This window comes from Falco biarmicus, chromosome 4 (assembly GCF_023638135.1).
Source record: "Falco biarmicus isolate bFalBia1 chromosome 4, bFalBia1.pri, whole genome shotgun sequence".
NCBI lineage: Eukaryota > Metazoa > Chordata > Aves > Falconiformes > Falconidae > Falco > Falco biarmicus.
The window spans coordinates 46,414,189-46,486,277 of record NC_079291.1 but is presented as its reverse complement, the minus strand read 5'-3'; the positions used below and the strand labels follow the sequence as shown (position 1 = coordinate 46,486,277).

At 39.2% G+C, this 72,089-nt stretch overlaps 1 protein-coding gene and 1 long non-coding RNA gene across 3 annotated transcripts; one reads left to right on the top strand and one right to left on the bottom strand.

Annotated features, from left to right (window-relative positions):
• Positions 1 to 24,688: 24,688 nt before the first annotated feature.
• On the bottom strand, positions 24,689 to 28,160 carry LOC130148367 (uncharacterized). The gene is made up of 2 exons (XR_008821545.1): positions 26,364 to 28,160; positions 24,689 to 24,871 (listed from the first exon to the last, which is right to left on the bottom strand). It is a non-coding gene; the product is annotated as an uncharacterized LOC130148367 (long non-coding RNA).
• A 272-nt stretch (positions 28,161 to 28,432) lies between these two features.
• Positions 28,433 to 65,587, top strand: KIF5B (kinesin family member 5B). 2 transcript variants are annotated; one of them, XM_056335793.1, is made up of 26 exons: positions 28,433 to 28,814; positions 37,939 to 38,026; positions 39,701 to 39,774; positions 40,244 to 40,348; positions 40,758 to 40,806; positions 41,123 to 41,178; positions 41,296 to 41,383; positions 42,844 to 42,968; positions 44,424 to 44,528; positions 44,956 to 45,101; positions 46,979 to 47,127; positions 48,440 to 48,633; positions 49,441 to 49,509; positions 50,625 to 50,831; positions 52,706 to 52,849; positions 53,424 to 53,609; positions 54,459 to 54,576; positions 54,910 to 54,971; positions 55,079 to 55,188; positions 55,372 to 55,473; positions 57,513 to 57,573; positions 57,682 to 57,753; positions 57,928 to 58,032; positions 58,547 to 58,763; positions 60,567 to 60,699; positions 63,024 to 65,587. In XM_056335793.1, the coding sequence occupies exons 1-26, from the start codon at positions 28,689 to 28,691 to the stop codon at positions 63,028 to 63,030; spliced, it is 2,898 nt and encodes a 965-aa protein (XP_056191768.1). In that variant the 5' UTR covers positions 28,433 to 28,688; the 3' UTR covers positions 63,031 to 65,587. The 2 variants fall into 2 exon arrangements, with proteins under 2 accessions (XP_056191768.1, XP_056191767.1); XM_056335792.1 differs by having other exon boundaries at positions 28,434 to 28,814; positions 53,421 to 53,609.
• The last annotated feature ends 6,502 nt before the right edge of the window (positions 65,588 to 72,089 follow it).

Genomic DNA, 72,089 nt, shown 5'->3' with positions numbered 1-72,089 from the left:
GCACAAGGCAGCTGAGGGATGAGACGGGATGTTTTTGTGGTCAAGGCAATCAAACACCTCTCTGGAGAACTGGATCCTGTCATCACATGTGCCACATTCTTCCTTTTGCTGCAATTGAAGTAATTTAAAACAAACACTTTGGATGTGCGGACGAAGACTAACTTGAACTTGGGGAGTCCTTTCCAGCAGCCTCTATGGTCCGTAGAGAAGGACAGACTCCTCCAGAATTAGACTCTGCTCTGACCAGTGTTTCTCAGTGTGGACTGTGGAACATCTAAATGTGGTACACAAAATAAATTAAATTCATTTTTTAATTCACAGCTATTCCCAAATGCATGAGCACTTAAACAAATAACAGGGAGGGACACTCAGAGTTTGGCCCCAATTTTATTAGCTGGAAGAGACAGCCAGTGTCAATACTATATCACACGGATATTCCCGAAAAGCTAATGGGGTGGCCTCCAGTGTTTTTAAAAAGGTGAGAAATATTACCTATAGGAGCTCATCTCTTAGGATAAAATTAACTTGTTGGTCCTTGTAATGGTATATTCCTTACGGTTTGAGTGTCTGACTTAGGACTTCAGCATCTCATCTACAGAATTTAAAACAGTCACAACTAAATTAAGAGCAGCAGCCCTTCAAATGAAATCTAAAGATCATAAAAATAAATGCAAACAATATATTACACATAGGAATCAATATCTGATGTCAAGAACTCTGAGCAAATAGATTTTCAGATTGTGCCTTCCAAATAAGCAGATATTTCATTATCTCTTCACCATCTGTCCCCAGGTAATACTCATAGAATAGTACAGAATCATAGTGTGGGTTGGAAGGGACCTTTAAAGCTCATCTAGTCCAGCCCTTCTGCAATGAGCAGGGACAGCTTCAAGTAGATGAGGATGCTCAAAGCCCCGTCCAACCTGACCCTGAATGTTTCCAGGAATGGAGCATCTACCACCTCTCTGGGCAACTGGTTCCAGTGTTTCACCACCCTCACTGTAAAAAATTTCTTCCTTATATCTAGTCTGAATCTGTCCCCTTTTAATTTAAAATCTTTAACCCTTGCCCTATCACTACAGGCCCTGCTAAACCCTTCATCTCCTAGGGTTTGTAGTAGTGCAAATAAAATATTCCCTGTGGCTTCTCAAGCAACAAAGTGCAGCATACAACACTTGAATGTGACTTTTGCTGACTCCGTCTTGCAGAAGAACTGGATGAAGCATTGTGCTCTCTGCTTATTTAGAGCTGCAGATCAGCCCATTCTGGGCACAGACCCAGCTGTAACTGAAAACAGTGTTTCCCAAAAAGAAATGCAAAGAAAAGCAGAATGAGAAGCAACAAACAACAAAAAGTAAAACGGGAGCAGGAGCAAAGTCTGAAAGCAAAATGAACTTCAAGCCTGAGGGAGAGTCAGACAGGCATTCACCTCCACCAGCCTAGCTCCGGCAGCAGGGAAAGGGGGGGCAAAAAAAGGGTTAGCATCCGTATCCCAATCTTGCTGAGCACGGGGGATAAGCATTGATTGCTGGCACCACCATGGGAATATTGGCTCACGCAGGTGTGCAGGGTGGTGCTGAGGAGCTTCTCCCTGCTCTGGAGCAGCTCACAACCAACATGGCCCAAGGGATGGTGCTTCCTGCCACAGCTTTCCTGGCTTCTGCTGCACCTCCACAGCCAAATATGCAATGGCCTTTGCCTCTTCTGGTGCAGACAGGATTGCATTTCTGTACCTGAAAAACAACTGATGCGACAGGGCTCACTATGACTCTCTAGCAAAGGAACCGCATTATACAATAAATTGGGGTAGTTCAAAAAAATAGGCATGACTTAAACATTTCAGACCTACATACATATAAATAATATAAATATAATAATAGTAATATAAACATGTTTAAATTTGGACTATTCTTTGCTCCTGCATTCACAAGTTAATATCTTCCTATAATCCTTAGTAATACGTGCTGCCCACTATGGGAAAAAAAGCTCTCCTAACCTACCTTACCCATTTAGCTGTCATAGTCTTCCAGTCCCCTGAAACTGCAAATGTTCTTAATCCTGAAATTGCTCCATCACTGGTTTTAATTGGGTCTCGTCTCTTACTGTCTTGTGCTTGAATCACAGTTGGATAATTGGTCTCAGTACCAAGCACGAAAAACAGAATCTGAGGGAAAGCAAATTAATGCATCCACTACTGCAGGTACAGTCTGCTAATGAAATTATGGACTGGAAGCTCATGTCCTTGTAGCTAACTTTAGTCAGCAAGATAAAGGTTCATTAAAGAACAGGGCATAAATTCAGCCTTTTGTTCAGCTGGGTATGTATCTGAACAAATTGCTTCCAAAACTAATTCCTTTGACTGCAAGTGAAAGGTAACTGAAAAAGCATTCAGAAAACAAGATACATTTTAATTGTCAAATTAGGAAGACAATATTTAGCATTTTAAGCTTAGTGGGGCAGATATTGCTCTTACAGAAATCTATAAAATTATGAAATTAATATGTGAAGTTGAATCCACTCAGAAACTAGACGTTTTCATACAAGTTCAAATATCCAATTAAAAAAAAAAAAAGAAAAACGTTTACAATACTGATGATAATAAAATTTCTCAGCTATTTTAACAAGTATGCTTTGCTTGGATAAAGACTGTCTTTGTTATATGCACCTGACAGTGCAACATGCAAAAGAAATACTGACCTGACTGCAGGGGTCACTTTCATTTAAGGGAAAACTGAGCAGGTCTCTTCAGTGGGTGACTATGAAGCACACAAAAAAACTCAGGTTCCCTTCTTTCCTTCTTTCAAGCCCTTACAACATGCACATGCTGCCTTAGGAAACAACACATTCACTGGGTCTCAGCAGATAACTGCCAACTGAGAAGGGAACAACTGTAGTACCACCAGAAAGGGAAGGATTAACTTAGGGGCATGGAAGGACCCACAGTGGGGTGGTTCAGCTGCAGCAGGTGTGGAGAAGTCAAAAACCTCTTGGAGGCAATCAGTCACAGGATCAAAAACCACTCCGGCTGCTGTCACCGAAGCTATCTTCCCGTACTGCTTGCAGCAATGTTATTTTTACTGGAACTTCAAGTGTGAGTGCTAGTGCCTATCTATCTGAGAAGGAGCCTTTTGAAAACACTGGCTGTAAATTTTTTTTTTAATATTTTAAAGCAAACTGAATATATTATCTAAAATCTTAACGGTCTGGCCCTGACTGATGTAATAGAAGTGAACAAGCATTCTTAGGTAAAATTAATGCTGTGTAGGACATGAGCACATAGTCCAGGGGTCAGACAAAAACTTGGTGCCCAAGAAAGTGTTCGGTCTCCACAGAAGTCTGAGATTACACTGTATACACAAATTGACCAGGATCATGGTTTTTCACAGCAATAGAGCGAATTGGTGCACCAGGTTATCACTTTCTGCAGACACCAACAACCGCACTGACAAATCCTCAGGATAATCATGGTGCAGTTTCTGGAGAGTGTGTTAGAAATCACACTTCCTAAACTGTCCTTCTGTTTTATTAAGTTTCTGCGGTAAACTAATTTTTATCATCAAAGAAGTCAAATTGAAAAAAGAAACAATTTGTTTAATGTGTTTGTGTAATTAAGGCTACAGATAAAACGGGATCAAATTACCTAAACAAATGCACTACCATGTTCACCAGTATTTTCTAAGCATAAAGATGGCATCATCTTAGGAGTAATACAAGTTTTATAAATATGTATTTCATAGGGCTTGAAAGTTTGTGTTCTGTTTATAATTGCATGTCTCCGTGTAATAAAGCTATCTCTTAAAGTATGCCTATATACAGATAACGTAAACCGGCCACATCAAAAATTAGGACAGAGATAATATAGCGTAACTAAATCTGGAGTTTGGTATCTCTTGTGAGTTCAAGGCTTGTTTTATTCTTTAGAGTATTTACTTTGTGGTCCATTGATGTCGTCAGTAGAGCAGGCATAACTTTCAGTTTCAAAAACTGCCCAGTTTAAAGCTTAAAACATTTGGATCATGGGAATAGCTATTGTTTTTAGCATAGGAGATTGCCACAGAGTTGGAACAAGTGGCATGGTTTAGTATTTTTTTGGCAATATGGTCAAAATGGAGAATTTCAGAAGAAAAAATTCCCAAGTTTTGTTTGATTTAACATTTTGTTTGTGCCTAGAGATAACCAGTACCATTTGTATCTTGGAAAGCAGAGCATAAACTAAGGCTCAGGAAGGGTATTAAAGTGCATCCATCAAGGAATCATATATTCCATTTTTCATTTCCATAAACAGCCTCCTTATTTGTAGAAGCTGGCAGCAGGGGACTAATGCACCAGCAAATGTTTCTGCAAGTTTGTGCGAGTAAACAGTAGCGTAGCCTTGATGGCCACAATAACCACTGCCCCACTGGGTCAAGCTGGCAAGCAAAAGAGTGCAGAGTCCTTTATGCAGAAGGCTTGTGTCACCATTTGTGGGGTCAGGAAGGAGGGGTAGGAGGAGAAGATTGCCCCAGGATGAGAAGATGGATGTGGGTAAACACTGAACAAAGCTTGAGAAAGAGAACTAACAGCCTCTATTGCAGTTTCCTTGGCACTGATGGTCTTCTTGCTGGAGCACAGCCTTTGGCAAGCTGCTGGGATAAGCACTTTGTCAGACTGCTCGTCTTGGTGCTTTGGAGCAATGCCTGGCTGTGGCTGGAGACAGCAATTAGGTGCCATCAGGCAAAACCACTTTCGGACATTTTTATATCTAGTATAGCAAACTGTTTGTCCTTGTTTCTCTCCTGGTGTATGGTTCATAGATCTGTCCTCCCAAGCTGCTCACCAGTCATTGGCTCTTTTTTCCTGCTGTTCCTCTAGATTTGCCCACTGGTTCAGGTTGCCTACTGTACTTCTGCTTTACTTTGTTGTTTCTCTTGACATAGGCAAAATTGGTATAGTTAGGGTGTCTGATTTAAAGATTTCTGAAGGCTCAAAATCATTGCAACAGGATACAGAGGCTTGCCTTGAGGACATTTGTCTACTTGCAGCACAGGCCAGAGCTTAACAAAGACATCTTTTAGCTGTTTGGTAGCATAAAAGTGCACAGTTGGTCTCAAGCCAGGTTTTGACAGACATGGAGCATCATTATCATTAAAGCAATCACCACAACTGCAATTAATTTGGACTTCTGTAAGCAGACACATGAAGTTTGGTAAGTGATACAATCTCAGCCCTGAAAAATAACAAAACTGTGCTTCAATGTTCAGCATTGAAGATTAGGTTGTCAACAGAGCCAACACAGGATGTAGCAGCTCCCTTTCAATGGGAATCTGCATTTTCATTTCCCACCTCAGATTTAGTGGTACTAATGTGATCCTGCACCTTTGCATCAAGCAGATATAGGGAAATAAATTGTTTTACGCAAGTAAAGGCAGCAAAAAGATGGGTTAGATGGTACACTGAATCCAGCTATGTAATTATTTCCTTGTGGATAGCCTCAAAAAAACCCTCCCACAGAGTATGTCAAATGATGACAAACATGATTTCTCAGGAACATAACGCCTTCTTTCATTCCTTGTAAATCAGAATGACAAATGAATTACATGGCATTTGCCACGGAGAAGAAGTTGTGGTCACAGCAGAGATTCACAGAAAGAGGCAAGCAACATTGCTACGCAGTAAGGAAAATAACATGCCCCAAAACTCTAATACTGAAGTACCAGAAAACAAAATAATCTAATTGGGATTAGGACCCACTTTGCATATGACACTCTGTGCTGAATTTGTAACAAGAACAGGAGAAATCTTGCTAACACTTGGACACCTTACACTGCTACCAACGGTGATCCAAGTATAGACCATCCTGAAAGAACTTGTATGCCTGCGCCAAATGTTGCACAGTCATGTCTCAGCAGTGAGAATAATTTGGTTGGAGGTGCTGAATGTCTTCAGATCCTGCCTTTCTCAACAAGACTTCCACACTTAACCTGGAAGTTTCAGGGAGACATGCCATAATCCATCTTTCTATAATACATCCAGCTCTGCCAGATCAGCTGAACAACCAACCTTCAATTATGAGATTATTGCTATAAAAATGCCTTTTAAATCGTGTTTGCTACTGTACGGAAACCTGTCAAGGCTTTCTGCCTTATTAAGTACAAACTGTTTCAATATAAAATATGACACAATATACGGCGTCTTTCTCTACTGCTGCAGAGTTTTGTGGATACTGGGAAAACTTACCTTTCAGTTATGTTTGGTCTAATAGACATTATGAAGAAAGTATTTGACTTGGATTAGATGCAGAATATAACCCAGCTGGTAACTTTCCATCTTGTCAGGAACATTAAGCCCACTCCCTGAGATAAATTGCTTGTTCCATTCTATATGTCTGCTGGGGCTAAACACCCTGTTACAGTAAGATGGAAAAAGACAGTCATCAGCAACCAGAAACTGGGCCCAAAATAATTCGGCAGAGATTAGGCTTTGACTTGGCACAGTCAGTGCCTGGGAGTGAATTATATCCGTGCTACTAGACTTGGTAGCCTTTCTCATCTGGCCGTTATATGTATTCCTGCAGTGACTTGGTATCTAGCTCCATTTATTTATTTTTTTCCTCAAATATCTTCAAAATACCAATACCATAACTATTAGAAGATTTCTAGTGATGACGTGTTTGGCACCCAGAAGCCTCATCTCTTTAATTTAGCTTGGCTTTTATGCCTCTCCTTGCTAGTCATTTTGGATTAATTTTGCTGTTCTTTGTTCTTCCCACTCCATTCCCTGGTACAAATTTCTATCAATCCGCTGTGAACGTGGCTGTTTTCAGGCTTGAGAAGACTTCAGTTAAAGTACAGGAAAGGGAATTCTACTAAGAAAACTACAAAGATTATGAGAAAAATTATTCAGAAAGGAACTCTTGACTTTCTGCCAAAAGACCAACTTTACACTGGTCAGCAACGGAGCTCCACCATTTGATAGCGGCTCTCGCTGCATGGGAAGAAAAGGACTTGTCATTATTAGGATGTGTAGCAGGCCTTCATGGGTTATCATTCCCTGTGTAGGCACATGGGATATCAGGACACTTCAAACAGAGGAACTATTGCAGCACTGAGCTCTGTAACTTAGTATTTGTTCAGAAAGCATAGCTGTCTTACTAGTAATAGCCCGCCCTAAACTAGTCTGTTTTCAGCACTGATGAAGTATCTTGGGTACCTTTTTTTATTTTCTGCTTGAAGGCTTTTATTCAGGATATGGCAAATGAGATCACTGTGACCTCAGCTCAGCTCCATCCGCCGATAGAGACATTATTTTTGGCCATAATGTCACTATTGCTTTAAATAATTTAGACTGAAAACTTTCAGGATTAATTTCACAAAGAGATGCCTGCAATGGAAATCATAATGCTTCCTGTAGCACCCTGCTCTGGGACAGTGTCTAGAAGGAAGATGAAAACCCGAGCTCAGCATTCCCTCTCTGCTGCATGTAAGGGAAGGCCGTGTGTGGCTTCTTGAGAAACTCAGCTGCTGCCTGCAATGCAGTATGGGCTTCTGAGCTAACGCCAGCTTAGCTGGCTAGCACCCCACCAGAAATCAGGCTCCGGCGCGTGGCTCTCAGTGGGTAGGCTTGTCCGGCCACAGCGGCCGTTCTGCTGCTGTGATGTGAGATACAAAGCAGCTTCAAGTTACTGAGGGTATGTGTTCAGGGGAGCAAAAAGCAGAGAAAGGAGGCAGGACAGCATAGAGATGCAAAGCTTCTGGGAACCAGTCCATGGATCTTTACATCTGGATCTTCACATCTGCCTCTTGATTCAGTTAACTTGCAATTAATAACACCTTGCATTTAAAGAACCATATACTTCTACTGGTTCAGTCCTTAGGCTGAACTCAAACAGTCAAAGACATCATGACAGGCTGGAAACAAACAAAAAATCCCACAGATTGTGCCCTTTGGCTCTGAGTCAGTGAAGTGTACACTTGGCAGTTTTTCAAAGATCTGAGGCATGCTTCTTAGCAAGAAAATACCTGAAAGTGAAAATTCCCAGATAACTGCCTGACTCCAAGAATCATGGGCTGGAGAAAAAAAATCCCGGTGTTGCAAATCTTGCTGTAAACTGGGGACAGCCAGTAAAATTCAAACTGCAGGAGTCCAGGATCCTTGAGCCTGGATTGTTTTGCTTATTCATGCTATGGACAATGAGCGCTACAGCCAATGTCTAGCCCATCTCCATCCATTCAAAATACAACATGACTGCTGTTACAAGTCAGTAATGGTGGGCTTCTCTGTCAGTTCATAGATAGGTCTCTTGCAAGACGGCTGGTTTTGGCTTGTGGACAACAGCCAGAACTCACTGAAAGCACTGTACAAACAGTTTCTCATTGAAGTGTCTTGGGAGGTTGCCCATCCCGTTCTCAGTACACGTTGCCCTTACCACCAAATGCACGACCACATTGACAGCGTAACTAAGTTTCAACAGAAAAAGAGTGGAAGGCTATGGACACCAAACTCACATCCCACCCTTGGAAATTATTTCTGCCTAGTGAAGCTGGAAATAAGTTGTGCATTGATGAAGAGGGCTGCGCAGCTGCTCCCCATATTATAGATTTCAGTGGAAGAAACCTCAGTCTATAAAAGTCACTCATGCTCTAAGCAGCTTTTTCAATGAAGAATGTCACTGAAATTGATGGAGAGGAAAAACCAGCCTTGGTTAAGGCAAGGGATAGATGTTTATTGGAAGTAGTCTCAGATCCACTGAAATTACTTGCAAGTTTTCTTTGATTTCAGTAGGATGGGATCTTGGCCACTTTTGATGGAGAGGAGATGAACTCCATAGGATGGCAAGTCATTTAACTTTTTGTATAGTTTAGTGCAGGCACTTGAAGAAGGGCATCCTTCCTAACACGCATGTAGTGAATTGTAGTCACTGTTCTACTGTTCCCAGCCTCTTTATAGTCTACAGATTAGGCAGAAATCTCAGCTGCTATCTGATCTCATGTGTTGTCTTTGATGCCCAAGTTGTATTACATGACTGAAGAATTCAAACTCGTTAACAAATATAAATGAATACAGATACAACTAAACATAAAACAATTGGGGTAAATGTCAGTCTACAAACTTCTTAATGTTAAATTTCAAAAACCCCAAGTGGCTGTCCACAGTAACATGTCTGGAAAGCTCAGCTTTTGCTCTCACCAGTGACAGCTTACAGAGCTGGATCCTCACTTACAGAGTGACCAGGCCTGGTCACTATTCCTAAGCAGATTTCCTCACCTACCCCGTGCCTTTCTGAAGTCTGCAGGCCTCCATATGTATATCAGCAACTATCGTCTTAGCCTCCACCGCAAAACCAAGCCCAAAGAAAGAAGAAAGAAGGAAGGAAAGAAAACACTTCATTTCTGATAGATCAAATAATCTAATCAAATACAGTGAGGAAAGTCCCTGCAGAAATATATTTATAACACACAGGATGTTAAAACAAACAAGTCAGTGATAAAGGGAGAATGACTCAAGCAAGTTAAGTGTCCAAACAATGCATCAGGCTTGGCGCTGGCAAGAACACTACAGAACCAGATGTAGACTGTGAATCAGCAGCTCTGGAATGCCAGCACAGAAAGAATGGCAATAATGATCCAAGGGGACACAGAGGCATGCAGAAACTGTTCCAAGCCCATTTTAGCAAAGCACATGTTTCTAGTATATATATATTCCTGTGATGGTAAAGTAATGTCTCAAACAGTTACTAGCTTAGTTTCTCAAAGCATTAATTGAGGTCAAAAAGAGTTCCTGAGATCTTGAACAAATTAAATCTTCTGCTAGCGAGTCACTAAGGCAAAATTTAAATTAAAAAAACATGCTTTAGAAAAACCTGTTTGCTGGAGGGTGAAGGCAAAATGCTGAATTACTGCTGCTTAATTTCCAAAATCCAAATTCCATAGGCTGAATTCTGCTCTGGCTGGCACTAAAATGGGCTGAGGAACAAGCAGAGGGGAGCGATTCCATGCTCCTGGCAATCTGGTGCCAAGCGCAGGATTCCTTTCAGCGGGTGGGGATAAGAGACATGCTGTGGGGAAGAGCAGCATTTGTCCCCAGCTAACTTTGGCCATTTGCTAAACAGTCTTAGGATAGATGCAGGTCCAGTGGGAGGGTTTGGCATGTATCCCTACCCTCACCCTGCTGACTGCACTCTCTCTTTGGCGATGGGGTAACAGGATTATTGCAGTACCCAGACTTCATTACTGAAGATATTTTGGACTCTGTGAAAAGACAGTTATACAGGTCAGTGAGAGTCCTTACATCCTCTTCTTTTTGGCAGTGTCACTCATTTCTTCACTCCTACGAGAGGTGAGGGATACAAAACCACGGTTTGGCTTCCTCAGTCCATCTCAACACATAGACCCTGTGCACTCCTAGAGAAAAATTAGACTGGGTTCACTAGGGAAAGCAAATTAATTTTGTGTTTCTGGGAAGAGAAAAAGCACATGATACTTCTAGAAGAATCATCTCTCTTTTCATGAATTAAGCCACACTTCAGGAAATTTTGTGTGGGTTAGAATATACCTACTTCAAATGTGACTTACTGATTCTATGATTAATTTTCCTTGCCATTTTTTATATTGAACAGGAAAAAAGTCATTTATCTATAAAATTCTAACAATAAACCTTCCTCCAACTTTCAGCCCATAAAAAACTTTAAAGTAATATCTCTTGGTTACGCCTATCAGCTGACTGACTGAAAGTATACCCTGCTCTGCTCAGCATACAAAGAGACCATTGTCAATATTCAGAAAACACCTCAACACTTTGAACAGAAATCACATGAGAGGACCTTCACAGTGGCCAGATTGGTCAGTTGGCAAGAGGAGGACTGATAGCAATGAGAAGCCTACTCTGTATGTGTTTATAATTACCGCACAGGCTGCTCAGGATGTTTTCACTTCTTTTTTCTTGTGTCTCTGCTGTCAGCAAAGTCAAACGTTTACGGCTTCAATAACCTACCCAAAGATGCATTTTTCTTGAAATCCATTTTAGCATTATGAGGGAGGAATAATTCTTTCACCAAGAGAGCAGTAATTGTTGATTTAGATTAGATTTTAGGAAGAAATTCTTCACTGTGAGGCTGGTGAGGCACTGGCACAGGTTGCCCAGGGAAGCTGTGGATGCCCCGTCCCTGGCAGTGTCCAAGGCCAGGCTGGATGGGGCTTTGAGCAACCTGGGCTGGTGGGAGGTGTCCCTGCCCATGGCCGGGGGGTTGGAACTCAATGATTTTTAAGGTCCCTTCCAACCCAAACTGTACTATGATTCTATTATTCTTTCAATAAAAAATCAGTTCCAGCTTTGACTAGTTCCCCAGATTACGCTGGTCTAGTTTAGAATAGCAGTGCTGAGAGCAGTATAGTAACTCTTTTTTGCCTATGATAATGAAATCTCTGGATGTAATTTGAATGAAGACAGGACAAGAAAAAAAATGAAATATGATAATTTCTAGTGTCCCATTCTGCTTCTCAGCCAAAAAATCCCATCCAAGATGGTAATGTACTTTGCCATGGGTTGTGGTCAGGAGGAGAACATTGTTTTCAGAGGACAGTTGCAAAGCACTGTTTCTCAGACTGGTGCTGTACTGTGCTCTGAGGCATATAGTTAAATTACATCCTTTTCAGTCCCACTATGACCAGACTGTGACTTAAGGGAAATTTAATAATAGTCTCTGTGGGCCTTCTGCACTCATTGCAATTATAGCTGCAATTGTGCAACTGCAGGGAGCAGCCGCAGCAGTTTTCTGTCACTGCTAATGTATCTGTGGTGGGTTGACCTTGCCTGGATGCCATGTGCCCGCCAAACTGCTCTATCACTCCCCTCCTCAACATGACAGGGGAGGAGAAAATAAGATGGAAAAAAAACCCCTTGTGGGTCAAGTTAAAGGCAGTTTAATGAAGCAATAGCAGAAGTCATGTGTGTGAAAGTGAAGGAAAACAAAAGCTGTTGTTCTCTACTTCCCATCAGCAGGTGATGTTTGGCCAGTTCCTGGGAAGCAGGGCTTTGGTACATGTAGCGGTTGCTCCGGAAGACAAATGCCATAAATAACAAATGCCCCCCCTTCCTCCTCCTTTCCTTTAGCTTTTCTATCTGAGCTGACATCATATGGTACAGAATATCCCTCTGGTCACTTTGGGTCAGCTGTCCTGGCTATGTCCCCTCCCAAGACCTTGCCCATGCCCAGCCTACTGGGGGGAAGGCTGAAGAGACAGCCTTGATGCTGCATGAGCACTGCTCATCAGTAGTCAAAACCGTGGGGTGTTATCACCACCTTTCTAGCTGCCAATACAATTACAGCGCTGAGGGCTGCTACGGGGCTCAGCCAGACTCAACACAGTATCTCAGTCCTAACTTGGAAAGACCATTGGTATGATAAGAAAGTTATGTCACTCTTCTTCCATCAGTTGCTGCTGTCCAGACTGCTTACATGATCACTTACATCAGAATAAAGAACTGCCATGTGTATTTCACATGCAGCTGACCTGCTATGCCCTCTAAATACAGACAGACAGTGTGTGATCTTTTGATTCATCACTTGTTTAGGTAACAGATATTTTGCTCTCCAAAGTAAAAGGCAGAAAAGGCAAAGTAAAACAAAATGTAAAAAAACCCCAACCAACCCAACCAACTCTATGCCTAACAGCTTGTATTAGCAGATCAAATGAAGCGGAACGGTTTGCAACTGTTTCTGAAAAACTTACGGGTTTGGATATCATCTCACTGAGCAAAAAATCACTGAGAAAGGGAAAAATTAAGAAAGACTTCATTTGTAAAAGTATGAGACTTCAATAAATGGATTAAAATAAGATGATCTGTGTCTGAATTGGGGTATGGCTCTGTGTTTGCTTCTTTGCCAGTTGTGCCATTGGGACTTTGTCTTTGCACTTGTAACCCAGGCAGAGAAATGGCATGCAAGGGAAAAAAGTGCTGGAAAGGCTCATTAATGTCTATGTAAATAGCAATTCTTGCCTTGTAAGAGCACTCGGAATGTTTTTTTTTATAAAGATTCAGTGAATACCCAAGCAGCCTGAACACTGAAGGACTCTATATTGCTTTACAGACTTTTTACAGACATACAAGGTAAGATTAAAATGCATCTGCAAAACAGATCACACTGATCTGCAGCTAGAATTAACTTATGAATTAACATTTCGATATTGAAAGGTTTTTGAGATGCATCCCAAGCCAACTGCTAGCTATAAAATGCCAATACTTGGAGTCTGTTGGTAGAAAATACAGTGGATGCAGAGCAAACATAACAATTAGGAGTCTGGTTGAGTCTACATATTCTTTCTGCAATTTTACCTGGTTACTTTACCAACCTGAATTGCAAGATCATAGGTGACCATGATAATTTCACATTGAGAAGCAAAAATGCATGCCCTAAGAAAAAAAAAAGTTCGTACTTTTCAAAATGAATGAAAAAGTTTTCTGCACAGACTCACAGTAGTTTATGCAGAATTGCTCATGGCAGATTGTCAGACAGGCAATCAGCATATTGTGAAAACAATATGATACAGTCAGTTGTACAGACCTAGTATTTGTGATTTATAATTATATAGCTTGCTAGGGCAAATGTTGCAGATTTTGTTAATTATATATTTGTTCCTCTGACAAAATAATTAAGCATTCTCTTGAAAAGGATATTTTATTTTGGCAACCTCAGAAATATCAAAATATTTATGATAGACATCCATTGCATTCATTTGTACAGTTGAAAGGCAAATCATCCGTCATCTGATTGATATCTCTGTGACAGCCCTGAAGCTCCATTAACAGTATTTGAAAATATAAGCAAGTGTAATGCAGTCAAAGAATTTGAATTTTGGCAGTGTGTCATCATATACAAGTAATGTCAAGAGATGATACTTATTCTTCAGTCATCAATTTGACTCACCAAAAAACACAATAAAATGGAAAGGAAACTCATTCAATCAAAGTAATCCTTTCGTATTTTGATTTCAGTACATAAAACTTCCATAGTCTTATTCACTAACTTTCTCCAGTTCTTTAGGAAATCATAAGCATTGCTGCTGGGTTAAAACTGGACAAAAAGATTCATAAAGATTGTTTGCATAAGGACTATTGCATATAGATGAATCAGTCCTTAAGCACTTGCTTCAGGAATCTGGTATTAGAATACTAAGCCATTTCCTATCTTCACATCCTACGTCTTGAATGATGTGGAATTCATTATTTTCACTTACAACTCAATTGCAAGAGTGAAAACATTCTCTTACATGGAAAACCGAACTTGAAAAGATAGCAGAAAATTTCAAAATATTGATACTGCTATTTAAATTTAATTTTGATTGCACTTGCTGGGAGTTTTATGATTTGATTCTAAATTACTGAAATACATTAAATGATAATAAGGGCCATTTAATAAGCTTTCATAAGCTGGAGTTTATGAAAACAAACTGTGTATTTAGAGACAAAAAGAAAATAGAAAAAAAGAAAAAAGTCCCCTAACATAACATACGGTAGCTTATTTTTCATGTGATTGTCTTTATTGTCACTTCCAAAAAAGATGATCACTCTGATACCCACATAAAACTACATAAGTGAAAAGGAAAATTGTATGCTGTGCTTTGCCAGTGGAATATCTGATTTCGATCACTGCAAAGTGTCAATTAGATACATATAATACACGAGTAGATCAAATGTTTTAACCCTGTGTGCGTAGATAACTTCACTACACAATTCTGTCCTTAGGGTTTGTTTTCATTCAATTTGACATTCACTCATTGATAATGATGTTTTGTTCCCACCCAGTGGGAAAAGCGCATAATAGTCCATTACTGGCAGGCTGTTTAGTCAATCTGTAAAGGACTCTATTTTGAAGCAGATTGTTTCTTACTTATCTTTCAAATATATCACAGGCCTTTGCCAATTTTGTCTTTTTGACATAAAACATTTAGAAAGCCAGTTTGTTTGTTTCTTTTTCTATAAAGAAAGTGCAATAATAGGGTGGAAAGAACAATTGAGAAGTCCTGGCACAGGGGGAGGCGGGAAGGGGACATACGTAAGTACGTGTGTGCCAGAAGTACAGTTATCGCAGAATTACAAAATAGCTGAGCCTGGAAGCAAGGTCTGGAGATCATCTAGTCCTATCCCCCTGCTAATGTCCTACAGCTTTCACTATGTACACAAACACCATTTGGTAGCTTCTACTTGCTCATAACTCATGTCAGAGTCTAATCAGCCCTTTCAGAAGGCTAATGACAGAGCTCTTATGGAGCACAAAGCTCTTTCAGCACAAAGTTTGAATCAATAACTTTTAATGGATTCTATTTGACCCTTGCAAAATACAGAGAACCAATCTGATTCTGCGTCATTTGAACATTTTCCTTCAAATGAGTCCCAAATACATCCTCTGCTTTGGAAAAACTGTTCTAAATATTGTACTAAATAGTGCAGCACATCTGAGACTATCATGTAATTAAAAAGGATGTTCTGAAACTGATGCATTCATGCTACAGGCAGTTTTCTGGAAATCTCCTTAAGGTGGATTCAAATTTACATTTAAGAGCTCCATGAGTAAATTTGAGCATCTGAATAAAATTCTCCTACTTAGGGGTCCACCTCTGTATTTATCCTACCTAAGCTTGAAGCATCTAGGATTTGGCTATCCAAAGCTAAGTTAGTTTACTTGGGCTTTTTCAGAGTCGACAGAAGATACCTATCTTACCATGACGTAAATCACCTTCTAGGGTATTTAAATCTCTCTACAGACTGCAAGAAGAGACCAGGAAATCCACTAAACCGGATGCTAGACTAGGTTCTAGATGTTTATGATAGGTTAGGTGAAATCTGCTCTAGGTTTTCACTGTTCTGGTTGTTTAACATTCTAAGAAACCTCCTGCCTCAGGCAAGATCAAAAAAAGATTGTAACATCTCTCTGGCAGACCAAACTTCAGCTTTCCCCAGTCAAAATGCCAAAGAGACTCTCCTGGACATCTGCCAGACTACAGACCATGAATACCAAGGTTCCTATATATCATGGTATATGAAGTTTCCTTAGACAATCTGTTTTGTCTTGATATTTCTCAAAAAAAAAGTTATTAGCAGAAAAGCAGTGTTCCCACACACAAAAGATGACTATTATGGCTGCTTTTTATTTGTGGGAGGAAAGTAATCCGGAAAAATTAATGATCATTTAACCAGCTGACAGCCACTTTAAAGTCTTGTTATATGACATTGTTTATTTTAATGTTGAACCTTGAGGAGAGATCAAAGCCATAAATACCAGTAATCTCATGGGAAGCCTGTCTGAAGCAAACCAAACCTTTGCCCCTTTTTCAGTGTTCTCATTAAGTTACATAAATACCCTTGCTAGCAATGCAGTAAATTCTGCTGACGACCATATATGGAAAGCAACGGAATTAAGCTTATTACCTAATACCTAATTACCATGTCTAACAGGAATAAAAACCAAACCAAAATTAATTTTGCCACTTGTGTGTGCAGATAAAATCCTACAGACAAATACATGGATTTTCTTAGTAAAAATCTGTCATGTTCATATAATTTTTTCTCAGAACAGAAACGCTATTTAAAGTAAAAAATTTCTATGCATCAGAACACACTGGCCTGAAGACTCTGCTATACTTTCATTAACATGTATGAGATTTTCTGAAAGGGTTTCCTCTACAATCTTGTATATCTCATAAAGCCTTCAGTGACATTAATAAGAATTTATACAAAATTGGATTTTCTAGTTAGCTCTAAACTGATGCAACCAGCATACTAGCACTTGCCTTTTTTTAATCTGTCCATAGTCATGCTGTTGAGCTGTGCAGTACAAGAAAGACAGGGAATGCCTGCCTCCCAGGGAGAGAGCTGTGCCACTTCCCACACCTACATGCAAATAGCAGAAAACAAAAATGTACTTCGTACTCATAGCAAAAGCCAGCTCTTGTTACACATTCAACATCCACAAAATGCTCAGTTGGGATTTCTCAATAAATCTTTTATTTGGCCAAGGAAGAAGGGCCCTAAGCAGTTTCAAGCTTACAAGCACTGCTTCTCATTATCTGGATTCAGATCTTAGCAGTCTAAAACATAGCCACAGAGGATTGAAAAAGACTACTTGGGTTACTGAATGATGTCCCAGGCAATCCAAAAACCACTGCAACAGATATTCAGTCTTAAAAGAGCTATACAGCTACTCCATGAATAACCCCATACCTCAAAGTCACACCATTCCTGATTGCCTGTAGACCTGAGACACAGAGAAAAAGGACAGAAAGCTGTACCTCTGGCATACCCTAAGAAGAAAGCAGGAGCAATCATTTCCTGATAGCCTCACAGTAGTAGGAATTGGAAGTAAATTGACCAAAAGATCCTAAGATGTTTCAAGAACTTCTAACACCAGATGCAACAGCAGCGTATCTTGCCAAGCACTAAAGCCCACCACCCCCCTACCCAACTCGGATAGTTAAGCAACACAAGTCCTGTAATAGGAGGCTAAAACCTTGCAAACATGCAGAATGTCCTCTCTAACACGCATCTGGGTACCAGCCCTACTAATAAATTGGATAAAAAAGAACAGTTATCTCAAGCTTTAATTCTAACTTCAGAGTCACTCTTATCTTGTTTTGTGATCCCCCATCTATAAACTTAGGAACCCACATCTTAAAACACTTTGAGTTTCTTATAACAATGTACCATTGTTGTCTATCTTTTCCTAGGGAAATCTAGCCATGGGGATCACAACAGGAATCTAATGCATTTTTTCTATTAAAACAACATGAACTTGTGTGTTAACCCTTAAGTTTTTCTTCTGAATGTTACACATCTGGTCCTGTAGACCAGGCTGTACCTTCCAGAAATGAAAGTAGGACTGATGTATATGTAATCAGTGTAATCTATACTCCTTAGACAGAAAGGACAGCTGCTCCAGATAGTCAATTCATGCATAAAAGACTGATACAATTAACCTTGCAAATCTTCAATTAAATGCAACACACATATGCACAATTTTTTTCAAAGCATACTAGGTCTGGTACTCAACTATGCCACTGTGAACCATGAGATGCTAATGATGTTAGAGCAGGAATATTTCCAGAAATTGCGAAGGGATCAAAGGCGTATTCTTTCCACTCCATTTTTAAATTAATTTGGGGAATTATATCTGTTCTGGATACTCGATCACCAGTACTTAATTCTATTAACAGTGAGAAATACATGTATGATTTGAATATCACACATAAAATACTGATAGTATATTTACAAAGTAAATAAATGCAAATTATTTACTTTTGAATAATGACAAATGCACATAACTATAGAAATGGAAATTTTCTGCACTAAAATTACTTCAGCATATTGCTAATGCTATTAGCCATATGTCTGAAAACAGGGGGAATTAAGCTGTTGAAAACAAAACCCAGCAATATTATTGACTTGGAAGTAAAAAAAGATTATGTTGATAAGGCTTACAATTAAAAGATGAACAAAGATGGAATTTTATAACAGAAACATAGAAGGGTCTGTTCCAGGGAAAACACTTGGAAAAGGACCCTGATATCCATACAGGGATTTGTTACAAGGCTGTTAACTCTGACCAGCGTTAAGAACAATGTGAACTGGGCCTAAAGCATACAAGGACTGACATTAACTCAATTACTTTCAAATACATCTTCACTTTAGAAAATATTCTGAAGAGCTTTAAAGTCTATCTGTAAGCTATTTTACAAGTTATTTTAAAAGTATTTCACTAATTATGATAAGTGAAAGTATTTCCCATCAAAGTGGTATCTAAGTTTTTTCCAAACATTTTGAATTTGCCTGTATCAAGATACTTCTTCATCCCCTTGGGGGCTAATACCAACACAAGATATCAATACTGGAAGAAACAAACCATGATACACCTTATGCAAATGAAACTCTCACTGTAAGAATTTAATTTCTGAACAGGCTACAAAACCAGCGCTCATCTGTGCTACACTGCATATTTTGAGTATGCATATTATATATATAATATCTCAAGTAAGCAAACAGTAGCTAGCTTGGATACCTCTAGTGATCTCAGTGTGACAGCACGAGGTCCAAGCAGGCTATCCTGCCGAGCCATGACTGGGTAGAGGTCCACTGGATGAGATAAGAGGAACTTATCTCATCCACATCCACGCAAGGCTCCAAATCTACAGTGGCTTTAATAACCTTTTACAGGCTGATCTGCCAAGTTGCAACAGTCAATGAACCATGTGTTTCAGCTCCCAACCCTCTTCTATCCTAACCCTCACCTAGTCTTCAAGGTAAACCCTTAATCCCACATTACTGAACCATATTCAGAGGAATGGAGAGATCTATCACCCGAGAGTGCTGCCTGTTAAATGCTCTGACAGCACAAAGGGCATATAGAAAATTCTAATTTTGCTCATGTTATGGTATTTAAGTTCCAGCTCCCGCAAGGAGCACTGTTTCCCATTTTAAAGGACATAAACCTCATTGAAAACTTTATCAAGTTTCCTTCCCTTTTAGTTGGTGGCAAGTCCAATGCTTTTGGGGGATTCAAAAAATGGAAACTATACTAACTGAGGAATCCATTTCCTTACTTTTCCATCTAAGTACAAACCCTGTCTTCACAGCTGTAACCAAGGAAGGAAGCATTCCTTGTGCCAGGAATGATGATACTATTGTTTCTGGAAGAGGTACATATGGACAAATCAGAACACAATTATTTAAGAGGCGTAGGAATCACACAAAGGCAATTTCAGTTCCACTATTCCATTTTTTCTCTTTTTCTGGCAATGCTTTATAATGTTCTCCAAACAATTAGGAAAACAACAAGGCTGTCAATGTCTAGTGAAGAAGAAGAACTTAGAAGTGCCACAGTCAAAAAGTTTAATAGCTTTGAAGATGAATCCATGTCTTCTTAATATCAGAAATAAAAAGGGTTTCATAAATTGTTCTCACTGTTCTTTTTCCTTTGCCCGTATTATTCATCATTTTGGTAGGCATCATGACAGAAGTGATTCTTCCAGATTATTTGATAGCCGGAGTGATGCAGTAGAAAGCATTGTGGCAATGCTGGGAGAAAGAGAAAAGCTGTATCCTGTCATCACTACCAGACAAAAGAGGACAGGAGAGACATGAGCAGAGGCAAAGACAGACAAACAAACAGTGGCAAAGTCATACAAATCATGGAACACAAAAAGAATGATCTTTTATGCTGTGAAGGTACTTAAGGAAAAGAGAATTAAATATAATTAAAGCAAGGGGCAAGAAAGGTTATATTAGTAGCTACACTTTTTTTTGAAGCACTTGAGATGACTGTTGGACATTGGGAAAACAACAAATACATCAGGAAAATCCATTACAGGGCTGGATAGACGGGTAGGGCTATACAAAAGCTGAAAACTGACCACCTACGTGAATGAAATACGGATGTGATGGAAGTCTACTTGGGATGACAAATACTCTAGATGTTGCCAGAAAGTGATTAGTACCTGTTTCATCCCTTACTTGATTTTCTTTTCTTTACTCAGCCACTCCTTAGGTGCTAAATCAGCACTTTAGCACCAAAGCTTCTGAATAACCATCAAGAACTGCTGCTTTCCCACATAGTAACTCCATGTCGTAAGATCTGGCAAACATCCAGATTAAAAAAAAATTAGAAAACCTTTTATCAAACATCATGAAAAGCTGAAGAAACCTCTCTTACTATATCCTGTGGACAATCAAGCAATCCTGTAAAGGAGCTTGTTGAAAATAGGGCTCTGAGGAGACAGAAAAAACGGCACGAATTGCACTATGACAAATACATGTGCATGCATGCACACACACCCCCCACACACCCCCACACACCACTCCCTTCACTCAGGGCAGCTCTCCAGTAAATGAAGACTTTTAACTTTTCTGCATGCAAGGCACACCTCCGTTTATGGGAAGATTAGAAGTCAGGGTGGTGAGTCTATGTGAAGTCAGCAGGAACTTAATATAAAAGGTTGATTTTGAAGCACAGTTGTCCCGGCCTCTCACCTCCCATGCATGATTTGCTTACCATTGCCAGAGACGTTTCTTCATCATACAACCTGAAAAAATGCAAACTGAACTCTGAAAGCCATCTCTGTTCTGCATATCTCATGTGTTGTCACTGACAATAAATATCAGAATTGAGATAAAATAATTTATAAAAGAACTAGGAAAAGGTTTGGATTCCTCTCCTCTGGCATTACTTCTGCAGAGCTTGTAGAGATTCCTAAAACATACTTTTGCCAATAGATTTCAGACGTAATCTTGAGTATAAGCATGTTTCAAATCTGCTGAGTAAAAAGTTGTGTATGGTCATCTTTCTAAACAGAATGACACTTAAAAAATAAAGAGGGATTTTTTACAATCACTTTGTGTGTGAGTGCGTGTAGCAAGTGTGAAAAACACCATTTCCTTCAACCGTCACAGACCCCAATGTTTTTTGATGCATGAACTGGGCAAAAAGATCTAGCCTGGTATAATTTTTTTGAACAATATCAGTGGGAGGCAAACCCTATACATCTTAAACTGATTATGTCTTTGATTTCCATTGGCTGACAGAAGTGTGACAAGCTTAGCCAGTTAGCCACAAGAATTAATAAACAAGAAGTAAGGCAAGATGCTAGCTCTGCTCAAGCAAGATTTTTAGGTCCTTCCTTAAGAAATCAATGAGACCTTCTCAAATTCTAATATCATTTGAGCTTTAGATTTTGAAGAAACATATGAAAAGGTGGGGTTTGAACTGCTGCTTTCAGGGGTTTTATTATTCCTTTGATACCTGTAAATTCAAATTCAGAAAAACACATGAATTTAGACTTTTGGGTTTTTTGCAAGTGCCTGATGAACTACTCCTAATCACAGTGGAGGCAATAGTGTCAGAGAAGACTCCATAAGATCCATCAAAAGTTTTTTGAATCACTGAAAATAAGACCTTGAGACCTTGCTGAATCACCTGCACAATCTCAAGACAGAAGCTCTTGCTCTCGCTCTCTCAAAAAAAAAAAAAAAAAAAGACCAAGGAATTTGTTCTTCCATACTCAAGATGCGACAGTGCATACAATTTCTGACACCCTTATAATCAGCTGTACGAGACCACCACTGAAGACACTGTGATGTACACAAGCTATATGACAATGATGTATTTTAAAAGATAATACATATCATACAGATATATGATCATAATACATAACTTGATGTTTCCTTATCATTCAACGTACTTTCCACTCTCCCCTTTCTCTGAGTCTGGGGTCTCAAGGAAGACAAATTAGCTATGACCTAACCTCAACTATATTAGAGTGTGGGTTTTGGCACATAAAAGCACTTAGATTAATAAAGTATGGTGATCTATACATCATACCAATGAGGAGCTCTGAGTGACACTTTAAAAGATGCAAAATCTTTGGATCTAATGGTGATTGTAAAGTTCACAGTGTAACTTGTTGTCCCCTAAATTGTTTTTCCATTTACAAGTGAAGAAATAACTAGGGCTATATTTTCAAATGTAAATCTTTTATCCACACTTTTGCTACTTCCAGGCAAGGTTACTGGTATATGCTCTCTCAGAAAAGCAATCCTGCAGTGAAGAAGAGATAATATTGAAACCAAACACACACCCCCACACCCCCACACACAGACACCTAAAATGGGGACAAAGGAAAATGTTGCATTCTGAATACACTGGAGTTATGTAGTTAAGGCTGACTTCCATTTTGCACTTCAGGTAAGGATGTAGTCTCTGCTTCCTACAAAACACTAGTTTTACCACCAGCTATGTGGCAGAATGATTGTCTCAGTGGGATTTCTTGTCATTTCTGGATGCAACCTGAGATGCAAAGTAATTATGTTCATAGCCATCAGTGGTTGGAAGCCAGGCTATTGTGAGACCACCACTCCTATCAATACCCTATCTTTATGTTTGGATCAGCCAAGAACCATTTTGTGTCCTTTTTAAACATCTGGACACTAATTTTTGTGAAGTTGTCGAGTGCATAATTTGTCTTTTAAAAAGCCTGGAAATGTCTCTGTATTACACCATACTGGCACCAATTTTCTTCTGCAGCACCTAAGCCAACCCACTCTTTTCTGGAGTAACTCAGTTACCACACAGACGCTCTTATGACTGCACTGTAGGTCCATTTCCCCTGCCCCGTTCACTAACAAAGCATGTGGTAGGTAAAGGGTGGTGACCCTCTGTGTGTGCGAAGCTTCCCCTGCACTGCTGAAGGGTTCCACACCTGTTTGCTGACAGTAGAAAGTGAGGGATCTTAGATCCCATTCTTGATGCTAAAGGAGCTCCTGCAGCAATCAGGCTTTTCTGCCTGGTTCTTTTATGTCCCCAGACTTGGCTCTTTTGAGTTGTGTTTTATATCGCAACTACTTTTCTTCACTCCGTGAATAAAACATCTTTCTTCTTCTTGAATTCAAGAATGTCAGGCTCCTTGTCTTCAGCTCCAGCTCCGAGATCAGACAGAGTGCAAAAGGAAAGCTTGCTAAACCCCTGTTGCCTAGACATGGAGCAAGGTCATTTGTTCAGTGATCCATATATATACATTAGTCACAGGCAGTAGCTGTAATGGGATGGAGTTTTTACTGCTAGTAAAAGCTTCAGCAGCACTCTAAAGAATATGTTCATATGATGGTTTTTTTCCCCTCAAGGTCAGTCTCGAGTGGTTTTAGATAATCCAAAGTAGAGCCCTGACATGGGTTTCCCCACCAAATTTTGATCCTTAGGTTCTCAACTGTAACTCCTACATGAAACGTTTATCGGAGTTTTCCTTTAGCAACAATAGCAAACAATGCATGCCTAATCTCTCTCTTCAAAATAACTAAACTATTTTTGCCCTAACTATAAAAAAAATGTTTCAGGCAAGCACCCAGCAAGCTAAGATACAATCCAGTGGTGAGTTTAGTCAGAGTTATAGACAATGAAAAGTCACTGAGAATAGGGATTTATGATGGGATGTCTCAGACAACAGATGCCACATGTTTTTAATGGTTAAAAACATAAACAAGGTCCAAACGTGTGTTCCTTTTTCAAAGAGAATTCAGAGTCAATGTTTTAGGTAGTAAGCTGACAAAATGTTTGCAAGAATTTGCACAAATTAGCTGAAAAAACATCTAAAAGGCGGTATTATTCCCAAAGCTTGCTTTTGCTTTTAATTAGTCTCACAGAAATAATTAAATATGACCTTAGTGATTGGGAACAAATTAGAGGTTTTTCTGGGGTTTCTGCATTTCCAGTTAAAAAAGTAAAAATGAAACTGATTTTTAGAATTACTCATGTTTTTGTCAAGAAGTTAATGTATATCAGCAGATGCATCCTCAAGGTGTGTTTCATCCTTTCTTCTGCTTCACATAAAATCCTAAACTTGATTAGGCCAGGAGACACATTCCACATCATATTGTTTGCTGGAGTGAAAAGAAGCTTTAGAATTTTTTAACTGAATGACAGCTTCAGATAACCTAGTTGGACTCCAATAGTATCTTAGACCACTAAACTCCATCCACCAACCTGCTAATCTCAATGTTATTGAGCTTCTCAAGCTGAGTTGACCAGTTGTTGATTGGTCTTGATTGACAAGATTGACAGTCTTGTTGGTAAAGAAACTTTAAAATGTATTTGAATAAGCTGTCTGAACCATAACATTTTGTTGCTTTTAATTGTGCTTTTCCAGTGTCAGGTAACGATGCTAGACTTCATAAATCATTTTAATAGCCTTTATTTACAGAGTGTGTTACAAGCAACAAAGAATTTTGTTTGAGGTACACCATTTCTGGTAGATTAATCACTCTTTTGTCCCACAAATGGACTTGCAAATTAGGAATAAATTTGACGTGGAATACACCTGAAATCCTCAGAAGTTGTGTGCTGTATTTTCCCAGCGCACTGCAAATTAAAATGAGAAGAGCACTTGTGTTTGCATTAGGAATGCTGAATGTCAACAAGTATTATCAATGGGTGAATCTCAGAATTTAATTCTTTAAAGGGCAGAAGGAAGCGGCTTTAATTTGCTTCTCCACAAGCACCTGGTTTAAAGATTTATTCAAATACGTAATGTTCTTTTAAGAACAAATCAAGATCACTTTTACTCTGCTGGACAATTCTGATGGTTAATTACATCATTATCCAGATATAGCTTCACTGTAAGGCTCAGGTTTGCTAATTCCCTTTGCTTAACATGCTTTTATTGCTGGGAAAAACTGGAGATCTAAAGGAGCTGTAAATCATAAAAGATTTTCTAGAGGTTTATTGCACAGACCATAAATTGGAAGAAACATGGTTAGTGAACTAACAAAGACAAATTTGTTAGATAAATTACTTTTAATAAAACACATTGGCCTTTACTGAGAAACTTTACCAAACTGTCAGATAAAGAAAACATATTTGATTTATATGGTCATCCTAGTCTTAAACACCGAACAGGAAGATTAACTTTTTATGACAACTGATATATCATTTTTTCTCATTACAACAGTAATTTTTAAACAGTCTTTTATCCTAAAAATATGCTATGTACATTAAATAATAATATAGATGACAGTAAATATATTTCCAGTTGGAAAAGAAGGAGTATTCCATAACTGTGACAAAATGGGAAACTTACCAGCATGTTTGGTTTCTGCCCTGTTTCCAAGAAAGTGATACCACACCTTTAAACACAAGTCCTCAGGACTGCCATTTTGACATATGCTAGTGCCAACAGAGGTAACATACTGCCCTCTTTGAGCACGCTGCATCGTTGTGCCAGACTTTAAGTAGGTTATGTGAAAGAACAGTTGCTATTTTGAATAGCACATCAGAGAAACTTCGCGACAGAATCCCTGAGACAGATACGAGAGCACGCATGTTCAGTTCAGCAGAACTCATTTAGTAAGGGATCCCACAGCCAGTATGAGATACCATCAGTCAGTTCTCCTACGAGTTTGCACAGAACCAACAGCTTTGAAGCAGGCAGTTTCTTCTACATAGTTCACACATGCTGACATTTTTTTGTTTCAACACAGTTAAAATGAGTAATTACCTGTGCATGTGTCTATATTGCCTTTGTGAAGTGTCTGCTGCTTGAAACACTGAAAAGGTACACAAGCCCCAGCACCTATTTTCTTGAGAATCATGTCATTATGAGGTTTCTTCCTTTACTGAGATGTTCTTACATTAGGTACTACATGTCAGCAAACATAGCTAATAATACATCCCCTTTGCTTATGGCTAATGAGAACTAGAAGTTTCTTAAATAGATTTGAGTAAAGGATGTCTCAGCAGCTGAAACATACTTCTGGGAGTAATAACCATGAAGTTGTTCATTTTGCAGCTAACATTTCTTTTTCCTCATGTATGAAAACAAATTAATTTGAAAAGTAGTAAATATTTTACATACCTTTCATAAAAGTAGTAACTTCCTGTCACAGTGAATCTGTGAGGATCCAAACCCAGCAGCTATGTAAGAATACTCCTAGTCATTAGCTTGTGAATAATCCCAGAAATAGACTTGGATGTGTTAATATATCTTGCTGACTCCAATGCAAATTAATATTTTCTAAAACAGAAATCAAGAAAAATAAGTTTTCTGACACTTAAAGGCTAATAACAATTATGTTTAAAACACTTTATTGAAAACACAGACAAAAAGAACTGGAGACACATGTCTATGTATCTCATACGCTAGATCTTGTAGAGCAGCACTGCACCTTCTGAAGACCGAGTATGTATCTTGGCTTTACCAGACAACTATTTCCACACGTACCGGTAAGTGGGGAGGTGTAATTGTTGCTGCTCTGGATAAGACAGCACAATCCTGCAGAATTTTTAATCACAGCGGAAAAATAAGCTTGTTACAACATGAACACGACTTAGAAGACTTAGCTTACCTCATAAGGTAAACTAGGTGGAAAAATATTTTTTGTATTACTGTACGAAAAGAAGCTGTAAATGAAGCTAGATTATTAGGTAATTCTTCTGCCATGTGGAGTAGTTTTGAAGCAGTGTTCACCTTGCTTCACCTAAGTAAAGACCTAAGTGAAACCACAACACTGAAATCCCTAAACAGAAGGGTCTTGAAAACGGAGGATGCCTGATTTCAGATGGTCCCTGTTAAAATTCAGTCTTTTTCCCTTTGTAAATGATGGGAATTTAAGGGAAGGACATTGCTATTCTGAGCCATTCTGGCCTACTAAAATTTACTAATTTAAGAGAAAGGCTCCCCCTTTTTTTTTTTTTTTTTTAGGAACTTCAAGGCTATTTGAAAAATTTCCAGTACAAATTGTGATTTCTGTCAGGAAGCAGAATTAATTTAGCCAAGTTGCAAGTCCATACCTCCTTGTTCCAATTTGAAAGTTCGTACCTGAACATTAAGAGGTACAGTTGTAAACTTGTGAGACTCTTGAGGATCTCTGATCAGAACGGTTTACCTCATTTTTTTTGTCTAGATACCGTCGCTAAATTTTGATTTACTAGAATTAGAGCCCCCTGTAATAAATAAACTTGCAATAAACTAAGCTACAAAAAAAAAAAAAAATAAAAAAAAAATAGTGGGCACTTTTTAAATTGGGATGAAAAGGTGGTGAAAGACTCCGTCACTGGAGGTGACAGCAAACGCTGCAGCGCACCCTGATCCCCGCTCGCCCCAAGAATACCATCTGCTTCTCAGCTCAGTAAGAGACGGAGGCAACACGGTTCACGGGCACTTCAGAAAATACTGATAGTTCCCTGACATCTGCAAACACCTCACAGAAGTGGGGATTTTCCTCTTTTAGCTCTCTGAGCCAGGAAAAGCAAACCCAAACCCGAAACTAAAATCGGAGGTTTCTATCGCAACGGCCTGCTTTAAGCCAGTACTTCGTGCCCGGCCTCTCAGTTTTGAGACGCGCTCACAACACTCGGCTGTGGACCAGAACTGCCTAGCCCGGGCGCGGCCCCCTCAGCGCCGCCGCGGGGACCGGCGGCGGGACCGCTGCGCCGGCCTCAGGCGGTGGGCCCCCGCCCAGCAGGGGCAAAGCGCTGCTCGCCCGCTCCCCGCCGGGGCGGCTGGGCGAGGTCTCGTCCCTCCTCGCAGCACCGCGGCCGGGGCTCGCTCCGGCCGTGCGGCCGTAAAGCCGCTCCGCCCCATGCCAAGGGGGTGCGGGGGCCCGCACCAGGTGCGGCGGGCAGAAGGCGGGAGGCGGCGCCCCGCAGCTCCCCGCCGCACCTCCCTCCCGCCCCTGAGGGGAGCCCCGCCCCCCCGCGAGCCCCGCCCCGCCCCCTCGGCCCCACGGCTGCCCCAGGGGCCCGAGCCCGCCGGCGGCAGCGGCCCGTCCGCCCCAGCAACTGCCTCGCGCCTGCGCAGTGAGGCCCCGTGGAGCCGGGCACGGCCGCCCGCGCACCGGCGCGCCGGCGCAGCGCGCCCCAGCCGAGGGGGCGGGGCGGGGCTGGGCGCTGCAGATGGTGACGTCACTCTCCCTGCCCTCCCGTCGGCACCGCCTCTGCCCGGCGAGGGAGGCCCGGGACTCGCCGGCTGCAGGCGCCGCCATGGCTGCCATATTGGGGAGGAAGTGAGAGCGAGAGGCGGCGGCGGCGGCCAGGAAGGAGCCCTTCCCTTTTCCCTTCTGCTGGGGCGGACGCGGGCTTCCCGGCAACGGCGCCTTGCGAGACCCCCGGAGCGGGCCGGTGTAGAGGCAGCAGCGGGTGGCGGCGGAGCTGAGCGCCCCGGAGGCGGCGTTGGCCTAAGATGGCGGACCCGGCGGAGTGTAACATCAAAGTGATGTGTCGCTTCAGGCCCCTCAACGAGTCCGAAGTGACCCGTGGCGACAAGTACATCGCCAAGTTTCAGGGCGAAGACACCGTCGTCATCGCGGTGAGGGGCCGCCCCGGACGGGAGAGGCGGGGGATGCGCCGGGGGGGAGGGGGTGTCAGGGGTCGGCGGGGTCGGACGCCGCGGGGATGGGCGCGGTGTGAGACGAGAGGGCAGGGCTGAGGCGCTTGGGAGCGCCTACCGGCGGGGACGCCTCGGGAAAGGGGGTGGCCTTTTCGGGCGGGGGGGAAGGGGAGGGGGGCAGGCCTGGTCTGGATGCGGGCAGGGTGGAGCGAAGGGAGCTGGCGGGGGCAGAGGTCCCCGAGCGGCGGGCGGAGGGGTTGTGGGGACGCGCCGGGGGGGGCAGGTCGGGAAGCCCTTGACAAAGGCTCTAGCGAAAGGCTGCGACTTGGGGCGTAGCGTGAGGTTTCATTGCCGAGCCCGAGCCACAGGGCACGCTTCGGTATGCCCACAGAAACGCGTGAATTACGAGGTGGAGAGTAGCACCGAGTCCTGCAGTGTGTCCCCCGGCTAGGCTGTCCCTGGCTGTGCGGACCGTGATGAGTTTGACCGCTAAATAAGTGCTCAAAATGCAGCCATTGGAGCTGCCATCGAAGTAATTGTCTACAGAGAGTTTTGGGGGAAGAGAACGCAGAACAGTGCAGGCTCCAGTTCATTGGTGCTTGTGATCTGTAAATCAGTCTTTGGCTAATAACTTTTTTTTTTTTTTAGTCAGAATAAACATCATTTGGCTTGTTAAATGTTTGTAAATGTATATTAACTGAAGCCACCTTGCAAAGTATGAGACCTGTTAAAAACATTCTGGATGTTACAGGGAAAAAAGATAATCCTTTCCTTTTTGTTCATTATGTCATATTTAGCTACTAAGCGGAACTGGGCTGTAAAATTAAAGTACGGTAGTTTATTGCCTGGTTTGGTTGGTATTGTACAAACACAGTTCATTCCCAATGTTTGTCTTTTTTTTGCTAACTTTTAATTTGTGTTTTCATGTAAATACTTCTCTCTAGGGACAGCGCTGGTTCTGTGTTGCTAAAAGTAACTTAGATGTCAGTTATTATCTGTCTTCAAATTTTGATTTTTATGTTCTATTTCTTGAGGCTACCAGTAATAGCTTATTTGCACAGCATCTGAAGTTGAAGGAGGAGAATAATAAAACCTTTTTTAGTATGACTTACTAAATGCTAGTGCTCTAGTCTGTTAATATTCAACTGAATCTGTCAATAAAATATGGAATTCCATGAGTGTGGAAGCTACAAGAATGATAGCATGCTTGTGAAATGAGGTAATTTGGGTTTGTTTCAGCTGGCAAGTTATTATCTTGGAGTACATCTCTTCTTCCTGATGTTGTACAGGTAAACTCCTCAGAGTAAGGAACCAAACCTGGAAAATTGAAAATTTGACTAGAACAAATGATCTCACTTACATCAGTGAATACCCATTCATTGTGACACTACATATTCTGTTTAAAATCCATAATTAAGTTTAGAAACTTTGATGTTTTCTGACTTCTTAGAAATAAATTTTCCATGTGTTCTTTCAGTAGTTCTAGTCTAAAAAAACCCCACTTATGCTGTTTAAATACTCCCTAAGTATGCTTTAAAAATATCTAATATATAAATTGGGCTAAGGTGGTACTGTGTCTGTGTAGAAGCCTGATGGCATGCTCCTGAGGGGGATCATGTGGGGCTTTCTGCTTGGGGTTGTGCCGTAATGTAGTGTTACAGCTGTACTTTAGTGTTTTCTGCATTGGTAAAAATGACAACAAAAAATCCTTTGGTGATTCTAGGTCCAGGACTTGCTGTGTCTGACTTTTGGGGAAAAATGCCCCCCAAAACTATTAGGTTGGGTAGCAGCGACAGTATTTGTGTTCTGTTTTACAAAAACTTAATGAAGGGTTGATACTCTGTGATTTTGTTTTTATAATGGTGTATATACGACAAGATCAGTGTCCTCAAAGGTACAACTTAAAGTAATTGTCTCAACCGCTTAGAGATTTAACTTGGGTTTTTAAAATTTTTTTTAACAAGCTGAGTGAGTTTTTGAAAAGTTATGGTCCTTCCAACCTGAGGCTCTAGCCGGCCACCTCTTGTGTGTTGGTGTTGCAGAATTGTCGGAAGGAGGATAGTAACAGAAACAGTCCTTCTTGTGAAACAGTTTCTAAAAACATTCCTCAGTAAGGGTATGTTTGGTTACTTTCAGGCTGTTTGATTTCTGTCCTTATTGCTACATGTCATACTGGCTGCCTGTTGAACAGTAGCTGAGCCACTTTGGTTTTGGGGTTTTTTTTATAGCAGCTTTCTCAGCTGTCTAAATGGCTTGCACCTTTTGTGTGTGTCTAGCTACACGCTGAAACAGTGAAGGCTTCTTTAATAATACATGGGAGTTTGCTGGTGATGCAGATAAGAGGTGAAAACTAGGAGGTGGTGGAAGCAGAGCTTACACTGGACTGCAGACTTCTCTGTGGAGAAGGGCGGGGAGGGAAACCCTCCTCCTTCCTTGAGGAGAGATGACTTCCCTGTCATCTCTGAGCTATCTATCCTCCCTTCTTTTCCTAGCTCCTATGTAATTACTGACATGGTTGTCTTTCTGGACAAGTGAGTCATTCTAATTTGGTTTAGATAAAATATTTGTAATTGCAGCTAGTGTCTAACAGCGATTTGAGAGGATATATGGTCTTGGACTATTTTAAAGAGCAGATTTTGAAAAACTACTGTCTTTCCACAGGACAAAGCTTTTTTAACTAGCAAAAAGCTTTTAAATTATTAATTAAAGGTGGCTTCTTTCCATTTTAATATGTTATTAAATACTTTTTTCTACTGGCTCTTCCTGTTAATTGAATATGAGGGGTTCCTTGAAACAGATAAGAGAGCGACTTGTTGTGAGTATATGGCTTTTATGTTAAACATCATAAATGTACCTGTGTATAAAAATTGACAGCAGTTTGCTCATGGATTTCAGGCTTCTGAGTAAGATGAAATGGAGGAATAGAAAGCTTATAAGAAAGGAGATTATTTCCTTTGTTTTTAAAAATGTAACTCTACTTGCAACTGAGTAGATAGTTCTGCATTTCTATACTGTCTATGCGTGCACCTCTTAAAACTGTCCAAAAGGTAAGATAAATTACTATATACAGTGACACTCAAGGATTTCGGACTGAAGCCTAAACTGAAAATAGTACTGTCAAATGACTCGAGTAGTGAGGTGTTATGGGCAGTCACACAAATGCGCAGTATCACACTGTTGTCCAAATGTTTCTAGTAACGATCATAGTATATTCCTTATCTCTATGGCTTTTAAGAAAGAATTGTGGCTACCTACTTTTGTATTTGTTTGGACTATTTTTTTTTGTATGTAATATGTAACCCATGTGATCCTGGAAAGAGCTTGAGACATTTAGCTTTTTTTTTTTTTTTTTTTTTTTTTTAACTTTTCAAACTAGTATTGGATAGTAGATGAGAACAAAGTTAGGTTAAAGTTAGAATCAAGATCAATTGCTATTACTGCAGCTTTTGGCAGCTGATCATTCAAAAAGAAATGCGCATTGCTAAAAGAAAGTCTGTGCTAGACTGTAAATGCAGGAAGCAAGGTGCATTCTTTAAATATTTTTTTTAATTATTTGCTAATGTGAAGGAAAGCACTGTTTAATTAGAAACACATGAATAAAAATGTTTCATGTCTACAGTGCAACTTTAAACACAAATTAGAAATGGTGATCTGTAGCTGAAACAATAGTATTCTTTCAGTGTTAGTCCCTACTTTTTTTTTTTCTTCATTCCATGAATTGGTGGATAATTGATGTCTTTTTCAGGTGATACTAGTATGATGATTTAACAGAAAGCAAATATTATAACTTACAACGATGTGTAAAGGGACATCTATACTCCCTGGCTGCTGTACCGCTTGCTTAGAAACACCTCACTTATCTCATAGTTTGTTCTGAAATTCAATGACCATTTTTATGCCAGCAGTGCTTGCTTTTCTCTTTAGAAAAAACTTTTTATTAAAGTAAAGCTTGGCTGAAACTCTTGTTCCAAAATTCCTCTCTGTTTTGGTACTGGAAATCAAGTTTCTAGTCACAGTTTTTTAAAAATACCTTAGTCCTCCTGTAACAGTAAATAACTGCTGTAGATGTTGATGCTTGAGTTGCAGTATTTGCACAGAAATAAGAAAGATAGGGCAGAAAGAGATGAGATCTACTAACAGTTCTGATTCAGTTGTAGTTTTGTATGTGTAAAGCTGGGACAAGAAGAAAATCCTTTCCCCTTATCCTAAAAATAAAATGCTGGTTTGGAACAGTGCCTCTTCACGCAATCACGGTGTTGGACTCCGTTAGGTGTGTCAAAGCAAGAATACCTTAGCTTAGTAATAGGATGAACTGAGTCAGGTATTTGACATCATACTTTCCAGAAATTATTCAGTGTGGGATTTTTCTTTTAACAATTTTGTGCTGATGGGAAGAATGTTCTTTAATGAAGATGCAGAACTTAAAGGCAAGGTAAGACCATTACTTCAGCCTCTCACTGAGAATAAGCTAACCATGGGTGGGTATAACTGTTCATTCTAGCAAAAAACAAGAGCATCTGGGTAAGTTGTGATAGAAAAAAACACTACTGATTTTTCAAGTAAATTTTCTCTACTGACTTTGCTTCAGATAGTAATGCATAAAAATTAGGTTGAACTCTAGTAATCTTGAATTTCCTGTATCAGAAATAGTGTGGCCAGCAGGACAGGGGAAGTGATTGTGCCCCTGTACTGGGCACTGGTGAGGCTGCAGCTCAAATCCTGTGTTCAGTTTGGAGCTCCTCACTGCACAAAAGACATTGAGGTGCTGGATCGTGTCCAGAGAAGGGCAGCAAAGCTGGTGAAGAGTCTGGAGCACAGGTCTTCTGAGCAGCTACAGGAACTGGGGTGGTTTATTCTGGAGAAAAGGAGACTCAAGGGAGACCTTATTGCTCTCTACAGCTACTTGAAAGGAGTTTATAGGCAGGTGGGGATTGGTCTTTTCTTCCAGGTAACAAGTGATAGGGCAAGAGGAACCAGCTTCAAGTTGCACCAGGGGAGGTTTAGATTGGATAATATGACAAATGTCTTCACTGAAAGGGTGGCCAAGCATTGGAACAGGCTGCCCAGGGAGGTGGTGGAGTTGCCATCCCTGGAAATGTTTGAAAAACATGTTGATGTGGTGCTTAGGGATATGGTTTAGTGGTGGACTTGGCAGTCCTGGGTTAATGGTCTGTCTTGATGATCTTAAAGGTCTTTTCCTATGTAAATGGTTCTCGGATTCTGTGAACCCTATGAATAACTAATTGTGTAGTTTACAGAAAGTTACAATGATAAAAAGTTTAAAAAATTATTTCTGTGGAGATACCTGAAAAGTCCAAGAAATACTTAAGGTTAAGATTTTGGTCTGGTTACGACTGCAGGTTTTTGTGTAGTCCTCGTTGAAGGTACTGACAAAAACTAACTTTTCCAAAGAAACTCATGCATGCTCCAAATCTTGTATAATTTGGACTAGTTGAGCATCCTTTTATAAAAGGGTATAATGGGTAACTAGTCTTGAGGTTAACTGCAGAACTATGTACTTTAACATAAACCCTTTATTAAGCTTCAGTTTTAACTACTGCTAAATCATGTTGGCAGGTGTACTTTTCTGAGGGCTGTGAGGGTGCTTGCAAGGTTTTTGCTGTGGGACCACGTCCCTTCAGTACAAGCAACTATGGGAGCTGGAGTTGTCTTGTGGTTAATGACTGGCAGAACAAATGTTGAATTCTCCTTGTTCGGAGAGAGGAAGTCAGAAGCTCTGCTTGTTTGCTTGATATTTTGTGTTGCTTATAGGTTGTATGTGTTAAATTTTTATTAGGATTTGAGCAATGCTTCCTGAAACTTCTGGAGTATGTCAAAGCAGCATCATATCACAGTAGTGATGCTGCTGCTACTGCTATTGTGGACACCATGTGGTAATGTTGCTTGGACTTTTTGTGTTTTCATAATATATCTGAATGTTTACTACTTGGGGAAGAAAAGCATCTGGTATAGAAAAAATATCTGACACTTTAATCTTTCTTGATTAATCTCTTGAAGGTAATGAGGAGGCTTTCTGGGGCAGGGTAATCTGTAATACTGTTTTAGCTTTGTTTACAGCAGAAAGTAGACTTTAAAAAAGAAGTGGTAAGACAGCATTGCAGATGTCAAAGATGTGAAACCATGCTGAGTGGGAGTAACTTGTATTCTTAAAACATAATTATCCTGGAACCTGCTTGGGTAAACCTACTTGGTTAGATGCCGATTCAGCGATGATGGAACAAGGACCTGCCTCTAATGTAGATTTCCATAGGTGTGCTAAATGTACTGTGACCTGGGAGGAGAGGGAAATTACGTAATTGGATTTTTGAGCACTTTGAAGTTGAATTGTGGCTTCACCTAGGAAGATATAATGCTGAGGGCATGTAAACAAATGCTCCACTTTGCACCTGCAGGGGATGGAGAAGTGACAAGTTGTATAAGCAGGACACCTTGAGAGAATTCTTTTGGCCAGACTTGGGAAATTTTGTGCGTATGTTGGTAGCAGTTGTTAACTTGAGGGAAATTGGAATTTGTCATGTGCCTAGCAGATTTCACTGTATTAATAAACAAGATCAGTTACAGGTATTACTGTCCAAGTGAAGTTCCTGCCGCTTGGTTTTCTATTCTTATTAGTCCATGGCACTTTTAATATGTACTATTCTTTATATTAACATTTTGTAGAGCAAAAGAGACTAATTATGAGATATTGTAATTTGGCTCTGTTCTCTTATGAAGACATTTAAATGGTAATTGGAGAGTAGATAGTCCTAAAGTATTCCATGTCTGTGGATTACTCAAATTAGTAAACATAATTTTCCTTTAACACAGATAAAGAATAGTTCAATTCAGTCAACCTTTGCTTAGCAGAATTAAAGAAACAACCCAAACAAACAAAAAAACCCTCAAACCACTCTAAACTCTGTTTAAAAACTTAGAGAAGGAAAGCTCTCTCAGAAACTGCTGCAGATACCTGTAGATTGTGGAGTGATTGCAGACTAGTGCAGGTTGGGCCTGTGGTTCTTTCTCAGCAAGGTATCTTCCTGTACTGGAAACTAGGCCTAATTTTTTTTTTTTTTTTGTTAAAGTTGGATTTCTTTGAAGTAAAATAAAAAAATTACTGTTTGGCATCAGAAGTATTCTATAGTAATATGTAAATACACACTAATATATGTATATACATTCAAACACATACACTATGCAAAATAATGTTTGCATTTTAATGTACTTTTCTGTTTTCATAGCTGTCATGCTCTGTTAGGAACAGCAAAGATCAGATATGTTGGGATCTGTGAGAAATAGTGAGTGTTGTTTAACAGTTGCTGCTTAGACTGTCAGAAGATCATATCCAGGAATTTTCCCTAATTCTTCTAAAATCAATGTAATTAGAATACTTGTAATCTTTTTTTTTTTTTTTTCTAAGCAATAATTTGGAGGAGAGTTTAAACCTTAAAAATACAAACACACAGATTGCTGATGCTGTACAGGTTGTTTGCAGTGATGTTGAACACTCACTTTTCTCGCTATGTTTTTCCATTGTGTAATGTTAAATATGATCCTCCAAAATAGTGTTATTTCAGTGTATATAAATTTGCACTTGAGCATGAAACTTACCTGAAAAATGTTTTGTTATGTACATGGCTTGCAGTGTGTAGTGTAGCCGATTGATATTTTTGAAGTTGGAGGCTTTTTGAAACCACAGCTTCTAGCGAGAAAGAAAACTTATAGCTAGTGTTATCTTTTCTACAGTGACTTTTTAATGTAACATGTTCTCAGTCTCCTTTTTCTTACCTCAGGGTTACCTGAACTTGTTAGTTGTCTTCTGGTGTATGTAATGGCCTCAGTTCTAACCTGCAGAACATAGGAATTTGAGGTATATTTGAAGCTAAAATGAGTAATAGAGAAGGCTTGTGATTTCCCTGCTGTGAAACAAGCATTCTGACAAACTTCAGCACCTTAGGGATAGTTTCTGCCTTGTGGTTTCTTGAGTGTATTTACACAGTGAATGCTGTAATTATTTTTTCCAAGAGGGAGCTTATCCACCTGCATTCAAGCCTTCTCAGCAGATAGATATGTGTTGAATCTGAAAAGCTTTGTTTGGTGTTATGCTAGATGTTATTAAAAGACAAATGGAAGTCTGGGAAGGGGAATGGGGTGGGTGGATGAAAGGTGGAAGCTATACTGGTTTCTTTGCCAGGGAGGCATTTCCAGAATATCCTTGGGGGAGGCTGATAATTAAATTTAGGCAAAATGGAGCACTTAACAGTTGCAGTGAGTTTAGCAATGGTAACTGACCTGGGTCCCTTGTAAATTTTGCGTAGCTGTTTGGCTACATACAAAATCAAGCTCTGAAAATGCTACAAAAGTTTGAACTTCATAAGATGAGCAGAATAGTTAATGTCATAATAGATTGTCAGCTGCTAGAACTGCATTATGAAAGTGTCTTCTTTAAAACAAAGCAAAAGCCAGCATTCCTTTCAAAAAGCTATGTCAGAACTTCCTCTTACAGTGTCTTCCAAAATGAGTCTTTTGTGAAAGGTTCTCTTCCTCCAAACAGACCTTTTTCTTCTGCTTATGGTGCTTGATTTTAAGGCTGTCATGTATGGGGAAATGGTTCTTGTGCTGACTATAGGTGATCTGAATGTTTCTTTTTGGTTTGAGGTTTTCAACAAATACTACCAAGACAGGTATTCTGTGTGGTATGGTATAAGCTGTTTTTAACAATTTGGGTTTACCAGAGTAAACCTGCTACCAGAGTAGACGAGAATAAAGGGTTCTTGGTAAGCCAATGCCTAGTCTGTACATCCTTGTAAATCAAGTAAATTGAGGTCATGTGGCAGAGTAGTTTTGGAGAACTATTTAGATTGTACTTTGAAACCAAATATACTTAATTCAAGGCCTTACTTGTAGGCAAGCATGTGAAGATTTATGCAACACTATATAAGCCGATTTCCTTGCTACAATCTTCAAGTGCTTAAAATAAAACAAAAGATCGGGCTGAGACAGTATAGGCTACTTCTAAACCATAAGAACAAACACCTTCCAGTTCTGCTTCCAACATCTGGTTTATTTAATAGCTCTTCTGTGTCTTTTTTTTTCCCCCCAGTCCAAGCCATATATATTTGACCGTGTATTCCAGTCAAACACATCACAGGAACAAGTATACAATGATTGTGCTAAAAAGATTGTCAAAGGTAAGGTGGAACAGCAATTTTAACCACAAGGAAATGTCTTGTATTTGTGTGGATTTCAATGTTGAAAACTGATACTTCTGTTGCTCCTATTTATCTTCTGAATGTTTAGTAAGAGCCAATGTGGAACACATCTCCTTAAAAATCATCTCATAATTGAGCTGATAACTTAAGTCATTGCTTAATCTACTGTTTTAGTTGATTGCAACATTTGATAATATTTACCTGTAATGCTTGGGGGTTTTTGTAGTTCCCTGTAAAACATTGTTTAAAACAATTTGTCAGAAATTAATCAAAAAAGCTCTTCATATGTAGGTTTATTTGTTTGGGTTTTTTTCCACCCTCAAATTTATTGGTGAAAACATCCTACATAAGTTTGCTTGGAGGAATATAAGAGGAAGGGAAACTTGTGAAGTCATGTGTATGCTACAGATGTGTTCTAAGCTTGTTTATTTAATTACCCAATTTAAGGAGGATATTTTTTATTGTGATTTTTTTTTAGCATCATAATTAAAATTTTAAACATGAGTTATTGCTGTGCATGTCAGGGTGTACAGCTTCTCCAAACTTGAATTGTCAGAATTGACCTAGTAACTTCAGAAAATCAAGTCTTATGACAAAGAAGGTTATGTCACAGTAAGTTGTAGTAAGCACTTGGCTAGTTTGCTGAAAATAAAATTGATAAATTTCTTGAGGATATCAGCAGTAAGGTCTAATTGACCCAACTTTAACAAAGTCTTGTCAGAAACCCCTTAAATATCAACTACGAATGACCAGAGAAGATTGGGTAAATGTAGGGGGTTTTGATGGTTAGAAAAGTGAATTGCTGTGGAAATCAGTGTAGCACCTACAAAATACAAATACCTACCTAACACAAAAAAAAGTATTTAACCCTTTAATGAGTAAAACAGTAATCGGGTTTAGTTAGAAACTGGAGTTAACTAAGAATTGCAATGCTGCCCCTTTCCTCCATCTAAAAATCTGGTTTCTGTTTCCCTGTGTGGTGTTTCTAGGTTGTGCTATGTCAGATGGCAAATGAGCTCTAGTGGTGGTACAAGTGGATTACTAGTATAATGGAGTGCAAAGACTTCCCTATTTGGGGTATCTCATGCTTGGTTTTGGAAAAGTTTGCTTGCAGTGTGTGGTTCTGTAGTGACTGACTTATAAACAAACCAACCCACCAGCCCCTTACCCCTCAACCTAAAACTTTGGGTTGGTTCATTCTTAATTTGAAATATAAGCTTATGGCCAAAGGTGCTTGAAACTTCTAACATAGCCCGTTCTCTTCACAATTGGACAATTAAGCTTTCCTGAAGGTAGAAGGTATTATACAGTTCTAGTGTATGGTTTCTTCTTCTGAGTTATCAAATGTTATCTGGTCAGCTTGGCAGCTGGATCGATTTTGGTTTTGTTCCTGACTCTGAAGTCCTGATTTTTCTGTTTGAAGAAACAGGTGCTTCTAATACAGTAAACTTCTAAAACATAGTCAATGATGACTTAATGCATTAGAAGAGGTAGAGAACACTTTCCCTCCCCCCAGCTCTAGCACAGAGTTCACAAACACTGAATGATGTAATTTGCTGAACATTTTAAGAACTGCCTGCTTGCATTCCATTTCATTTGGCTTAACTTTAGAAGAAGGAAGTGAACCCTAATGAAAATGCTCTTTCCCTTTAGATGTACTTGAGGGATACAATGGTACAATATTTGCTTATGGGCAAACATCGTCTGGGAAGACACACACTATGGAAGTAAGAAATCTTAAAATAATTTTCCTCTTAATGTCACTGTCTTCTCTTTTCATCATAATACCCTTATCTTTCTAGAAATAAGATGTCTGTTTTCATCTTGCAATTTTAATTTTCTTTCCCTTTCCGTTGCAACATTTTGATACCCAGAATGCTTTTTTAGGATGGAAAATGGCAGTCACTGTATTTTTTCAGCCCTCAGTAGTGGGATGGGAAACACAAGAATAATGTTATTAGTACATTTTGAATTTTAGTGGTTTGGGAGATTATTGAGGCTGTTCTTTTCACTCCTGGCAAATGCTGGGGCTAAACGGGTGATCAAGACTTCCCTTTATAGATAAAGTAAGTGCTTTGTACCTGTCAGAATTTTAAAACTAATTTGTCTGTTAACTGTTTATTTTGCCTTTGGATACTGTTTGTGATGTTGGATTCAGTATGAATGTCTCATTTTATTTTTTCTTCTTTTAATAAGGGAAAGCTTCACGACCCAGATGGAATGGGTATTATTCCAAGAATAGTGCAAGATATTTTTAATTATATTTACTCTATGGATGAGAATCTTGAGTTTCATATTAAGGTAAATTTTTCTTAATTGTTATATATTTAATCTATATTAAAACTGCAAGTATTCTATGGTGAAATGGATGTTCTGTATCAGTTTCAAGTGCCTGTAACTTGGAAAAATCTAAACATGAGTTATTTTTGAAGTAACTGACTCTTCTTAAAGAATTACGTTAACACTTTAATCTTGTTTCATTAAACATTGATGGTAGCTATCCTGATAACTTCTGGCACTGCTGGTAGTGTTTGAAGCTTTTGATCAAAATAGTTTCTTCTTAAAGGTGTATTTTAGTTCAGCCTTAAGGACTTGAGCTAGTTGTGGTATTATGTGAGAGGTCATAATAATCATGCTGGATCCTTCTGATCAAAAAGACAATTATTTTTGCTTTCTGATGCTGTATCTTTATTCCTCTTCCCACTTCTAGGTGTCATATTTCGAAATATACTTGGATAAAATAAGGGACCTTTTGGATGGTAAGCCTTTTATTTATATTGAACATAGAAAATAATTTGCTCTGCAGAGTGATATTAAAAAACCCAAAAACCTTACCATGATACTGAGATGGGTATGCAATATGCTAATAACCTATACGTGATAAGAAACTGGAAAAGCATGGAGCTAATCTATATCATATTACTAAAGCTGCAGTAGTGGTTCTTTCGTGTATATTAAATGTCTTATAAAGTGTTGCTGAGAAATAACATCTATGGCTTGGACATGTTGTACACAGCTCATTCATTTTGAAAAAAAATCACACATACCTTAGCTTTAGATCTTTTTCTCTTCTAGTTTCAAAGACCAATCTTTCTGTTCATGAGGACAAAAATAGAGTTCCCTATGTAAAGGTGAGCATCAATCTGATACATTTTCATCTTTTGCTCCTCTAGTGTACATTTTTTACTTCTGGCTTGTTGGTGTGGTGTTTTGCCTTTCTTTTGTGTGTTTATTTTTTTTTTTTAAAGGGTTGCACAGAGCGTTTTGTATGTAGTCCGGAAGAAGTTATGGATACTATAGATGAAGGAAAATCAAACAGGCATGTAGCAGTTACAAGTAAGTATTATCTTTTTGTCTCCTTTTAGTGCTTTATCAGTTTGCTTGTGGTATGCCTCAAAAAGTAGGGAAGGCAAAAATAGTCAGCTAAATAATTCAGGTTTTAGAAAGGATCTAGCATAAGCTGTTTCAGCATATGTTTCAGAAACAAGTATTTAAATTCATTTCTTGTGAGATGTTGCTTAGACTTGGATTGAAAGGAGGAAGTAAGTGATCAGTGAGGAGCTCTGAATCATTGAGGAAAAAGGTGTAGTTCTGTGTTAGCAGTAGTGCAGAATCCCAGATTTGTGGAATTTGTTTCAATTAGCCTATGAATCTCTTAAGTGAGGCACTGTGGCTTGTCTACAGTTTGGCCATCTCTTGCATATTCTAAGAAAAGCTGTTCAGGATACATATTCAGACATGCTGCAGATTTAAGCAGCATTCCAATGTCCCAAGCTTTTTGCCCTGTGGCATGCAACTGAGTTGCAAGAAGCCATGTTGTAGGTCTCTGAATTCCAACACGAAGCAGGATTAGGAAATGACAGAGGGTTTAAAAAAACCAAAAAGGATGCTTCAGTTCTTAATGACTGAAGTGACTGTCAGAAATCTCCGAAAGCCAGTTTGAGTGTGAGTTTCACAGTCTTCCTGTGTCTAGTTCTTTATTCAGGAGAAGAAAGAATATACCGTCATTAAGAAAATAAAATGTTTTCTTCTCAATCCTTTGGTTAAGGATTGAAAATAAAAACATGATGTTCCTTTTAAGGAATGACTCAGTCCTGCACTTTCACTTAATTGCTCCTAGGTAGTAAGGTTCTGAACTGGGGAACCAGACCAAGTAACAGAGAAAGAGCAGAAATTTGGGTAGGAGGATATTCTATGTTGAGCTGCTTCTCTGGCATCACTAAGCTGGTCCTTTTAGGCCTGTGAGGGATTTATGGTTAAAAGGAAGAAACGGGCAGGTGTTCACATTCAGATTGCAGTCAGCTTAAATTTTGTTAGTTACTGAATTTAAAGAATGATTTTAATTAAGTCTTGTTTACTCTGCGTATTTCACAGCAGAGCGGGCAGTAGGTATTTCAACGAGCAAGGGCTGAAAGGTTATGGCCACCTAGTTCAAATTTGCACAAAAGGATCAAATGTGTTACGTTGTAAATACAAAAAAGAATATGTTCTGGTATCAGAATGTAAATGTGCTTTCTGTGCTAATAAAGTAAACTAAATGTGTGAAATCCATAGTTGACAGGCTAGCAAATCTTATCAGTGAGCTTATGTGATATTAATAGATGCCTAAGGGAAACTGGGTCTGTGTAACTCAATTAGATAATACTATTGGTTTTACTGCTTGTAGTTTAATAGTCATTGAGAGCTTATACAGTTTCATTAGCTTTAAATCTGTCATGTCAGTGTGTGAAGATACTGGGGTTTTAAGTTGGTTTTGTTGTACAAATGTTTTTGACAGTTTATGTTTTGGATTATAGATATGAATGAACACAGCTCCAGAAGTCATAGTATTTTTCTTATTAACGTAAAACAAGAAAATACTCAAACAGAACAGAAACTAAGTGGAAAACTTTACCTTGTGGACTTGGCAGGTAGTGAAAAGGTAATTCTAAATTTTTCTGCTGTGGAAAACTCTGGTTGTTCTTTACAGTCAAATATTTTAATACTAGTTGTTCACTTGTCATCTCTGAAGCATTTTAAATTTGACTTTGAATGTGGTTTTGGAATCCTAGTCTGGGTTGGCTATTACATATTACCTCTTCAAGCTGACCTGCATTTCTACAGTGAGGGTTTGTAAATATGAAATAGGTGGGGAAATAGGCTAGACTTCAATCTCTGTATCTGTGAGAGCAAAAATGTGTACAGGTGTGTTGGCTGGCCATATACTGGAATAAAGAGGTACCACTACATAAGAAAACTCAGATATTATACGTCCATAAAACAAGTTTCTTAGTTTGAAATTCTGATTAATATTGTTGAAATGACAGCTAGCTTTCCTGTGTCAGTGTCTTAAAGCAGTGAAGGAAACGTATACCATCTTGCTTATTCTGTATCACTTCTTAGGGACTGTAATTAACCTTTTAAGAGCTGGATTTTTGCTGGGTATTATCTTTGCTTCTGGGTTTATACCCATCTTTGTCTCCAGCTTGCTGTTGTCTTTCCTCATGTCATTGTTTGATGGCCTTGTCTCTGATACTGTGTTTATTCAGAAATGTTTCTTAGTGATGGTGGGTTGTTTTGTTGGTTTTTTTTAAATGAGAATGAAACTGAAAGCGTTGCAGTGAGAACAAAGTTAAAGGACTGCGTTGCAAGTCTCCTTTCTCTGTAGTTTGTTCCTTTCACTGTTTTATTTCGAACTTTGCTTTCATGCGTTTCCCAGTCTTTTTTAATTACTTGAGGCTCTCTGATGCCTTGTCTTGGGTTGGTTTAAACACAGACAAATAGAATTGCTTAGTTGTAGTCATGATCACAGCTTGGTGAGAATAGTAAAGGAGGATTACAGAACTGTAAGTCAAATTCTGGCCTTGCGGCGGAAGAGCTAAGGTGAATAGAATGGTGTCAGGGCAGATTTTTTTCACATTTCTGCTGATATCTGCTTAAGTTCCTGGAGCACTCATGTAGGTCAGACTCAGCTTCTGAAATCTGTTCTCACAAATTCTTGCTAATAAAGACTCTCTGCTATGTTTTCCAGAGGGAGTGGTGGTGGTGTATGGTGTTTAAGGAATTAAAACTTTTTGACAAACTTCAAACAACTTTTGAAGTTGTTTATCTGATAGAAGTCATCTTCTATGAAAAGGTGTATTTCACAAGGAAAATACTCACTTGAGGTTTCAAAAATTAGAAACATTTTCCAACACCGGGTTTTTAATGAAAAATTGATGGTGAATCAGGGAAAAGGTCTGAGCAGGAGTCTGCTTATTTTAATCCAGCTTGCTTATGAGTACCTCATAAAGTCAGGGAGATTGACTTCAAAGCAGAAAAATTACCAAAGTCTTGTATTAAATGTGGAAGGTGTTTTTTGAAGATGCGTTTAGTAATTTACTGAAACACTGTATAGGTTAGTAAAACTGGAGCAGAAGGTGCTGTGCTGGATGAGGCCAAGAACATCAACAAGTCTTTGTCTGCTCTTGGAAATGTCATCTCGGCTTTGGCTGAAAGCAGTGTAAGTATTCTCTTTTTGTGTTTTTATACTTCAAGGTTAAAAGCTTGCATCTCTGAACATGATATTATGCAGAAATTCTGTACTGATCTCAGTGATACGATAGAGTCTTTGAAACTAATCCAGTTGCATCAATGCATTGCAAGTGGCCGTTATTCTTGTACTGTGTCAACACTGATTATTAATAAAGTTACATTCAATGTTGGGGGACCTAGACATCATACTGAAAATTTTCTTGTGCTCTAACACGAAACATAGAAGCACAATTCTATGCCATCCCATGCATGTTTGGTCTTATGATTTATGAATTACAAGTAGAATTTAATGTCTTTCTAATGAAGCTTATACCTAGCAAAAGCATAACTCTTATTTCAACATATTAATGTGTCTGAAAAACCATGACTGATTCAATTAACCGTTTTCTTGGTAGACTTACGTTCCATATCGTGATAGCAAAATGACCAGAATCCTTCAAGATTCACTAGGGGGTAATTGCAGAACCACTATTGTTATTTGCTGTTCTCCTTCTTCATACAATGAATCGGAAACGAAATCTACTCTTCTGTTTGGCCAAAGGTGAGTAAAGGAGTTAATATTTTGCTCTTACTATGCTCAGAAATAAATGCAGACTGAGAAATAAGTACCCTGTTAAGATTCATGAACCAAATTACTTAAAATACTTACTTTTCTATAATTTTTCAGTGCATGTGTGGCTCAGTGTTGTGATCTACCTTACCTCATTATATAAAAATCCATAAACTGGGCATGATTCTAAAGACTGTATTTCCAGGAGGACAGTGTATCATTTGGTTTGAAATGTGGTTTAATGTATAGTCTTGGAGAGTAATTAATACTACTCTTTTTTTATTATTATTATTATTTATTTTATTTCTTCCCTAAAGTGGAAGGAGGGAGGAAAGAGTTCTCCCCTGTTAAGCCGAATTTTTCATTTGCCTGGAGAGCCTGTTCTCTGCCACCCTTTCTTTGATAGCGTGTTGAATTACACATTCTCATCTGTTTCTTGTACCTAGCATTCCAGTAACATTTGAGCTCGTACTTCTAAATTCCTGTGTCATTTGTAATGGAATTTATAAGTACACATTTCAAATTTGTTATTTTGTTATGTATCTCTTCTTTAATGCTATTAATGCTTCATTGTAATACTCTAGTTCCTGACAGCTAGATTTAATCACTTTGTCTACTGGAGCACATTACAAAAGCTGTCAGCATTTTACTTAGTTCATCTGGCCTTCTGTGTTAGCGTACCTCTTCCACAGTAATTCAAAAGGTAGTTTTCTACTGATCTTTTTAGATAAGTTTTTTATTATGAAAAGTAGACCAGATTTCTTAAAAGTCATGCAGAATATGGGTAGTTTGTGGATGTGGAGTAATGACCGCATTCTGCAATTGGTCTCCTTTTAGAGTCTAGGATGTCTTTTCCTTTCCTCTTAGTATGTCTTGAATGACCTATTGTATATTGGGAAGTGTTTTCCAGCTGTAGCTCTGTAGTTTCACTGCCTCATGTTCTTGACTTCTTCAGGAGTTAAGAGTACACTTCTGTCAGCCACCATAATTAGTCTGGTCTACTAATTCAGCCTTCTAGGGATGTTAAATTTATGCTGAAACCCTCAGCTGTAGTAACTGAAGGCTAGATAAATATCGCGTAACTTAGTAGAAAAACATGTGCCTTTTTATAGTAATCAGCTGCAATAAGATTTTGTAGAAAGGTGCTTATAGGACCCATAATGGGGTGGGAGGGGTGGATCTTTCTAATTACTATTATGTTTTTTTCCTGTTCTAATCTTTTGAGTGGGGTATTTGGTAGTAGAAGACTATACAGAAAAAATTACTGAGGTAAGTGAGGTATGGTACTAAAGTAAAACCTATATGCTAACTTCATTAGCATATATTATTCATGCCTGTAGTTTCTTCTCCAAAGCTAATGTCTTTGAGTTGGGTGAAGCTCACCCAGTGTAGACAATCACATCTGAACTTGTAACATCTTTTTGGTTAATGGAGATCTAGTAGCTGGATTTTTAGGTTGAAACAAGCTATTTCTTAAATAAGGTGGATGGTGTACAACCTAAAAATATTATGCTTTCCATTGGAGAAATGTTTGCTAGGTGTGGTGAATACTGTCCTTCATTCAAAGCTGTGCACTACTGTCCTGACTTGAATTTTTTCAGGTGAAAGTATGCGGCTGAATTTTTCCAAGTCACCCAGCTTGAGATTTTTTTTTAGCCTTGACAGAGTTTATTGTATTGCTCTGTCCATTAACAGTTGTATTAATCCAATTGAAAAAATAGTATAGTTGTCAGGGAGTAGAAATAAGCTTTTGGTAGAGGTTGGAATGTTTACCCTTTCACCAGTGAGATGCAGAAATTTTATTTAATAGCCTTTAATTCCTGTGTTTAAAAACTAAGTTTCAGAGCTCTTTGCTCTTTTCTATGCAGAGCAAAGACCATTAAGAATACAGTCTGTGTCAACGTGGAGCTTACTGCAGAACAGTGGAAGAAAAAGTATGAGAAGGAAAAAGAGAAAAACAAGACTCTGCGTAACACCATACAGTGGCTAGAAAATGAACTCAACAGATGGCGGAATGGTGAGAAGCAATTTTTTTTTTGTTCTGCAAACTTTAGGCAAGACAACAGAATTAGTCTTCAGGATACCAAAAATAAATAAGAGCACTGTGTAAGACAGTAATTAAGTCGACATTGGAACTTCTTGTTTTTCACTGTATTGCAGCTGGGATAGATTCTAATAATCACAATAATGGCAAAAACATCTGAAAGTGTGTTGGTGTTAGATTCTTTAACACTTGTTTTACTAGCAGAGCTAGAGTTACATACATTCTATTTTGGAGGAGAAAAGATGGTATTAATTGTAAATGCAGAAACTGAGTATTTCCTCTGGTTTGGTTCTCTAATTCTAATCAGTATCGCAAGATCTTGTCCTTGTTTAAAACTCAAACATGTTAATAGGCAAAAAAACCCACCCAAAGCCTGAAATTGCTGACAGTACAGAGTATGTGCCCATTCTTTATTCCTGAATAATTAACTTCTTATCCGTTGAAGTGTCTGGCAAAATGCAAGTTAAATATGGAGAATAAATTCGGGAAAGAAGGAATGTAGGACTGACTTACAGATGTATTCTGGAGTTTGGCAGCTATAGAAGGTGATTTTGAAATACTGTAGACATATGTACCACATCCTGATGTAGACCTGAGAAAAATAGCTGACTTAAATAAGTTTAGTAGGGTGGAGGTGGGGGGTGGGGTAATCTTTCGTAGAGATGATATGAGGCCGCACCTGAGATGTTAAGTATAGTTCTTCCAGAATATTGACACAAGATACTGGAGTGTTGAAAAGAGCCCATACCTTCCAAGGACTGCATAAAACGTTTTGTAATAAGACGTGAAGGAATTCAGTTTAGTTTACCAGAGAAGTGGCTTGATTAGTGTGTGGTATTTTTTGTATGTGAAGTTAGTAAAGTGTTCTCATCAGAAAAGGATTAATGAACATAAAAGGATAAAAGTGTAACTGAAAAAATATTTTAAATTGAAGCAAAGCAATTTAAAAGTGAACATGGCTACCTAGCAAAACAGACTGCCAAGGGAAAATAAAGGATTTCCTACCTTCAGGGTAAGTTAGGTGCCTTTCTAGAAGATATGGTTTGATGTGAGGTATGGAGCTCATAGCAGAGTAACTAGGTGAAATGCAATGTTCTGCAGTAAGCAAGAGATAGCTTGAATGATCTAGCAGTCGTTTTTTTGCCATGTAATCATGTGAACTCAATTGCTGATTAACCGTGGAGCAGTACTATTAGTGAGGAATATGTGATACTTCTCAGGGCTAACTGTGGAAAATACTTCATGGCTCACTGTACTAAAACTAAGTATTATCCTTTTCTTTAAGGGGAGACTGTACCAGTTGATGAACAGTTTGACAAGGAGAAGGCCAACTTAGAAGCTTTTGCAGTGGACAAGGATATTACTGTTGTTAATGATAAACCAGCTACCACAATTGGAGTAACTGGCAATTTCACTGATGCTGAGAGAAGAAAATGTGAGGAAGAAATTGCCAAACTGTACAAACAACTGGATGACAAGGTATGCTGTTCTTACTTAATGTAAGACCTCTTGGAAATTATATTGAACTATATTATGTAATACTTAATGTGCCAGTCTTCATTTGTTAGTACAGCTTGCTGAAGTATTTGCTAGGAGTGCCTATTCTAATACTGAAACTCTGATTAACATAAACCAAAACTGCTTTATCTGGTGCTAAGTGAGTATCCTTTCATAGTTGCTCTCCCTCCTTTGCTGAAACTACTAAAAAATGTCCTGAAAGCTAATGTATCTGTACATAGGGAAAAAAGATAAAAATGAAAGTTAGGAAGGAAAAGTTAATGAGAATCTTGAATGTTATTTCTGCTTTCTGGGAGTAGAACATTGCTAACCGATTGTTTGGAATAATGCTGTACCAGGAAAAAGTAAAATAAAAAGAAAGCAGGAAAATGAGTGAAGACAGCAGTTTTTTCCTTCTGTGTTATGCATATTTTATTTTAGCATTACTTTGAATTTAAGCAGTCGTACTAAGTTTGGAAAGGGGAAAAAATATTTTAATTAAATCCCTAGTTGTTTTTAGGAAGATAGAACAACTTGGAGAAGACTTGCAAAAGCACAGCTAGAAGAGTTTTGTCTTTGAAGCATGGTGTTTTACATATATGTGCCAGGTTAAGAGCCTAATGGATCAGCCAGTGAAATCAAAATGATTATTTAACTTTATTGCTTTCAGTTATGTAATCGTCTTAAGAATATGGAAAAGTTAGATGCCTAATATCTACCTGTCTCTTAGATTATTTTTTCTTAGTGGTATTTGTCAGTTTATTGAACACAGTCTGTCTTCAACTGCAGGATGAAGAAATTAATCAGCAGAGCCAACTAGTAGAAAAACTGAAAACACAAATGTTGGATCAGGAAGAGGTGAGTTTTGCTCTTGCATCTTTATTGTATTTTTGTTTGTCTTTCCTTTAAAGAAATTGGAAATGGAATAGGTTACAGTTTGGGACCAAGGAGTAGAATGGTGGCTTAATACGGTACAATAGTTCTCTTTAATTCCTTATCTAAATGCTCTGCCTGTTCATTCCTCCCATTTTACACTGTACTAATGGCTAAACCTAAAGCATTGTTACTTGAACCTTAAGTATCCATGAAGATCAAAGGAGTCAAAGTATTTTATGCAAAGGTATCAGCAGTTGTTTTCCACATGCCAAGTTAGCAGTTTGTCAAAACTAAAGATACCTCAATTTACTGTAAGGAATCTCTTTTGAGGTTTACTTCTGGTCAGTTGCTCTACAGAGAGAGAAGGGGGAGGAGGAAAATATAAAGGCCCATAATGAAAAAGGCAGTATCTGTGTGTTAATTCATATGCTTGCTATAATATTGAAACAATTTGTATGCACATGTTGCCACTGATGTAATTCAATTAAAGGGGGAAGATACCTATTAATAATGACAGTATTAATTTAATTTAGCCAAGATAGTAGAAAAAATGATTCTATATAGCACAATGATTAAAAAAATAATAATCTTTGTGTACATGGGAAGAAGGAAATGGGTAGCTCAGGAAGTTGGAGCTACTGTTTAATCTTTCTTACTTAAATAAATCTGCCTCTTTAGCAACTGTGCACTTTGTCTAGTTATTCTTAAGCAGCCAACAGGGTTAAGATGCTGGAAGTCTAGTTCCTAGCCTGTTGACAATTTCAGACTTGTGAGTAGTGTCCAGTGGCTTTTTTGAGAACTTGCAGTATTCCATGTGTATTTCCAGTTGCTGTCCTTGTGTCTTGATTTGTAATCACTTCCATCTTGCAAATACTTTAAAAGCTAAAGAACTATACATATAGCTGATAAATTTATTGTGCATTATACTCTCACTGTATCTGTACTTGCCATCCTTGCTGTGTGATGTTAGACACTAAAAAAGTAGACATAAGCTAGTGTAGTAGCTAGAAGTATTAATAAGATTCAACTTCTACATGGATTTTCTTGATGATTATATGTTGCTGTGATTTTGAATAAATCTCTTATCAATGTTGCAGCTTCTAGCATCGACCAGGCGGGACCAAGACAACCTGCAGGCAGAGTTGAATCGCCTTCAGGCTGAAAATGACGCCTCTAAGGAGGAAGTGAAAGAGGTGTTACAAGCTCTTGAAGAATTAGCTGTCAATTATGATCAGAAGTCTCAGGAAGTAGAAGATAAGGCAAAGGAATATGAATTGCTTAGTGATGAACTCAATCAAAAATCGGTATGAAATTGGGATAAGAAATTACTGACGGTCTTCAATGTAACTTTTATTGCCTTACCTCCTCTTGCTTGAAGTCATTTAAAGGTTTTTCACAAGGGAAAATGGGAGTCTTAAGTCTGAAACTTCTCGAGTTTTAGCAAAGGATGATTTTCTAAAACCAGAGAGTTTCAGAAAAATGCACAGTGAATATTGACCTTTATAGCTCTCCTCTTTTTAGTACCTGTGGCATTTTACTACCTGAAGAGTATTCAGCAAAATCTTGGATGTCAGAAATTAACATTTTTATTGCCTGTTTGTGAGTTTTGTCTGTCATTCTGGTGCAGTTGGGGTAATCCTCACTTAATCAGCTCCTTCTAGTCTTGAAATTGCAGTGAGCATGCTACAGCTTTTCTTCACAGGAATGTGTATTTGCATGCTATATTTATGGCACATAAAATAACTTATCTTGATGCCTTCAAAAATAGGCAGTTTATTTTACTTTCTGAAAGCAGTAGTCCTGAAGACTGAGGACATACTCCAAAAAATTACCCTGGTTGAAATACAGATGCAACATCAGTCCCGAAGAATGAATGCCAGACACCCCCTTAACAGTTTCTGACTTGACTGACCATTTTGGTAGCCAATTATTTGGCAGACTTCAATCAGTTTTAAACAATTAATAGTCTACTCACTATCCTAAAATTCTAAGTACTGGAAAGGATCAGCATGCCTGCTGGCATTGCACACAGAATATGTGATGGGCACAAGTCACATTATTCTCTGTTCTTGAAGATGAAAATTCAGTGGGTCTGGGTCTTCTAGTGAACGTGGGTTTCAATTTTCAGTTAGTAAGATTTGGCTAGATAGAACACTGGCATTGAAGCTGATGTTCACAAGATCACGAAACTTCTCTTTAAACTTAAAAGTATTCTAAGCTGAGTAATCTTTACTGATAACTTACATCACTTGAAGGTCAGCTGGAAGTCAGATGATCTCTGGTCTTCCTATCATGGGCAGCGTTTAAAATTTTGTGAAACAGGCTAGCTCAATGTGTGTGATTGTGAAGGTTTGGGGTTTTTCTGTTTTGTTTGCATTGGTTTTCATTTTATAGATAGTTATAATATCTAGAATCACTTGACTAACATGCATTGAGTGTCATGAATAACTTGATCCATAAGAAGGCAACAACTGTTCTGAGGTGATGTAAAATGTAAGGTGTTTGGTCTGTCACAGCTAACCCGTGCAGCAACCATTCTGTGGCATCACTGGCTGAGACTTTTCTGCTGTAAAACTTCAGGCATTTTTTTAAAACTGGAGAACAAAAAGCAGACAACTTTGGAGTATGCAGGCTGCTGAGCTGCAGCCATTACCAACCACAGCAGCTCAGACTAGCTGAAAAACTGCTCTAGAATAAGTTTAGTGCTTATGAACTCTTGGAAATGGGTGCCATTTTTTTATTTGCAAGTAGGAAAGAGTTAAAAGCTCTGCAGGCAAAGCTGAAATTCCTTTCCTTTACCAAAATATGGTGACGGGTGTTGGACTTGCTGTCCGTGTACCCCTTTCCTATAAATGCAGTTCTCTGCAATATTTAACTGTATATAACTCTGAAGCTGTTTAACAATGTTGACCTGAATTTTGTGGCAGAGTTGTAAGATTATATTTTGTGAGCTGAAGGCCTCTATCCCCAGCATTTTACATATCTTTCAGAAGAAATGCTGTCACTCTAGGACTTCTAAATTTTTACTGATCTGGTTTTAGACATAAAAATGGGACATTTCAGTAGGTAACCAACCACATGTTGCTATATGTAAATAAATAGTATGAAATTAGTTCTAAAAATAAGTGTGTTGGTTTTGTGTGTGTTTTTTTTTTTAATTTAACTTCTTTTACTATAGGTCACTCTAGCCAGTATAGATGCAGAGCTTCAGAAACTTAAAGAAATGACCAACCATCAGAAGAAACGAGCAACAGAAATGATGGCCTCCTTACTAAAAGATCTTGCAGAGATAGGAATTGCAGTAGGAAATAATGATGTCAAGGTAAGGATTTTTAATGCCATGTATTGCATACATACATTGTGGCTAGGTGGAGTCAGTTTTCTTAGTATGGTAAAAATAACCACTAGAGGAAGCCTTATGTGTATTAAGCAATGGATAAGCTTATGCCCAAGTTGTTAAACTGTGACTCAATCAGGTCCCAAATAGAATTTGATTCCTCAAAGACAAGGAAAAGCAGGTATGATTTATTTATTTTTTTTTTTTTTTCTCTCAGAAGCAGAGTTTTCATTCATACTGTTAAACTGCTATATGAAGTGGTCGTAATCAACAACATAGTCTTCAAAATTTAATGCTGACCTGTAGTGCCAATCAGGAAGATACTAACATTAAAAATGGAATGAGGAACTGAAAAGATAAATCTGGAAGATCACTGTAGGACAAGAATGTGAGCAGTATTAGAAATCTATACTGAACTGTATTTCCTTCTTCAAAGGACTCATTACCTTTGTGCAGACTTCTAAATAACCAATAGGAAAACTTAAAGTTGTTCCAGCTCGCCTTTAATTCTATTTCATTGTCTGAGCTTTCTAAATGTTCATTCCACGCTTTTCAGCAGCCTGAGGGAACTGGCATGATAGATGAAGAATTCACGGTTGCGAGACTGTACATTAGTAAAATGAAATCAGAAGTAAAAACAATGGTAAAACGTTGCAAACAGTTAGAAGGCACACAAGCTGAAAGCAATAAGAAAATGGAAGAAAATGAAAAGGAGTTGGCTGCCTGCCAGCTCCGTATCTCACAGGTAAATGTTTCTTTTGTATTCCTAAATGTTCTTTTGAATTCATTAACCTGCTGGGTGAAAGAAAAGTTGCAGTTTTTGACACCTAAAAAAATACATTTGTGAGCGAACAGCCACAAGACTCAGCTGTATGCTCTGTATGCTCTCTTCAGTTTTGATGCTTCTGTGTAATTTTGTGACAGGGTGTTAGAATTTCTGCAATATATCTGTAGCCTGATAATGCTTTTTTAGCACTTGTATTAAATAGTGGGGTCCATATGTTCTCCATCACAGGAACATTTACAAGTACAAGTCTTACAGAAGCAGTGGCTAGTGAGCACTCTGCCTACTAATGCAGCAAGATGGAAGTTGGGAAAGGTAGCAATAGCACAATAAAATTACGGTAGGCTTGCATAGCACATTAAACTTACTTGTAATGCAAGAAAGGCCATTTTAATGAGATTGTTAGAAAAGGTCAGTAACATGACTTCTAACACTTCTGAAAATTGTGATCTACATATGCAATTTAATTTTTCTATATTTTGTTTTACGTACAGATGGTCACTTGTTTTTTTGAGATGCATAGTTCAGTGCAGCCTTCTAAATACAGTAGGCCTCTCTTGCCTCTGATAGTATTTAACATTCAAAACATCTCCCAGCCAAAAATGTATTTCGTTCCGATCCAGAATAAAGATGTTGTCTTACAGGCTACGTTACAGGTCTACCTGAGTAGTCATATTCTTCTTAGTTTAGTTGGCACCATTTTTGTTTTGACATCAGGTTACTTGTTTTAAAAATAAGTATAAACTGTTTATGCAGATGTAATTCTGTGATACCTAGTTCTCAAGTAAATGAATCTTTTCATTCTACAAGCATGAAGCCAAGATCAAGTCGTTGACTGAATATCTTCAGAACGTGGAACAGAAAAAGAGACAACTAGAAGAGTCTGTGGATTCCCTTAATGAAGAATTAGTTCAACTTCGAGCACAGGGTAGGAGCTGCCTCCCTACACCCCAGCCACCACCGTTTTAAGTATATAGTGCTAAACAGGGAATTGTTCTATTTAGATTGAAGGGCAGAGCTATAGAATGGCTTTTGGCTCTGAACATGTAGAATTAATCAACGGGAGAACATGTTTCAAACAGCAAACTAATATGGATAGCATTAAGTTAAAGATGATACTGATTTAATTGATGTTTGTGGTGGGAGGGGGCTCCTTCCAGATTTTTAGGTGTTGGGAAGGGAAGGTGGAATTAACTCCATCTTTCCTGTGATTGCCTGTTTACCTGGTTGAAATGTGTTTTCTCTCCTCTATATCTACTAGAAAAAGTCCATGAGATGGAGAAAGAGCACTTGAATAAGGTTCAAACTGCAAATGAAGTCAAGGTAAGTTAATTTCATTGGCTTTTTTGTTGGTTTTTTTTTAAACAAACAACAACAAAGTGAAGTATGGTAACTGCCTGAAATGTAATAGATACTGTTTTTTCTAATAGCAAGCTGTGGAACAGCAAATTCAGAGCCATCGTGAGACGCATCAGAAACAAATCAGTAGCCTAAGAGATGAAGTTGATGCAAAGGAGAAACTTATCACTGAACTTCAAGAGTACGTAATTGTCATTATTTTAGTAATGCCAAATGGCTCTGGACCATGTAAGTACAGAAACACAGCATGGTGGGAAAGAAGCGGCAAGGGTTTCCTCTAGCAGTGTCTTTCTAACTTGTGTTGCTTTACTGAATGTTGTGTTTGACAGGTTCAGTTCATATAATATTTGCTTTCTGTGTTCAGCCAAAACCAGAAGATGATGCTTGAACAGGAACGTCTTAGAGTTGAACATGAGAAGTTAAAAGCGACTGATCAGGAAAAAAGTAGAAAACTGCATGAGCTTACGTAAGTGATAATGGTGCATTAAACAAATGTGTGTGGGAACACTTGCATTTTAAAAACTAATGACCTAATATGATGAAGTGGCTCTCACTGTATGTGCCTGTTAGAGGTTCCAGAGCCTTCTTGAACTTGATGATTTTTTTAAACCTTTGCACTGCCTTAATATTTGAAATTGGAAGTAAAATAATGTGATGGCCACAACTTTTCCTTTGTTAATGTTATGGGTTGGAGTGATTAACTTCCCAATTTGCAGCTAAGTATTGCATGCTTTAAGACTGGAAGAGGCTTGTAACAGTTCCCTTACCCTAGGTTTTTTTGTTCTTGTGTGATTTAACGAGTTGCATGGTTCTAACGGGCTTATTCTTGAGATTAAAGAGCTGCATACTTCATTGAGTAACTAAGTACAGTCAGTGTACTAGTGAATTAGAGACTGAAAAGTTAATGCAAAAATTAGAACTGGATTCTGCTTGCAGGTACGTATCCAAGGGTCAAGCTGAAAAACGGTTCTCAACTTGTAGAAATCAGACCATAATCTCCTGGAAATGTTTCTAGAATATCAGTAGCGACCCCTTTCTGGTATATATGAATTCATCTTTACAGAAGTTAAAACAATACTTTATACTTAAAACTTAAAAAGTGCATGCTTTTTGGCCGTGTTTAAAAACACGCAGTGGCTTTCAAGTTTTTATCATAGAATTTGAAATAATTGGAGGGACCCGACTGGTCTATACTGATATCCAATAAGCAACACTTTTTTTTTTTCTTTTAGCCTTACTGTGAAATACGATGTTGCTTTAACTGGCTAAGATTTTAACAGTACTCTGGTTTTACTAATCCATCTTATTCTAATTTATTTATATGTCACAATGGTTATGAAAGTTACAATAGGTTTTCTTGTCTTGTAAGATTTAGTATACATACCACATTATTAATCCTTATTTCGGTTTACAAGCTAAACTATATAAAGTATTGATCTGTTAAAGGCACGTGCTATATTAGAAACTTTCCTTTTCAAAAGGCTTGCAAAGAAGCATTCAGAATTAGTTTGGTATTCTGTGTCCTCCCCCAGCCTTTTTGAATCCAGTTATTATATAATATATACAGTATATATTATATACTGTATGTCATAAATGTGCATGGCAAATGGCGGGCCAGAAAATGCAGGTTATTAACTTGTTTTTTATAGTTTATATATAACTTAGAGTTATATAAGATGCCTGGAACTACTTTTCCAGGTCCGGAAAATGGTTAGGATGCTGAGATATTCTTTAGAATATTTTATTACCTCAAATGTTTAATCGTTTAGTAGTGGAACTGGCCAAGTAAAGAGAGGTTTCAAGAGGAAAAGCAGCTTTTTGGCTACTTAGTAGAAACACTTCATTTTCATGCAGTCCCTGGCCTTCCTGTTCCAACTTTTGAGTCATAAAAAGAAAAGTCCACATTTCTTTCCTGTATCCTGTCATCTTAGTGATTGCACTGCCTTATAATTTTGAGAGAAAACATTAGCAGTGTAGTAAACACTTTCACATTAAATTGGAAGACAGAAGCCCTGTAGGGTGATAATCGTGAGGGTATATTCCTGTGAACTGAGATCGCTGTTTATGATGCTAGCTTTGGCAAATGTGTAGAGTGGTGAAATGGTAGAACAAAATAAAGATCCTTAATCTGCCATGTGATACCATCTCAGCTAGTAGAGCTAGAACATTTGTAGGGTAAGATCTCCTGAAGTATTCATCTTGGACTTGACTCTGATAGTCTTTCTTTACCTATTTTAGAAACTTATAATTTATGCATGTGAACATACTTGTTTGTATTTTTTCAATATTAAAAGTACTTCCCTCTCTTCCTCCTGCAACTCCCCCACTCCCACCCCATATGGATTTCTGAGTGTGCTGTCATCTGTTGGCTACATCCATAATTGAGGACTTCAGCTGGAAGACGTTTTTCATTTGTACCATGCAGCGTTTATCACTTTAGTCTCCTAAAACATTAAAATTTCCAATTTTGCTGGAATGTGTCAGGGTTAATTTATTCTCTTTTAGGGTTATGCAGGACAGACGGGAACAAGCAAGGCAAGACTTAAAGGGTTTGGAAGAGACTGTGGTAAGCTAAGAGTATATTCCAAAACAAATGTCAATACTTGCTGCTTTTTTTTTTTCCCCTTTCAGAGTTATTTTTGTTAATTTTTTGTTTAATTGCCCTTAACTGTAGGCAAAAGAACTTCAGACTCTTCACAATCTTCGGAAGCTGTTTGTTCAAGATCTGGCTACTAGAGTGAAAAAGGTAATGTGGTGCTGTAGCAAAACCTGGTGTTTCTGAGAATGCTACATAAATTTAAGTTTAGGACTAAATGAGGAACTGTCTTTATGCATTGTAATTTTTCTGGCTTGATCTTAATGCACGAGTTCAGATTTGTGCTCAGCCTTCCGTTCCCTCCCCATGCCTTTGTTACTGCAGAGTGCTGAGATTGACTCGGATGATACAGGAGGCAGCGCTGCACAAAAGCAGAAGATTTCCTTCCTTGAGAATAATCTTGAACAGCTTACAAAGGTTCACAAGCAGGTACAATGAAGCTCTATTTCAAGTTCTAATTAAAAACAGGCTACTTAAGGTGCATTATTATAGACGTGACTAAATGCATGTTGGTTGTAAAATCACTTTCATAATTAAATACTTCTACATCTTCAGTGTGTCTCGATATAAAACAATAGACTAAAGTTTTCCTGTAAAGTAAATTAGTAACTGTTTTAGGTATGTAGGGTGTGTAATGAAACAGCTGCATTTAAATTGAAGAAGGTCCAAGTTAGTGTTTAGGGTTAGAATTCAGTTTAGAGGATGCTTGCCTGGTTTTGACTGAAGAAGTATATAGACCAAGTGCTTATGTTGAGTAGCATGTTCTTCCACATGACTGACTTTCAAATTACAGTCTTACTGATGAACTATTAGATTTGCTAAAAGCTTAAGCAAAGAAAATATAGTAGCCCTACTGTTTTGCCTGTGTAGGGGCAGGAGGGTGTTTTGTTAGCTCTCCCTATGAAGAGAACTACCAAGAAAATAATTGTTTCTGGGTTTGTAGCTGGTACGTGATAATGCAGATCTTCGCTGTGAACTTCCTAAACTGGAGAAGCGACTTAGAGCTACAGCTGAAAGAGTCAAAGCTTTGGAGTCTGCACTGAAGGAAGCCAAAGAAAATGCTTCTCGTGATCGCAAACGGTATCAGCAGGAAGTAGATCGTATAAAGGAAGCAGTAAGATCCAAGAATATGGCCAGAAGAGGACATTCTGCACAAATTGGTTAGTAAAGAATCCCTTGCCCCCTAAAGCATTGTCTGTCTCCTGATATTTTTGATCTTTGTGCATGTGTGCATTTTTCAATCCTAGTTGGAACTGCATGCGTGAACTTGATGTATTTTCTACCATGAGTTATATTTTGGTTTATAGACTGTAATTGTGTGTGTGGTGGTGCGTGGTTGTTTGGGGTGTCTTTTATTTATTTTAAAAGGTTCTTTTCCTGGTAGCTGGATTTTTGTACACGCTGGAAAAGGCTTACCATCCTAGAATTCTAGCCTGAATGTGTATTCCATTTCCTAGAACAAAACAGTACAATGATTGCGAGTCTTAAGTCTGTAACGTCACTCCAGTTCCTAAGACTAAGTAGATATTCCAAAGCAAGGAGACAGATTTAAGCCATCACCTACAACAACAACAACAAAATCATCTTGCTGTCTCTTGATCTTGTGGGGAAGAGGGGCAAACAGAAACCCACAACTAACATACTAAGATCCCTAATTACCTCTTCAGTTCTTTGTTCCAAAACATACAGAACTCCATAGCCCTGCCTAGGGAAAAAGAATGGAAAAACTGGAAATTTGCAGTAGCTGGGATTGCTTCTTGCTGTGTGGTGGGAAGACAGTGTTATTCCCTTGGTCCTCCACCTGCCCTTATCCTTTCAAGTGCTGAGGGCCTAGAGGATGTGTGACCTGTGGAGGACTTAACTGTGCCTATTACATAGTTACTTCTTATTCAGTAATCAATACACTTCTGTTAAATGCTAATGCAACTAAAATAAGCATTGCAGTTGTATTTTGCTCATATTCTGTAGGTCTGCAAAGAGCTGTTGCAGAATAAAGTTACACATATTTTTTTCTTGGTCACTTCGAGTGGCAGCTTGAAGACAGGTGCTTTCCTGTCGTACCTTTTCTCTCACATGATCTCAAAGAAGACAAACAGAATATTCTAGTGAGCTTACCACAGGTATAAAACCTCTTGCACTTAAATGTCTAGATGAGCCTACTCATGTCTTACTGGAGATCGGCTTCCTGTGAGGCAGAAACTGAGACGCGTTTCTCTGATGCAGTTGCTATCTGTAGGTACTTTATATCCACTCTTACCTGCTGAAACTTTAAATGCTTGTTTACTGTTACAGAACTTTGTAAAGTCATACTGTTGGACATGTCCTGTTATGAGCTAGTGCAAAACTGATCGAAAGTATAGTTTATCAAAGTGCATGCAACCTGTGAATTACCTGTCAAAACTACTGTTTTTTGAATTCAGTAACAGAGCAAGTTTTATTTCTGTGTGGTGGTAAGAAACTGATAAAACAGTGTTATCTGTGGAGTAATAGGTATGCAGAACCACTTTGCAGAGCAGAGTAACTAGGGGCTTATCAATCAAGTAGATGTAGGAAATACAGCAGGGTATAATGATTCCTTACAGGAACACAACCCTTGTGGAACTTTGTCTAGCGATGTGTCTTATTGGAGTTCATGTAGCCAAGAAATGGGATGCTTAGAGGGAAGTACATTAGGTGGGACAGATAATCATTATCTTCACATGTATTATCAAAAGGTTTGCTAGCTTTAATTCTAATAGGGATGATAAAAGCATAACCTTGTCTATTTTTTTAGGGTGTTTTATAGTTGACGCTTACCTGTTGGATCTCGGAATACCATCTCCTAAACTTCTTTTCTTATTCAAAGTGCATTCAATCTTGATTATTACATTTGGGCTACTGTAACATAAAGCATTAGCAAATTTGAATAATCAAAGGTAAAATTGTGATGTATATATTTGTAAAGCATGTTTCTTTTCCTGCAGCTAAGCCTATCCGTCCTGGCCAGCACCCAGCAGCTTCTCCAACTCATCCAAATGCAATTCGTGGTGGTGGTGTGTTCACTCAAAACAGCCAGCCGGTTGCAGTACGTGGAGGTGGAGGACGGCAAGACAAAGTGTAAGTTTGTCTTGTAAGAGTTTTGTTGTTTTTTTTTTTTAAAGGTGTGATTAAACAGCTTTGTATTAGTTTGGTTACAGTTCATTCTGTGGCATAAAATCACTGGAATAAATCTGACCTTTTTTTTTCTTTTTAAACAGAATTTTATAGTTAGAGGAACAGTACTACCTGTACATCTGACTAAGGCTGCTTCTGGTTTTGTTGTAACAACTAGTGTTTGCTCTGAAATGGTAGTTCTGGAGTTGTGCTGGAGTAGAACAAAATGTGAAAACAATCGGTTGGAGGTAATTCCCAGTCACAGCCAATAGCTACTGTTTGGGAAAGGAGTGGACAGTTTAAATTCTTTTAAAATATGGTGTTCTTCAGAAAAGATTTGGTAATGAAACAAAAAATGAACCTGTTCTTATGTGTTGTTTACGTGCCGTTCTTATGTTTGCACACTGCTTCATGTATCAGTAATTTTAAAGTATTTAATGGAAAAATTAATGTCTTCATCAGGTAAAATTAAAATGTTAGCCTGCCTAAATACAGTTACAGTAATTGAAATAATATGTCCACTTACTTGAACATGTCTCTAATCTCCTAATTAGTTACAGATATATGGTACTTAAGTTGCTCACAGAATCGCATCTCTCTAATTAAAAAGTCTGTGTTGTAGCTGGTCTGTTCGTCACCTAATAATAATGCTTTGCTGCATTCTCTGTTGGAGTCTTCACTTTTGAGTGTTGGTATAAATGTCTTCTAGGCATTCCCTTAGCTAAGGTTATCAGCATCTTCAGTTTGAAAATACTCTTAAAATGATTGTGTGGTGCTTGAATCCTGGGCCCTTTTTCTCTGAAGGGCTCCAGAGCAGCTTACATCAATCTTGTTTCCATTTGTTTCTTTTTATTAGCTGACTGACTTCTCAAAACTTTCTCTCCAATTTAGAGAAAATCAGGCTGTAGTACTAATTAGGGTACCTGGTTCTGTTCAATAGTGTCTCTTAGTAAATAAGAGGTTGAAGTGAAGGTACTTTAACTTTGAATAACATTTGCCTTGAATGACTAAGAAGCTGGCAATTCATGGATTCTTGATTATGTTAGTATGGTGAAATTAATCTTCAGATAGCTACTTTGACCACAAAGGCGGCAGTCTAGCTCAGCTGTCCAATGTAGAGACGTTTCAAGGTATGATTGACTCAATTTATTTTAGATGCCTACTTTAGCATGACTTTGCACGTGCTATGATGCTGCCTAGAATTCTAACTGAAGAGAGACTATTTAATCTTATACTTCTTTAGGAGTATTTATAATAGTTGGTATAATCAGGAATAAATCACTAAATTTTGAGCTTGCACCTTGCTTTGGAGAAAAGCTTTCGCTGTTGGTCCTGGGGAGTTCAAATAAGAGACTTAGCACTTTGACTTTTGGACTATATGTAGATAAATCATGAAGGAGTGGAAAATTGCTAAGTGCTGGCTAGAACACTTTTTTAACAAACAAACCAAGAAACTCCCACATAATATGCTTACAGAGTCCCTTAAGCATTTGTAAAGCTTTTGTGCAGTTCTAATGTCAGCATGTTACCTGTTGCTGTAGAACCACGCAGAGTTTAACGCTTAAAGGCAGGAGAGTGATTGAAATTAATTTCAACTTTCCTATCTTATTTTTGGAAGAACATGTCCCTTATGGAAGTAAAGGAACAAAACTTTTTACAACTTTATTTTACTATTGAATATAAATCTGTGAATACTCAGGTAGCCGGTATCATTTAAACTTTTGTTACAATAGGAACCTGATGTAGTGTTTTACATTTGACGACCACCATTTAACAAATTATTCTGGAAACATTAAAGAAATACAGAGGTGGTAAATTGTTATTTCTTTCTGCAAATCAAACTTTTTTAGGATAATTAATGCCAAATGATCTCTTCATTCCCATTTCATCTTCCCAAAACAGCAAAGGCAAAATTTTGCAGCAGCTGATGGGGGGTATTGAGACAATTCTCAGTGGTCTGGAAAAGTAACAACAGTCATGGAAATGAAGTTGGGTTATAATTGCTTTGTCTTTGTAATGTTTACTTTGTTAAGGCAACCAAGATTGGATACCCAGTCAGTTTATCGTGCTGGAAAGTTGATGGTAACAGTTACCAGCTGTTGTGTTGTGTTTGTGTAGTTTCTTATTCTGGAGTAGATGTTTTATTAGCACTTGCCTCAGTAGTCTAAGAATTGGACTCTTAAAGGGTATGTAAATGGTGAATACAGTCCACTGTAAACATTAATGACTTGGTCTTTTTGGCTTATGAGGTACAAGCACTTAACTCTTGTTGTTCTTCTCATTTACAGTTGCTGAAAAGTAAATGCAGCGTGAGGAGGATTGGATATCGTGTAGAGGGAGTCATTCCATGACGAAATCTCTCCCTTTGGGGACTGTAGGATTATTTTTTGAAAATGTATAAATTATACCTGGCCTGTACAGCTCTTCCCCCTTCTACAAGTTCTGCTAACCGATTCCCAAAAAAACCAAAAGAGTGCAATTTTGGTGTCTTGAAAAATGACATGTTACTTAAAGTGTAGCTCTGCTCATTACACAGTTTGTCTTTCATGTCTTAAATTTAGTCCGCACTGTGCCAAGCTGAATGTACGTTGAGAAAATCTTAGTTCAAATTTTCTAGCTTAATTTGTGTACATCTTACTGTCTTAGGGAATGTGCAACAGTGTTTAAGTATACTTTCGTTTTTATCACTTCACACTACATGTCCCACTGAGTTAGAATGGCACTCTGCTCTACAGTTTTCTTTTGGAATGCTACATTAGAGCATTGGAACTAAATTTATTTGTACAGTGTAAGAATACTGAAGTGTGCTTATGACAGCTGCCATAAGGCACTGCAATTGCTACACCACAGAACTAAAGAGTTCAATATGAACAAGGCTGTTTAACTGTTATCTGATTAAATGCCCGTTTATCGGGTAATTTAGAATTAAATATTGTACAGTAATAAGAGTAAACTTAAGTTTACAAAAAATACTTTGGCAATGGATTATCCCATCTGTCCTGTTCCTGATTCTACACACAGTACAGTCTGGTGGAGTGAAAACATTCTGCTTCATTCTGATGAGCCTGTCTATCCATTTGTCTGTATCTGTGGTGGTTCACTCTCGCTATTTTATAATAGTGAAGTGAGCACGATCTAAAATTTAACTTTATATTCCACTACATATACAGTACTGGAATCTTTGTCTAAAATTTTAACTAATTAAAATTTTTTTCAGCAACTGGTCAATGAATTCGGATACAGTAATAAAAGATACAACTTTTTAAAACTGGTGTATCTGGAAATCCCAGAGACATGTGTTTAAAAATAAAAAATAAAGTGCTACCCTGAATTGTATTTGTAATCCATTTGTAAGTAGGTATATGAAATGTCCAAAGTAGTAGTTGTTGACTATTTTTCTTCTCTTTGCAATAAAGTCCTGTAAAGTGGCTAACAATGAAACATGGGGTTTCTTTGGTTTTGAGTTTCAGTACTACCACTGAGCTGAATCTGGGTTTTTAAATTTTATAGTATAATTTGCCTAACTTATTCATAGGGTTTAGCCACTATAATTTTTAGAACAGCCACCTTCTGGATAGAAATTAGTTACCAGGTCTTCAAGAGAGAAGGAACTTAATACTACTGAAAGAATTCAGTGAGCTTTCCATATGCAGTTGGTACCACTTTGTGTGCTGGCTTGATGATTTTTATTTTTTTTCTGGGTATTCATCAGTTATTGTGGAAACAGTAGAGACCCAATGACTGTTCAGACAGCAGATCACTTTCAACTTTTATAAATAGACAAAATATTTATATTATGATGGAGTGTAGTCAGATTTTAGACCTTGAACCACTTTTTTCTATATCTACAGTAGTCTGAATTTTTAATAGTTTGATTTTTAAAGGTTGAGTGTATCAGGCAAAAATCTCACTATTTTGGAGTTTTCAGCTTTTAAGACTCTTCTGTTCATTAAGGCTGCCAAACACTCCAAACTTGCAGTTGTTTTACAGCATGATTAAAGAGAGCATACTGAGGAAAGAAAAATTAAGGAACAGCAAACTTCGAATGGATTTTCTCATAATGGAAGCAGCACTGTCCGTTATCTTTCTCAACATTAACTACAGGTTTTCAGACCTTCATTTGTTAATATGCAATCATAAAAATAAAAAACCCCACTTTCATTAAAATGCATTCAAATGAAGCAGGATTTTTTTCTCATGCCTGTGAATGGGGGTTTTGTTCCTGTAGGTAATTATCATAGGTTTTGGTGCTGAAAATTGCTGTGTTTATAAAAAAAAAAAAAAAAAAGGTAACTAGCCTATAGCTCAGTGTACATCACCTTTTTATATTTAAACTTTTTTTTTTATTTTAAACCTTTTATGAAGTTTACCAAGACCTGCCTCTTAAAATGTAAAAAAAAGGCAAAAAAAAAAAAAACCAATTTTTTTGCTTTCTGGTTTGGCTGTCTTGGGTCAGCCGGTCAGGACAATTATTGTTTTTTGTAAATTAAAATACTCAGTCTATACGGGGAATGTTCAACACTGCTGTTTCAACTTGCAGTCTTTGAATGGTTCTTTTATGTTCCTCTAGATCATATTTTTAAAAAGATGGTTTAGGATAGGAACACGGTGAAATAGTATTTATTTCTGGTGAACAACTAAATTATTTACATAACTTAAATGCTGACTCACTACTGTGTGTAACTAAATTTGACATGAGGACAAGTCTACCTGTGGAACACGATTTAACTTCAGTACACTTAAGATGCATTAAAACAATTGGTTTGGGGAAGACGCCATATAGTTTTAACTTACCTGCATGCTGTAAATGTATTTGTGTTTAAATAAAGAGAAGAAAAATCTTTGAACTTCATGCATTTATTCAGTCTCTACACCTGTTTGTTAAAGTGTCTTTGTATAGTACTTCTCATTTGATAGGTTTCATACCCAGCTATCTCTGTAAACAGTGATCTCCTGCTGTCTGTAACCTCTTATTCCAGTGTTTGTTAATACAAGTAAGCTTTCCCACACACAAATATAAATAAGTCTTAGTTTTCAAAAGACTGTTCACTATAGCAAAGACACACAAACAAAAAAACCCCAAACCAAACCAAAGAACAAAAAAACCCCAACAGCTGATGCCTGTGGAAATGTTCAAAAATTTATTGCAGTCATGGTATATTGGAATTTGAACCTCTTTAAATTAACTGGGGGATTACATACGCTCATGTAGTTCATAAAAATGCCAACATAATAGCCATTTTTAATGGCTTCTATTGGTTGTGTATGGGGTTTTTTCTAAACATCAACTTCCACCCTATCTAACTTGGATACAGTAAGAGACATACCCTTGGCATAAGGTATGGGCATAAGGTCACTCTTCTCTTAAAGGAGAGATTTCTTTTGCTCAAAGCAGCTGTTTTGCTTCCAGAACACTTATCTCTGTCTTAGCATTCAGCTGCTCTTCAACAGACAGACCTGTAGAACAAACCCCGAACCCCCACCAATACACCCAGCTCTCCTTAAGCCATGTTTACGTGTTATTCTTAGCTGTGATTGGGAGTTAGATACGTAAGATTATTAGTACATCCTTTTCATCGAGGGTCTTGGTGTTGGTTGGTGTGGGTTTTTTAAATGGTTGCATTTTAGAGTAAGCTGAAGTCAGGTTACAGACAGCTGTGCTTGCTTCTTTCCAGGAGCAGAAGGAAATTAAAGAACCAGAGGAGATTTGCCTTAATTCAGGCGTACTGGCAACCAAGGAAGTATAGATGCACCTAAATTCCATGCTTGTTCTTTGAAATGAAAAGCGTAGAAGCTGATCGGGGTTTGGGCACGTGATGTGTATTTGCATTTGGTTCCTGAGCAACTTAAAAGTCCAATTTCAAAGATTTTTCTGAGGTGACAATGCATTTACCTGTTTTGGGATGCACAAAAAATGGGTCAGAGATGCCAGATATATGAGTTGCCTAGAAAATCAGTCAAGTGTGATGATTCCTCTCAGTAGTCTTCTCTAGATGTGTCAGCTTGGGCTTTCCTGAGTATGGTGTTAGTTGTCCGTATGGTGATGCTCAAAGTTCTCCCTTTTATCCACATGCTTGGACAGTTGTCTTTGGAATCCATGTGAACTTGTCTTGGTTTCAGTTGAAAAGGAATTCCCATGGCTTATCGTGAGCCTTTTTTTTTTTTTTTTTTTTTAACTTGGCTTCTGCTGATTTGATGGCTCCTCATTCTTGTTTGAGAGAGACTAATCCCTTTCCAACATTTCTGTGCCACCTGGACTTTTGTAGACTTTTTTTTTTTTTTTTTTTTTTTTTTTCAGGACTCATTTTCCTTTCCCAGTAATCTGTAACAGTTGTTTCTACTTTTCCCGAGTTCTATTGTACTGCTGTTTTTTAAGGAACAATCTAGTTGTTTGAGACTGCGATCATCTTCTGGATAATTTTCTCAGAAAAAAATTTAGCTAAATTTATAGAGCTTTGATATATAAATATATATTCAAAAGGCATAAAGGAGGTCTAGATTTAAGTCTGCCAGTAGTTATATGAAAGAAAAGATCTCAGGAAGGAGAAATGGCATCTGTAAAACTGCTCAATAATGAGCTAATCTGATATAAAATATTTCATAATGTATCCTATTAATGGAAGATGTCTCAGTCACACTAGTGAAATGCTCATTCTTTAATATATCTGTATCTCTGCTAGGGGGTGACTAACTCAAACCCTTTTAATTGCAGACAAGGACTAAGGGATGCTCAAAAAGGAAAGTAAATTTCATGCTGAAGTTTCTTACGAGCAATGGCATGACCTGAAATTACTTCTGAAATGAAGAAAAAATATTATTACATCTCTGAAAAGGAAAAACGGCAGTTACCTGAAGTAATGACCCACAAACTGCTAAGGAATTCATTGACAGAACAAGTTTGTTCTTGTCCTGGTTTTGGCTGGGATAGTTATTTTTTTCTGTTCAGTAGCTAGTACAGGGCTGTGTTTTGGATTTGGTGTGAGAGCAATGCTGATAGCGCACTGATGTTTTCAGTTGTTGCTGGGTAGTGTTTGTATTGTCAAGGACTTCTCAGTTCCTCGGGCCCTGCCAGCGAGAGGGCTGGAGGGGCACAAGAACTGGGAAGGGACACGGCCAGGACAGGTGACCCAAACTAGCCAAGGGGATATTCCATACCATAGGATGTCATGCTGCGTACATAAACTGGGGGGAGTTGGCAGGGCCAGCCGGCTGCTGCTCAGGGACTGGCTGGGCACCTGCCACTGTGTGGTGAGCAGTTGTGCAGTGCATCGCTTCGGGGTTTTTTCCCCTTCCCTTTGGATTTTATTCCTCCCTTCTTCTCTCTCATTTTTTTCTTTTTTAAGTTTTATATTATTTCAATTATTTTATTGTTCTTATCTCAACCCTCGAGTTTCACCTTTTTCCCCAATTCTCCTCCCCATCCTGCCGGGGGAGTGAGTGAGCTGCTGTGTGCTACTTAGCTGCTGGCTGGGGTTAAACCATGACAGTTCTGTTGGCTGGCTGGGGGTGGCTTCCCTCTCGAATGCACTGGGAATTCGCAACACCAATTTAGGAAGTGTCAAAATGCATCACTATAGTTAATGTGCTATGTGCAAAACGCCAATATGTAGCATAACCTCACTAAATGACACAGAAAACACGTCTGGAAGATGATTAATGAAGGCTGATGGGTATGTCAGGATTTCTGCCTGTGGAGTTCTGAGCTGATGAATCTTCCTGAACTGTTCATCTTTTTATCTTTAACCAATCCTTGCTGGGGGGAATGACAAGTGCAGTGAGACTGGGCAGGGAGAGTGATTTGATCTGCCAACTCCTTCTTGTGTTTCATTATGAAAGTTGAAGGTGCAGAAGATATCGGTCAGCTAGGCTATCCAGCGTAACTGGGAGAAGAGTTACCTGAAGAAGAAAAATATAATGCAAGAGAAAAGAAGAAAAATATATGCAAACGAGACTATTGTAATAGAGCATAATTAGCCTAATCACCTTTGAAAAGGAAAATAAGAGGCTAATAACTATAAAGAGGAAAGAAAGGTGTGTTGCATAGCATGGTGTGGCATATCTGCAGCCCACATGCCTTGCAGGTGCGTGTTTCAGCAGCGTACCCCCTGAAGGGTCTGTTGTAGGCATACTGGTATTGTGGAACAGAGCTAAATCATTGTCTTCACTTAAGGTGCCAAGGGAAGTGTTGATGCGTACCTCCAGCAAGTGAGGAGAGCAGCACAACCCACATTCTCTGCATTCCTAAATCCACAGAACTGGGTGTGGAAATGACTCGGAGGTGCCCCCAGGTGTGTATTTTGCAGAGCTATTTCCACAGCATCTGTTGTGAGTAACAAATACCTGGGAGGCCCTGTCCTGTAAATCAACTCAAATTGTCTCCTGCAGTTGGAGACAAATACACTTCACACCTGGTAACGCCATATTGGAGATCCCTGCAAAGCCACTTGCTGTTCCAGTGGATGCTTGATTTGGCTTTTGTCAGCAGCAGCATTAAAAAGTGTGTTAAAAAGTAAGTTAGCTCAGCAAAGTGTAAATGCCGGTGTTACCCTGCCCGCTTACTGCCTCCATCAACGCATCTAGTTCCAATCAGCCCCTGGGGTGTTGCGCTGTCATGACAGGGCACTTAACAGGCAGGTATTTACAGAGTATTCGCTGCTGGTCTTTGCCTGAAAGGGTGTAAATGATTCTTTAAGTGCTTTTACTGCAAGAAATACCCTTTGGCGGAAACCATGAGAGATCTTAGTCCTCTGTCCGGGAAAGCTCGTTTCAACCACAGCTTACTGCGAGCCCTTTCTGCTTTCAGTGCCAGCTGCGTGCAGCAGCCCAGTGCCCTCTGTGGCTTCTAGGGCCTGGCTTGCAGCAGGGACTGCAGCCGGGTGACTCCCCTTCCTGCTGCTGATGGAAAAGGGAAGCTTCTTGGGGAGAGGGTATCCTTTCGTATGCGCTTCCAGGGCTGTGCCTTGTCCCTTTGTTGGGTTTTCCACGTCCTGGCAGGTTGTTTTGCAGAGGCCCCTTTGCTTGCAAGCGGTCAGGCAGAAGCCCCAGCCACCTTTCCCGGGGGGCTGGAGGGCTCCCCCTGCCCACCTCGGGACCCCAGCGTGTGTGGCTGGTCCGTGTGCTGGGGGAAGGGAGCAGCTGCCTGCTTTTCCTGAAATAAATTTATTTTCCTGCTCCTACAGATCTGTTTTTCTCTCAAACCGTGAGGCCGCGTGCCACAGGGCCCCCGAACAGGAGAGGAACTGAAGCGCAGGGCCCGGCGGGGCAGACATACGGGCCGGGCTGTGGAGGAACAGAAGTTCCCGGTTTGGTGTGTGACACGTCCTAGGTCCGAAGTTCAGTTTACAACAGGGAATGGAGAGTTCTCCCTCTGCCATTGCTGAGGTCCTTCTGGCTGCCCAGGAAAGACCACCGAGGTCACGATGAGGTGTGAGCCGCGCTTGTCACTGCTTGGGGCAGCCAACCCAGAGCTCCCCGGCTGGGGCTGGGATGGCAGCTGTCACCAGCGGGTCACCAGCGGCCTGACCGCGCTGCCCCAGCTCACCCCTCCTGTGCCTGTAACCCCGCGGGTGTGAGAGAAAGGGCAGGGCTGCCCCGGGAGCGGGGACCTTGTGCGCTGCGACCCGCAGCCCCAGGGATCCAGCTGCTGCAGCGGAGTGACCGTCAGTTCCCTGCGCTCCCCTGCCTCGGCCTTCGGTTACCGGCTGGAACCCCGGCGCGGCAGCCGGGTGGGCCCCTTCGGCAGCCGAAGCTGGCGGCCGGCGCCGCGAGGGGGCGCCAGGGGCCCGCGGGCCGCGCTGTGAGCGGGCGGGGGGTGCCGCTCCCCGCCGGCCGCAAATGGCCGCCCGCGGCCGGCCGGGTGCTCGGCGGCTGGCGGGGGGCCTGCGCGGCCCTGCTCCCCGCTGGCGTTCCCGTGCCCCTCTCCCCGCAGGGAGGTGGCGGTTCCTCACATTCACCGGCCAGCAGGCAGGCGGTAGCCGGGCCGCCATGCAGCCGTCTCGTCTGAGGGCTGAGGCTTCACTAGTTTTCTTCAAGTTCCCAGCTGTTTTTCTTCCTCTAAACGTCTTCGCGGTTTTTTTTGTACAGGTCATTCCCATTCCACAAACCTCGTCCCCATCCCCGATTTCAGAGGGGACACTTCATCAGGCAACAGAAAAGCTGGTTTTGGCCGCCTCGGCACGGAGTACGTAGGAGCACCAGCTGCCCGGGCCTGCGGCCCTTCCCTGCGGCAGCTCCTGCCCTCGCGGCGCCTCGCTGGCTCAGCCGAGCCCGGCGTCCCCCGCAGCCGCCACGTCCCTTGCCACCATGTCCCTTGCCGCCATGTCCCTTGCTGCGGGGCTGGAGCTGCCATGTCCCTTGCTGCAGGGCTGCTGCTCGGCACCCTGGTCCCCAGCCTGTCCACCTGCCTGTGGGGACAAACCCTATGGACTTTATTCAGGTGTGGTATCACGGTGGACTCCCCTGATGTGTGACCTTTATAAAGTCACCTAAAGAAAACCTGTAGGGTTCCTACCTATGCTAAAGACCCAACTAGCTCTACTGCCATCATGCAGAACAAGTGCTGCTTGCCATGGAGAAGTGCACCGGGATCAGATCCTCTGTGCGTCTTTCTGTATCGTGACATGTGAGCAGTGACTGTAAAACTCTTTCATCCCACAGAGCTGCATAGAATTAAATCTCAACATTGAAATATGGTGAAAAGCTGCAGATTACGTTTCTGAATAAGTACTAAAATATTCTCCTAGGCATTTTCCACTCTTTATTTAAACCATTTATTTCCCAGGAAAATATTTGGAAATGTCACAAAACTTGACTTCTTTATTTGAACTGGAAAATAGCAATGTAAGATGCAGAAAGTCAGACCTGGGCAGTGGGTGAATCACCATCAAATCCACTCATAGGTGAAGCTTTGAGACATTTTGTATTTTTCCCTCATTTCCAGCTGACTTGTCTCCATTGTCCCACAGACACTTGAGAAGCAAGAGAGAGGTGGGAAGAGTCATTCCTAATGAGAAATGGATTTTTTCCTCCCCATGGTCATTATTGTAGAGGGCTGTCAGTTTCCCTTGGCAGCCCCTACAATGGGCTTGCTCTCTAATAAATGCTGATAGCATTAAATTAATGTTTCATTCCCATGGTGACAAACAGTGGCATCTAGTTCCAGTGCAGGATAATTCGATGACAATATGGCAGCAGACAAGTACCTCGCCTGTTATGGGCTAATCAGAGATACAGAATGTTTGAATTGGACTCAAAGTATCCACATAATTTGGAGTGAGTTTCATAACCTGGAGACACACTGGTGAAAATGAGCTGGGAATTGGGAAGTGAGAGAATATGCGTAAAAAAATAGCCAC

What these genes read in the sequence shown, in the direction of transcription:
- KIF5B (XM_056335792.1), top strand. Translation starts at nt 28,689, where the DNA reads ATGGCGGACCCGGCGGAGTGTAACATCAAAGTGATGTGTCGCTTCAGG. An exon ending in CGGCTTTGGCTGAAAGCAGT is followed by an intron (nt 44,529 to 44,955) that starts GTAAGTATTCTC and finishes TTTTCTTGGTAG; the next exon opens with ACTTACGTTCCATATCGTGA. An exon ending in GCCAGCTCCGTATCTCACAG is followed by an intron (nt 53,610 to 54,458) that starts GTAAATGTTTCT and finishes TCATTCTACAAG; the next exon opens with CATGAAGCCAAGATCAAGTC.